The 60,948-nt window shown below is 62.5% G+C and overlaps 3 protein-coding genes across 5 annotated transcripts; all 3 read left to right on the top strand.

Moving 5' to 3' along the window:
* The first annotated feature begins 11,018 nt into the window (after positions 1–11,018).
* On the top strand, positions 11,019–40,589 carry PLEKHA6 (pleckstrin homology domain containing A6). Of its 3 annotated transcripts, XM_041422605.1 has the most exons (26): positions 11,019–11,113; positions 19,407–19,487; positions 19,748–19,862; positions 19,961–20,065; positions 20,145–20,217; positions 20,536–20,636; positions 22,577–22,692; positions 24,062–24,562; positions 25,469–25,958; positions 26,675–26,761; positions 30,199–30,279; positions 31,955–32,023; positions 32,297–32,377; positions 33,047–33,196; positions 33,468–33,563; positions 34,134–34,245; positions 34,344–34,483; positions 35,019–35,165; positions 36,561–36,687; positions 36,785–36,873; positions 37,291–37,470; positions 37,566–37,730; positions 37,872–38,005; positions 38,379–38,521; positions 39,441–39,562; positions 40,455–40,589. In XM_041422605.1, the coding sequence occupies exons 1-25, from the start codon at positions 11,028–11,030 to the stop codon at positions 39,551–39,553; spliced, it is 3,582 nt and encodes a 1,193-aa protein (XP_041278539.1). In that variant the 5' UTR covers positions 11,019–11,027; the 3' UTR covers positions 39,554–39,562; positions 40,455–40,589. The 3 variants fall into 3 exon arrangements, with proteins under 3 accessions (XP_041278539.1, XP_041278541.1, XP_041278540.1); XM_041422607.1 differs by lacking the exons at positions 11,019–11,113; positions 19,407–19,487; positions 19,748–19,862; ... (1 more) ...; positions 20,145–20,217; positions 20,536–20,636 and adding an exon at positions 21,477–21,724; XM_041422606.1 differs by lacking the exons at positions 11,019–11,113; positions 19,407–19,487; positions 19,748–19,862; ... (1 more) ...; positions 20,145–20,217; positions 20,536–20,636 and adding an exon at positions 21,477–21,724 and having other exon boundaries at positions 22,517–22,692.
* A 3,855-nt stretch (positions 40,590–44,444) lies between these two features.
* On the top strand, positions 44,445–46,049 carry GOLT1A (golgi transport 1A). The gene is made up of 5 exons (XM_041422634.1): positions 44,445–44,469; positions 44,936–45,027; positions 45,104–45,282; positions 45,800–45,863; positions 46,011–46,049. Exons 1-5 carry the CDS (start codon positions 44,445–44,447, stop codon positions 46,047–46,049), a joined length of 399 nt encoding a protein of 132 aa, XP_041278568.1.
* A 4,899-nt stretch (positions 46,050–50,948) lies between these two features.
* REN (renin) lies at positions 50,949–57,252 on the top strand. The gene is made up of 9 exons (XM_041422517.1): positions 50,949–51,049; positions 51,490–51,646; positions 51,738–51,861; positions 52,109–52,227; positions 52,978–53,174; positions 54,817–54,939; positions 55,890–56,034; positions 56,110–56,208; positions 57,091–57,252. The coding sequence occupies exons 1-9, from the start codon at positions 50,949–50,951 to the stop codon at positions 57,250–57,252; spliced, it is 1,227 nt and encodes a 408-aa protein (XP_041278451.1).
* The last annotated feature ends 3,696 nt before the right edge of the window (positions 57,253–60,948 follow it).

The following is a 60,948-nucleotide window of genomic DNA, read 5'->3' as shown; positions in this document are numbered from 1 at the left end:
TTTAGGGACCCCCAGGAGGGATTTTGAGATGCAGCAGTATTTTAGAGACCCCCAGGAGGGTTTTGGAGGTCCAGGACCCTTCGTGGTGGGTGCTGAGCTGGGGGATGAGATGCTGACGATCCATGGGGACAGGGCTGGGGACAGCCAGGACCGAGCAGCCCCCACGGGCCCGGGTGGCTCCGTGGGGCTGTCCCGGAGCCCCGGGGATGCCGTGCCGTGCCTGGGGCTCCGGTGGAACAGCCGGGACCGGTCCGGCAGCCCCGGCCGCCTCCCCGCCCCGCCCGGCCGGTCCCGCGGGGCCGAGCCCGGAGCTCCCGGAGCTCCCGAACGCGGAGCTGCCGCACGCCCGGGGGGGCTGCGGGCCACGGGGGAGGCTGGGGAGGGGCTGTGCCCATGGCAGAGCCCCGGCACAACATCCCAGCCTGGCAGGGAACGGCTGGAAAATTCCATCCCACTGGCACTGCCCCCCCCCCGCAGCCTCGTACCCACCGCCCGGGCGGGGCACTGGGGGGGGAAGTGTTTGGGGAGACTCCCAGGACTGTTTAGAAGGACCCCCAGGAGAGTTTTGGAGGTCCAGAAGGATTTAGAGGGACCCCAGGAGGGTTTTGGAGGGACCCTCAGAAGCATTTTGGAAGTTCAGGACTGTTTAGACGGATCCTCAGGAGGACTTTGGATGTCCAGGAGGGTCTGGAGAGACCCCCAGGAAGGTTTTGGAGGTCTCGGAAAAATATCCATGAGGATTTTGAGGTCCAAGAGGGTTTGTAGGGACCTCCAGGAGGATTTTGGATGTCCAAGAGGGCTCGGAGTGAGCCCTCCCGGCGGGCTGTCCCCTGCCCGGTGTCCCTGCTGGCCGGGCACACCCAGATAAGCGGGATCCCGCAGGAATGTCACTTGCGGGGCCAAAGTTCACCTGCCCTGGGCAGCCACGGCCCCTGGCACCGGGGATGGCCGCGAGCGGGGCTGCGGGGACAGGGCCACCCCCTCCCGGGTGCCACTAAGCGCTGGTGGCAGGAGGGGCAGCACAAAGCCCATTCCCGATCCCATGGGATCATCCCGGTGCGATGGGAGGGGGCGCGCGGGTTTGGGGCGCTCCGGGGGCTGTGGGATGCCTCAGGGGCGAGGCTGGGAGCAGAACGCGCGCCCTTCACCAGGGAAACTGAGGCACGGAGCCGCGCAGCGTGCCGCGTCCCACCCCCACTCCAGAGGGGTTTTTTGGGAGGGGTGGGATGCGCACCCGCGGGCACCCAGCAGCCCCATTTCCCATTTCCCGATCGGCTTTGGGTGTTGCCATCCCGTAATTAGCGGTAATTGCTCTCTAATGAGGCAGCAATCCTGCGGCGGGCCCGCGCTCCGAGGCGCTTCCCCCGCCCCCGGCGGGCGCTGGGCGGGGGTCGCGGGGACATTTTGGGACATCCGGAGAGAGGGCTCGCTCCCCGGTGGCGCTGGGGACGGCGGGCGGTGGCGTGTCCCCGCGGTGCCCGTGCCAGGCTGGCACCGCCCGCGACCTCCGGGGCGCTCTGGGCGCTTCCTCCGCCTCGCCCCCGCTTGTCCCCGCTGGCGGTGCCACCCCTGGGGCTGGGCCACCCCTCTGGCGGTGCCACCCCGCTGTGGCAGGGTCACCCCGCTGACAGTGTCACCCTGCTGTGGCAGCGTCACCCCTGGGGTGGTGTCACCCCGCTGTGGCAGCGTCACCCCGCTGGCGGTGTCACCCCGCTGTGGCAAGGTCACCCCACTGGTGGTGCCACCCCTTTGGCGGTCACCCTGCTGTGGCAGCGTCACCCCGCTGGCGGTGTCACCCCGCTGTGGCAAGGTCACCCCACTGGTGGTGCCACCCCTTTGGCGGTGCCACCCCACTGTGGTAGGGTCACCTCATTGTGGCAGCATCACCCCGCTGGCGGTGTCACCCCGCTGTGGCAGTGTGACCTCGCTGACGGTGCCACCCCACCGTGGGTCACCCCGCTGACAGTGCCACCCCACTGTGGCTCTGTCATCTCGCTGGCGGTGCCACCCCTCTGGCAGTGCCACCCCACTGGCAGTGCCACCCCACTGTGGCCCTGTCACCCTGCTGGCGGTGCCACCCCTCTGGCAGTGCCACCCCTTTCCCTGACCCACCCTGCCCCAGAGGAAAAGCCACCCCACGCCAGCCCGGTGTCCCCGCCATGCCACCAAGCGTGTCCCCGCTCCTGTCCCTTCGTGCCGCTCTCCAGCGGTGCCGGCTGTTGGAGCCTGGCACGGGTGCCAGGCAGGGGTGCCACCCGCGGGGGGCACTTTGGGGTTTTTTTCCTTAATTCTCCGATTTAACGCCAGGCTGGCCCCGCCGGGGGGGATCCCCAGGCGCGGGCACATCCCGGGAATGGCACCGAGGGTCCCACCGGGGGGGGCTTGGCGCAGCTTTGGGGTGACCCCTGGAGCCGCTCCCTCCCCGGGCTGTGTTTCCCTCCTCTTTTCCCTCGGGGGATGCTCAGCCCGCGGTGCCGCCAGCGAGGAGGAGGAGGAGGAGGAGGAGGAAGGCATAGGTGCGTGCCAGCCCAGGTGAGGTCGGCGTGCGGGTTTGTTTTCCTCGGCTCTCCTTTCAGCTCGGCTGAGCAGCGATGATTTGCAATTCCAGTTTTCGCGGCGGCACCTAATGCGGCCGGGCTGGGTGTGCCCCCCCGGCGCTGTCAGGGGAGCCCTGACACGTTATTTGCTCTGCTTTGTGATTTATTTGTTATTTTGGTTGCGTGGTTGTTTTTTATTATTATTATTATTATTTTTAATGTTATTTTTCCCCTTTCCCCTGAACCAACGCTTTGCCTGATTGGGAAACAACGACCACAGGGGAACGGGGTGGGAGTTTGAAAGCTCGTCCAAGTGAGAGGTTGATGGGGGAGATGTTTGGGGGGTGCTGGACCCCTCAGCCTTGGGGCTCAGGGCTGGAGGAAGGGCTGCTGATAGCGCCGAGGCTGCCGGGCCTTATCTCATCCCCGGCTTATCAGCAGACAAGCCTGAGCTGCAGATAAGCGGGACCTTGGGTTCAGGCTCGGGTTGCTGGAGCAGGGGAGGGGGGGATGCTCCATGTCCCGCTGCTGGGGCGGGGTGGGTGGCAGGGAGGTGTTGGGGGGCTGAACCCCCCGTTTGGGAGTGGGGGATCCCCCCAAAAGCTCGGTGTGGGGTTGGGGTCACAGAGCAGCCCCTGGGCGAGTGGAGGCTGCGCCTTTCCGTGCGTGGATGGGGCAGGAATTGGGGCTGGGAACGGCCTGGGGGGTTGGCTCTGCTCCTTCTTCTCTTGAAGGGAAAGAAACTGAAGAGAAATATTCATATTTAGGGCCAATTTGATGATTGTGCATTCAAAACACCCATGCAGAGGCTCCCAATTTCTCCTCCATCTCCCCCAAATCTCTCTCTGTGCTGGCAGGAGCCCCAGCCCGTGCTGGAGGTTCTCTGCTCCATCCCCGGGGATTTTTGGGGATGCTGGAAGGGGATTTTGGGTGCTGCCAGGCCTTGTGAGAGCTGCTGAGGGGGGATTTTCATACCAGGGGCACGGTGGGCGCCGTCCCCAGGAGCCAAAACCCTCGGGGTGGCCCTGGGGAGGAAATCCTCACCCCACTCCACCCAAATTTGCTTTTCCAAAACACCTTTGGGGGATGCTGAGGCTCAGGGCGCTGCGCCCCCCTGCACTGGGGAGTGTCCCCACGCCCCGTGCGTGTCCCTGGGGACTCTGGGGACAGCTGGTGGCCCTGTCAGGCCATCCGGGGGGGGATCCAGGAGCTCCAGCTCTTCCTGCCGGGCTCGGGCAGGGCGCTGGGAGCCGGGCGAGCAGCAGGTGGCGGCTGCTCGTAAACAGGCTGGGATTGTCCCCAGGGCCACTTGAGCAACCGGGGCGGGGAGCTGGCTCCCAGCTCCGCGCGGCTCCCCGCACCCCCCCCGGAGAATTCCAGCCTGGATCCAGCCCTGGGAGCGCAGGGAATACGAGCAGCCCCTTCCCAAACTCAGAGCTGAGGTGTCCCCACAGATGTGCCACCGGGAGGCTTCACCCGCGGCTGGCAGAGCTCCCGGGATTCCCTTTTTGGATAATTCCCAGGATGATCCCGGTGGCTCTGAGCAGGACACCCTGCCCGGCCCAGCCTCGCCCGTGGTATGTGACCGTCCCAGTCTGGGGCTGAGCCTGAAAAATTGGGAAAAACAGGGCAGGGCTTTTGTCCTCCGGAGGGTTTTGTCCTTCTGCAGGAAGGGCGGGAATTCCTCACACACGAGGAAGTCCCGCGCTGGCACAAGGAAGTCTGCGGTGGCACGGTGTGGCCACGTCCTGGCCACCACCCACCGTGTCCCCAGCGAGCCGAGCGTCCCCCCAGGGTGGCACCGGCCACGCTGTGCCCTCGTCACGCCCGTGGTGTCACCGCTGGGGCAGGGGACATTTCCCACGGCGGCCACAGGTGTCCCAGCGCCGCGCTCGGCCCCTCCCACCCGCACTTTTAAGGCTAAACCCGCGTTATTCGCTTCTCCCGCACGGTTTATTCCCCCATTCCCAGGTGCCCACCGGGGGTCCCGTCCCCTTCCCAAACCCAAACCCCGCTCGCGGAGCCCGGGCGCACCTGAAGCACCACCCCGAGCAGCGAGAGGCTCCACCTTGGGCTGGCCCCAGCTCGGGGGAGGGCAGGGCTGGCGACAAGGGGCTCGGGCAGCGTGGCTGTCGCTGTCGCTGTCGCGGGGAGCAGCGGGAGTGGCAGCGCGGCCGGGGGTGTGCGCGGTGTTTATATAGCAAGGAGCCGAGCCGCGGGTTCGGGTTCCAGCCCTCGCTTATCAGCCGGGCTGTTCCTGCCGCGCTCGGAGCTGGCGGCTCCCGGAGGCCACCGAGGCTTCTCCCGTCCCTTCCCCGCCAGCCCCGGGGCTCCGGGGCTCTGCCCCGCCGCGCCTGGAGCAGGTAACCGAGGCGGCTGCGGGTGCTCCGTGCTCGCTGCCCGGCTTTGCAGGGGTTAAAAACGGGATGGGGGCGATGGAGGGATGGAGGGGGAGCCGAGGATGGGGTTTGGAGCAGCCCGTGGGGAGGGGACGCGGCCCCGATGTCACACGGGGAGAGTGGGACGTGCAGGCTCCCAGGGGGCACGGCGGGCACGGGTCTGGCCGTGTCGTGCCGTGCCGTGCCAGGGGTTAATTCCGTGCCGGAGCTGCGGGAAGGTGTGGCAGCAGGATAAGGCTGGCACGGCCGGGAGCGGGGCAGGGGCAGCCGGTGCCTGCACAGGGCTCCGCTTCCAGCGGGACTGGCGGGATCCTGCCCGGCTTTGGGGGCTCCTGGGGGATCCTGCCCAGTTTGGGGGGATCCTGCCCAGTTTTGGGGGGATCCTGGATCCTGCCCGGCTTTGAGGGGGATCCTGCCTGGCTTTGAGGGATCCTACCCGGTTTTGGGGGGGATTCTGCCCGATTTTGGGGGGATCCTGCCCTGTTGGAAGGGGATCCTGCTTGGCTGGGGTGGATTCTGTCTGGTTTTGGGGGATTCTGCCCAGCTTTGGGGGGATGCTGCCGGGCTGGGAGGGGATCCTGCCCGGCTTTGTGGGGGTCTCTCCCTGTGCCATGGGCCGGGCCTGAAGCCTGGGGGAGCAGCCCTGGGGGAGCTGGCTGGGATTCTGGTGGAGATTCCAGCTAAAATCGCCTGGAAATTCTGCTTCAAATCCCCTGGGAGAGACCCTGCTGTGACTCCTGCTTTGTTCTCTTTAAAGGGATGTTTTAAGAAAGGCTCTTTTAAATTGACCCTTCCCTGTGGGCCCTGTCAGGCTTCCCAGAGTTTTCCTGGAGCCTGGAAAAGCCCTTTGCTCCCCAAATCCCAGTGTCAGGTGCCCCAGCTCCTGTTTGGCAGCACCGTGTGGGTGTGCTGGGATTCCCTGTCTTGATGTGGGATGTGGGATGTGGGCTGGCTGTGGTGGATCATTCCTGGCCTGCTGTGGGATTTGGGATGGCTGTGGTGGGATTTCCCTGTCCTGCTGTGGGCTGTGGGATTTGGGATGTGGAATTTGGGATGTCTGTGGTGGGATTTCCCTGTACTGATGTGGGATTTGGACTGGCTGTGGTTGATCATTCCTGCCCTGCTGTGGGATGTGGGATTTTTCTGTCCTGCTGTGGGATTTGGGATGTGGAATTTGGGATGTCTGTGGTGGGATTTCCCTGCCCTGCTGTGGGATTTGGGCTGGCTGTGGTGGATCATTCCTACCCTGCTGTGGGCTGGCTGTGGTGTCCATGCCATGGCTCCCAGCCATCCCTGGGATGCCCGGGAGCCGGGAATGAGCTCTCCAGCACTGCCGGGGGCGGGTTTGGAGCTGAGCTCAGTCCCGGCTCCATCCTGCTCCGTCCTTCCCCAGGCTCGCCCCGTCCTGCTGGGACAGGAAAAGGTGAGGGGGGGAAGGCACCGGGGCAGGCTGAGGGCACGGATGGCTCTGCCTGCTTCCCCAAGGAGTGAGCTTTGGGATCACATTCCCTCCGTTCCCGGGGGCTCCTGGGCTGCGGGACACCAGTCACATGGAACAGCATCCCTGAGCCAAACCCACGGGAAACAGGAGCCACGGGCACCTGGGGAGTGATCCCCCCTGGATCCACCTGGATCCACCTGAGATCCCCCCCTGGATCCACCTGTGATCCCCCCTGGATCCCCCCCTAGATCCACCTGTGATCCCCCCTGGATCCCCCCCTGGATCCACCTGTGATCCCCCCTGGATCTACCCCTGGATCCACCTGTGATCCCCCAGCTAGATCCACTTGTGATCCCCCCTGGATCCACCCCTGGATCCACCTGTGGTCCCCCCTGGATCCACCCCTGGATCCACCTGTGATCCCCCAGCTCCCTCCTTTCCCATGTTTTTATCTCGGTTGTGCCCTCCAGGAATGCGGGACGGCCTCGGGCTCTTTCCAGGGCTGAGCAAACCCATCCCTGCTGTGGGATTTGGGCTGGCTGTGGTGGATCATTCCTACCCTGCTGTGGGCTGGCTGTGGTGGATCATTCCTGCCCTGCTGTGGGCTATGGGCTGGCTGTGGTGTCCATGCCATGGCTCCCAGCCATCCCTGGGATGCCCGGGAGCCGGGAATGAGCTCTCCAGCACTGCCGGGGGCGGGTTTGGAGCTGAGCTCAGTCCCGGCTCCATCCTGCTCCGTCCTTCCCCAGGCTCGCCCCGTCCTGCTGGGACAGGAAAAGGTGAGGGGGGAAAGGCACCGGGGCCTTGGTGGGACCCTGTGACAGTTTTGGAGGAACCCTGTGACATTTTTTGAGGGATCCTGTGACACCCTTGGAGAAATCCCTCCTTTCCCATGTTTTTATCTCGGTTGTGCCCTCCAGGAATGCGGGACGGCCTCGGGCTCTTTCCAGGGCTGAGCAAACCCATCCCAGCTCCTCGGGCAGCCCCTCAGTCCCAGCCCGTGAGGACCCTTGGAGGGATCCTGTGACATTTTTGGAGGGATTCAGTGTTCAGGGAGCATCCCAAGAGGGAATCCCGTGGGCATTCCAAGAGGGGATCCTGTGAAACCCTTGGTGGGACCCTGTGACAGTTTTAGAAGAGCCCTGGGATATTTTTTTGAGGGATCCTGTGACACCCTTGGAGAAATCCTGCGGCACTTTTGGGAGGGATCCTGTGGGCATTCCAAGGTGGGGGTCCCGTGACTTTTTTGGTGGGATCCTGTGACACTTTTGGAGGGATCCTGTGACACTTTTGGAGTGATCCTGTGGTCATCCCAAGGCAGGGACCTTGTGACATTTTCAGAGGGATCCTGTGACATTTTCGCAGAGACCCTGTGAGCATTCCAAGGGGGAATCCTCTCCATCGCCAGGGGCTCATCCCGAGCTGCTCCCCCGCTGCCGAAGGCCCCTCCGAGGGCTGTCCCCAGGCGGGGCTGGCCCGGCTCCAGCCCGGCTCCAGCCCGGCTCAGCCATCCCGTCCTTCCAGCTCCGCTCCCCGGCCGCTCCTCCCCGCGGGGCGGAGGAAGGGCCGGGGCCGCGCTTATTTGTGTGGGAGAAGGAAGGTGGAACCGGCACGGATGGGATTTTTGGGAAGCGGCGCTCTGCCGCTGGAACCGTCCCGATTTCCGACTGGAAGCATCCCACGGTGACCGAAATTCACTCGCCCGCCCGTGGCGCTGCGGAGGTGGCGCTGGGAGGGGGACAAGCGACACGGCCAGGGCTGTTTGGTGACACAGAGGTGTGTCCCTGTCCCCGCGCCGCCTGGGAGGCTCCCAGGGTTTGGTTTTTGGCTCTCTCTGTTTTTCCCCCCAGCAGATTCCTGGCTTTTCCCCCGCAGCTGCTCCCCGGGGCTTGGGGCGCTAATGAGGACGCGGTTGGGAAGCTGGGAATGAGCTGTGATTCACCGGGAAGCAGTTCCCGGGCACACCAGGGTGTGGTGGGCTGAAGGTGACACTAAATCAGCGCTGTCACATCCGAGGACAGCGAGGGAAAGGCTGCGGTTCCCCCCGGGGACGTCCCAAGGGAATTTCCAGAGGAAATCCTGGCAAAGGCTGCAAATCCTGAGCCTGACCCTGGGATTTGGGGAGCCCCGAGTGTTTTTTAGACCATTTTTCTTAGGACAATCCCGATTTGGGGGACTTTTGGTTCTTTTGTACACGGAGGTTGGTGAGGTTGGCACGTGCCCGGTTTTTGGAGGGGCTGGAGCTGCCGTGCCATCCACGTGTGCCAGCCTTGGCTCCACAGTGGCTCTTCCCAGGCACTCAGGAATGCTTTTGGCCGCTCCACACATTTCCTGGCACCCACGCCGCGATCCCGGGCTGCTCCCAGGGCCGTGGGATGTGCCCCAGATGGGTTTGGGGCCGGAGAGCCACTGGAGCCACCCGGAGCCGGCGCTATCCCGTCCTTGGGAGCCGTTTGGTGCAAAGCCCTTGCACAACCGGCACGGTTGTGTCACCGCCGGTGACAGGCTGTTCCCAGGCCCGCCAAGGTGTGGGATCAGATCTAAAAAAGGAGAATTTCCCCATTCACACCCAGCCCGACGCAAGGGACGTGTGGCACCGCACCAGCAAAACAACCGGGACGCTCGGCGAGGTGACAAGTTTGCTGTGTCACCGGAACACTCCCGGCCTTGGGACCGTGCCTGGGATCCATAAATCTCCTGGCAGGGCCTGCATGGTGCCGCTGGCACCTTCCCAGCCTCCCGCTCCGGCAGGTGTGGGGCTCCGGGTGCCGGCTATGCCAGGAATGTGCCGAATGTGTCGGGGCTTGACTGCGGGAGGTCGGGGCGCGGGGTTGGGATGAATCAGCGGAGCCTGGCAGCGCTGCAGCTCCCGGCCTGGGGCAGAGCCAGCGCTGCCCAAACCCCCATCCAGAGGCTCCAAACAGCGCCGGGAAATGGGATCCCGTGGTGGCAGCTTCCACGTCGCCGCTGTCTCGTGATCCTGAGGTGCCGCGTTTGTGGCTTTGTTGTTTTTTTTTTCTGAGCGCGGGAGATCCTGGAGTGGAAAATTGGGGGATTTATCCAAAAAGCATCAAGAGGCTCCACAGGGAGTGGCACAGACTGATGGAGCCGAGGGGGGGGCCCATCCCGGTGGGCCAGAGAGGGAATTGCAGCTGCTGGATTTGCAGAGCCTCAGGAATCACTGCTGGGAGCAGGGGGATGCTTCACTTCACCCCGTGCACCCCCTGAGCGCTCGCAATTTGGGGTGCTCACAAGGAGCTTGTGGCTTTATATCCCGGGTGGGTGTGGGGAGTGGGAATTCCCAAAGCTGTTCCCGTTCCACGGCTTCTCATGGACTCGGGGAGCCAAACCGAGCCCCACATCTGCAGGGCCTTATCAGCTGCCGCGCCTGCCTCGCTGCCCCGGGCGCTTTTGTGGCCGTTTGGTGGGATTTGACCGTGATTGAAAGCAGCCCTTGGCCGCCCCGGCTGCAGCCCGGGGGTGGTGCCGTGCAGATGTTTGTCCAAGGCTGTTTGTGATCATTCCAGCCCCGACGCCCCCGGCGCCGCAGCTGCGGCTGGACAAGGGCGAAATTCCCGCGGTGGTCCGGCCGGGAAGGCGGTGCCGGTGCTGTGAGTGCTCCAGGGAGGGGGGACAGGGGTGAGGGACAGGGTGGAGACCCTCTGTGTGCTGGTGGGGACAAGCTGAGGGGGCCTGGCGTGGGATGCTCCTGGGAGCTGGCGGCAGAAGCGCAGGGTCCCCAGGTGCCACCGCGCCGCGGGGCTGTGCAGGGACACTGCAAGGAGCCGGCAGCCCGAGGTTAATCATTCAACCCCTCGGCAGGTTGGGTAACGCGGCGGGGGCGGGGGGAGGTGACAGGGACATCTGTCCACCCGCTCCGCAGGGCTCCGGCACGGGGACGGCGCTGTGCTCCTCCTCCTCCTCCTCCTCCAGCCCCTCTCCGTGGGGACCCAGGTGCTGATCCCGGTGGTCCCGTGGGGACCGCAGCGTGCGGGGGGCGGGGGGGGGACAGGGACGCTGTGACAGCGCCGTGTGGCGGCTGAGCGGGAGCCGAGCTGGCCCCCGGCACGGCTGAGGGAGCCAAGAGCCGCAGCTGGGTTGTAAACACGCCGGGGTAAAGTTACAGCCATTGATGATCCTTGGAAAAGCTGCGGGGAAAGGGAGAGGGAGCTCCGAGAGCCCCGAGCTGCGGTCCCGGGGTGCGGGGAGCAGCCTTGGGGTGCGGGGAGCAGCCCCGAGCTGCGGTCCCGGAGTGCGGGGAGCAGCCCCTGCCCCTCGGGATCAGCCCCTGCCCCTCGGGATCAGCCCCTGCCCCCCGGACCAGCCTGAGCGTGGGGACAGCGGCGGTTCCAGCAGCTCCCGCCGGGATGTGGCAATTCGGGCAGCTCGGGGACACGCGCGGCTGCTCCCAGCGCTCCTGTCCCGGGGACAGGGGACAAGGGAGGGGGTCCGTGGAGGTGCGGAGCCCCTTGCAAACACTTTTCCCTGCCGGGCCAGTTGTCCTGCGGTGCCTTTGCCGTGTCACGGTGCCGCTGAAGGCGCTTCCAGCGGGAGCAGGGGGTGGCTCCCGGCGCTCCGCCCGGAGCCGAGGGGGTTAAAGCTGGCGGCAGCTGCGGCGGCTGTTAATGATTGATACCAATGACGGTCTCCATGGGCTTGGAAGGGAAATCATCCGCCCCGGCCGGCTGCGGGAGAGCCAGCGGCTCGGCAGGCGGAGGGGACGCGCGGTGGCACCGGTGAGTGTGAGCGCGTGTGTCCGTGTGTGTGCAGCCGTGTCACAGAGCCTGGCCTGTCACACGGACCCCGGCCGTGTCACACGGAGCCTGGCTGTGTCACACGGAGCCTGGCCGTGTCACACAGACCCCCGTCGTGTCACACGGAGCCTGGACGTGTCACACGGACCCCCGTCGTGTCACGCGGACCCTGGCTGTGTCACACGGACCCCCGTCGTGTCACACGGAGCCTGGTTGTGTCACACAGACCCCCGTCGTGTCACACGGAGCCTGGCCGTGTCACACGGACCCCCGTCGTGTCACACGGAGCCGGGCCATGGCACTCGTGGGCCATTGTCTGCGGCCAGCGGCACGGCGAGCAGCGGGTGGCCCGAGGGTGGTGACAAGCAGAGCTGGCAGGAGCAGCGCGCCAGGCACGGCCCCGTCCCACCTGGCTGTGATTGTGGAGCCCACGGCTCGGGCAGGTGCTGGGGATTTGTCCCTGCAGGATTTTCCCAGCGCCGCTGCCGCAATCCCCTGAGCTGACCCGGCCGGGGAGGGGTCGAGGCCAAGCTCGTTTGATGCCGGGGATTGCTCGGGACAGGAATTCCCGGCAGTGGAAGCGGCTTCCTAAAGAGCTCAGGGAGAGTTTGAACCCTCCAGGTGGCGGCCTGGAGGTTGTGGTGGCAATGGTGGCACTGGGTGGGAATGGTGGCACTGGGTGGGGATGGTGGCTCCATGTGGGAATGGTGGCTCCATGTGGGAATGGTGGCTCTGCAATCCCAGTGATCCCATGCCCAAGGAACTGGGGCTCTGTCCCCACCAGAGGACAATGGAGTGACATCAGAGCTGCCAGGGCACGGACTGTCACCCTCTCTGCCCTGATCCAGGGCTGTCACCCTCCCCAGATGTCCCCCATGTGCTCAGGACGCTGCTCCAGACCCCCGGCAGCAGCGGCGGCGCTTTTTGGCCGGCAGCCCCGTGGGCCGTGCCTGGGCTGGAGCCGGGGTTTCCAGGGAGATAAAACACAAACTCCCGGTGCTTTTTTTGTGCTTTTTGTGCTTCTCCCCGACCCCAGCTGGCGCGGCAGCGGGGGACTCGCCCTCCCCGCCGCCGCCGGCCGCGCTGGCTGCCAGCAGCCGCTTTGTTCTCTGGAAATCCCCGGCCTTCCCCCCTCCGTCCCCCGGGAGCTTCCCCCGCTGTCCCTCCCCGAGCCCCCCAACCCCGGGATGTCCCCGAGTGACGCTGCTGATGTCGCGCACGGCCCGCGGGTGCGCGGGAGCTGCCGGCCGCCCTTCCCGAGGACTTTGCCCGGCTTGGCGAGGCTGGCACCGCGGCCCGGCCGCTTCCCAGGGCACCCAGCTCGGCCTCGGCCTCCGCTTCCCTCCCTGCGCCGCTCCCGCGGGAGCCACGGCACGAGGGGGAGCCGGTGGCCAGCGTGGCCTGCAGGAGAGGGTGGCCCTGGGATGGTTTTTGTGGCCTGGGTGGCCATGGGATGGTGTTGGGTCTAGGTGGCCCTGGTTTCTGGGGTCTGGGTGGCCCTGGGATGGTTTTTGGGGTCTGGGTGGCCATGGGATGGTTTTTGGGGTCTAGGAAAGCCCTGGGATGGTTTTTGGGGTCTAGGTAGCCCTGGTTTCTGGGTCTGGGTGGCCCTGGGATGGTTTTTGGGGTCTGGGTGGCCATAGGATGGTTTTTGGGGTCTAGGAAGCCCTGGGATGGTTTTTGGGGTCTAGGTAGCCCTGGGCTGGTTTTTGGGGTCTAGGTAGCCCTGGGATGGTTTTCAAGGTCTAGGTAGCCCTGGTTTCTGGGTCTGGGTGGCCATGGGGTGGTTTTGCAGACCTGGGAGGTCCTGGGCTGGGGTGACCTGGGATGGTGTTTGGGTCTAGGTGGCCCTGGTTTCTGGGGTCTGGGGGGCCCTGGGATGGTTTTTGTGGCCTGGGTGGCCATAGGATGGTTTTTGGGGTCTAGGTAGCCCTGATTTCTGGGTCTGGGTGGCCATGGGCTGGTTTTTGGGGTCTAGGTAGCCCTGGTATGGTTTTCAAGGTCTAGGTAGCCCTGGTTTCTGGGTCTGGGTGGCCATGGGGTGGTTTTGCAGACCCGGGAGGTCCTGGGCTGGGGTGACCTGGGATGGTGTTTGGGTCTAGGTAGCCCTGGGCTGGTTTTCTGGGGTCTGGGAGGTCCTGGGCTGGCATTTGGGGTCTGGGTGGCCATGCAATGGTGTTTAGGGTCCGGGAGTTCCTGGGATGGTGTTTGGGGTCCGGGGGTTCCCAGCCCCCATGCCCAGGTGACCCCACTCAAAGCCTGGAGGTGCTTTGGAAATGGCTCCGAGGGCAGCCAGGACAGGAGGTGACACTGGGGACATCGCTGCGGGCACAGCCCTGGAGGGGCCATGGCTGCTGCTGTCACCTTTCCCGCCCTCTCCCAGGGCTGCCGTGGCATTCCTACAACTCCAGCAGGTCGAGGTCTCGCTGGCCAGGGCAGGAGCTGGGATGAGCCCGTGCGGAGATGGAAAATTTAATTCCATTTCTTTTTTCAATCCCTGTGGTCCCTGCAGGATGGACCCAGCGTGCCGAGAATCCCTGGGTTTTTGTGCCTTATAATCAGTTTTCTCCCTGGTTTTTGTGCCTTATAATCTGGTTTTTCCCTGATTTTTTTTGCCCTCTGGGGTTTTTTGTGCCTTACAATCCATTTTTCCCCACCCTGGTCTCCTCTGCAAAGCGGGGCTCAGCACTTTGTCCCTGCTGCCCCAAGGGTGGATTGTCCCTCATGGAGACCGTGGGGGACAGGGTGACCCCGAGTGGCCTCCCCTGGGTGCTGAGCACTGCAGTTCCTGGGGAGAACAGAACGGGAATTCTGAGGGATGAGAGGGAGGAGAGGTGAAGAAAAGGTTGGAAAAACACGGAAGGGGAAGGGAAGGGAAGGGAAGGGAAGGGAAGGGAAGGGAAGGGAAGGGAAGGGACCTTTGGGTGAAGGGGTTTTATGGCCACTGAGGGGGGATTTTGGCTGCCTTCACCCCCCTGTCCGGTCCCACCCCCATCCCAGCGTGGGGACCCCTCCATCCCTGCCCTCCCCAAGCCAGGGGTGGCACTCACAGTGTGACAGTGGCTCTGGGGGGCTTTGGGGACAGGAGGTGGCACTCACCGTGCGACAGTGGCTCTGGGGGTCTTTGGGGACAGGAGGAGGCACTCACAGTGTGACAGTGGCTCTGGGGGGCTTTGGGGACAGGAGGTGGCACTCACCGTGCGACAGTGGCTCTGGGGGTCTTTGGGGACAGGAGGAGGCACTCACAGTGTGACAGTGGCTCTGGGGGGCTTTGGGGACAGGAGGTGGCACTCACCGTGCGACAGTGGCTCTGGGGGTCTTTGGGGACAGGAGGAGGCACTCACAGTGTGACAGTGGCTCTGGGGGGCTTTGGGGACAGGAGGTGGCACTCACAGTGTGACAGTGGCTCTGGGGGTCTTTGGGAACCTGCCCTAGCCATGGCTTGTGTATTGAAGAGCTGGAAAGCCACAGCCCCGCTGGGCTGAGGGAGGGGACAGGGGATTGTCACTCTGCTCCCAGCAGACTCCAGCTCTGGGGACAAACAGCAGCGTTGGAAGTTTTATTCCTCAGTTATGGCATTCATCCCCTGCTCCTGCTCCGTGTCCCTCTGGGAAAGCTCCAGGAGGTTCCAGGGTTCCTCTGATGCTCATCCCGAGGGGAAGCAGCGACGTTTCCCCCTCAGCTGCCCCGGGAGGTCGGGGGGAGCTGTTGGCACCCCCGGAGCGTGCCCACGCTCGGGCACGGATCATGGGCCAGCCATGGCTGTGCCGTGTCCCTGCCCAGCCCCAGGCACCGCTGACTGTGACAGAGCCCAGCCGGTGCCAGGACCGCGGTGCCAGCTCCGGGCTGGCAAACCCAGCCTGCACCCGGCTCAAAGCCCCCGAGCCTGGCACAGCCCCTGTGACACCGAGCTGGGGTGGCAGAGGGTGACACCCCAACACGGAGCCCTCCCTGCTCCTGCCACACTGTCCCCAGATTGCTGTCCCCGAAAGTGTCCCCACAGCCTCCCCTGGCACGTCCCATCCCGCCGTGGTGGCAGCGCCACCGGGAGAGCCCCGGCAGTGTCACCAAGGAGGGTGGCACGGCCCGCAGCCGTTGGGGGACCTTGTCCCCGGATCCTTGGCTGGTGACGATGGAGGAGTGGGTGAGCCACTGAGATGGGGACAGGGGGGACAGGGGGGACAGGCACTGGTTCAGACCCTGGCATGAGGCAGTGCTGCCCGTGGGCGGTGTGGTGCCCAGTGCCTTAAAAAGGTGGATTTGGTGGGTTTGGGTTTGGCTTGGTTTGGATTTGTTTTGGTCTGGATTTGGTTCAGTTTGGGCTCGGTTTGGGTTCGGTTCAGTTTGGATTTGGTTCAGTCTGAATTTGGTTCGGTTTGGGTTCAGTTTGGGTTTGGTTTAATTTGGGTTCAGATTAGTTTGGATTTGGTTTGGTTCAGATTTGGTTCGGTTTGGATTTGGTTTGAGTTTCGATTTGGTTCAGTTTGTATTTGTTTAGGTTTGGATTTGGTTCCGTTTGGATCTGGATTTGGTTCAGTTTGGATTTAGTTCAGTTTGGATTTAGCTCAGTCTGGATTTGGTTTTGTTTGTGTTTAGCTCAGTTTGTGTCTAGCTCCGTTTGTGTTTCATTTAGTTTGTGTTTAATTTAGTTTGTGTTTAGCTCAGTTTGTGTTTCATTTATTTTGTGTTTAGTTCAGTTTGGATTCAGTTCCGTGGCTGCCGCAGCGTTGGCACGTTCTGGGATGGGCTGGGACCACTGGTGCCACCCCTGGGCTGCTCCCTGGCACTGAGCTCACCCCAGAGGGGCACAATTCGCATTTTTGGGAGGAAGACGCGGTGCTGGACAGTGTCCCACGGTGCTCCCGGGATTTTCGGGAGCAGGGCCGTGGCGGGAGGGAGCCCAGCCGCCTCCCCGTGCTGCGCTTCCTTCTTTGGAGCTTTCCTGGCCGTGCCAGCCCTTCCCTCCCTCCCTCCTGCCCAAGGATTCTCCTGCCCGCCCTCAGGGCTTTGCATTCTCTTCCCAAAGTCCAGGCGGAGCGTGGCTCACCCCAAATCCCGCTCCTGCCCGTTCCCAAGGGCTCCCCGGGGTTTTTTTGGGGGTGCTGATGCCCTGCGGGGTCTGCCCCCCCCGTTTAGTGCTTGTCCCCATCCTGGTCCCCGAGATTTCCTCCCGGTGTCCCCTGGGGAAGGAACAGCCGCGAGGAGGAGGGTGACACACCCGGGGATGCTTTGGGGACACCCGAGGATGCTTTGGGGACACAAGCAGGGGGAAGGGACGCAGCCACTGAATCCAGGGCAGCGACAGAGCTCGGCTCAGCGCGGCTGCTTCCCTCGCTGTGACACCCGCCCTTCCCGCTGCCCTGCCGGGCTGGGGGGACCCGGGAGCCCCTCACCAGCCCTTCTGAGCCCCCCTGAGCCCCCCCGAGCTGCCCGTGTCGCCCTTCCCCTGCCACCAGCAGCTCCCCGGCTCCGCACCTGGGCTGGGGGAGGCGGCTGTGCCGCGCTGCCCTTCGCCTCTCCTCTGCGGGGACGCGAGCGGGAGCTGTTTGTCCCCGCTGTCGCCTTCCCCGCCGGCTGCCGCACACCGGGGCTGCCCAACCCCGCCGCCACCGGAGCCCCCCGGAGCCTCCCGGAGCCCCCCGAGCTCCGCCGCCGCCGCTAGCGGCACCGCCAATGCCACCGGCGCGGGGGACTGGCACGGCTGGCAGAGCACGGGCACAGCCCTCGCCCACCGCCCGCGTCCCCCGGCCCCGCGGGGCAGCCCCGGTGGCCCCGCCGTGCCCCGGCAGCGCGGTGGTGGCAGCGGGCACCGGAGCGGTGCCATGCCGGGAGCCGGGAGCGGGCGCTGAGCCGGGCGGGCCCCCGGGACCATGCTGAAGTTCCGGGCGGACCGGAGGGTGAGGTAGGAGCCCGCAGGGGTCTGGGGGGGCCCGGGGGGACCCGCGGGGAGCCGGCGGGGCGGGACCCCCGGGCCGGGCAGTGGATCCGGGCAGTGGCTGCTGCATTGCAGTGCTGGGAGGCGATGGGCACTGGCGAGGCTCCGGAGCGGGGTCAGCCCCGGCAGCGGCTGCCGGGCGCTGCTTTCCGCAGCTTTCGGCTCCCCCCGGGGGCTGGGGGCGCGGGCAGGTTTGGGGTGGGGGGAGGCAGCGCGGTGGGTGCCAGGAGGAGCCGAGGGGGCTGCGAAATGGGAGTGTCCTGCCCGCAGGGAGAGTTCAGGGACCTGCAGGGATGGTGGGGGGGGGGACACCCAGCGTGGGGTTCAGGGAGGTGGGCAGGGATGGGGGCACCCCCGGCGTGGGTCCAGACGAGCTGGTGGGTGCTGGCAGCGCCCACTTCCCACGCCTGGCGCTTTCGGGGTGCTGCTCTCTCAGCACTGCACCCTCCCCGCGCGGCAGCGTCACTGCGGGGACGGCACCTGCCCCAATTCCCGGGATTTGAATCCCCCCGGAGGCAAAAACCGCTCCGGGAGCAGCTCCAGCCCTGTGGCAGAGCCGCCCCGGCTGTGCTGGAGCGCGGGCCGGGCACTGAGGGCGGCTCTGGTCAGACCACGCCGGCACTGGGGGGGTCTGGACAGCGAACCCCCTGAATTGTGGGGTGAGCGCTCGTTCCCCGGGTTTTTAAGGTGCCCCCGAGCACTGCTGGAGCCTGGCAGGGGGCGGCAGCTCGGCAGGAGCAGCACTTTTTGGGGTGTCAGTGGTGAATGGCTCCAGAGCCTGGCATCACATGGCATGGTCTTGGCAGCGGCATTTTTTTTTGCTCAAACTTCCCCCATTTTGCTGACTGGCAGGAGGAATTGGTGGCATGCTGGGGCTGCTGGCACCGGGGTGGCTCCGTGTCCCGGTGCCCGGCGGGTTTGGGAAGGAGGGGATGGGAGCCGGTGTGAAATTCCTGGCATGGAGCTCTGATCCTCGCCCTTTCCCCCTGGGCACCCCGGGAAGCGGCGTGGGAGGGGGGTCTGGGGTGTCTGGCAGTGCCACCTCCATGGGACGGGGCAGGGACGTGGCACAAGGTGCCAGCTGAGCCTGGGACAGCCTGGTGTTTGGGGTCTGAGGGGTCCTGGGGTGGTTTTTGGGGTCTGAGGGGTTCTGGGGTGGTTTTTGGGGTCTGAAGAATACTGGGGTGGTGTTTGGGGTCTGAGAGGTCCTGGGGTGATGTTTGGGGTCTGAGGGGTTCTGGGATGGTTTTGGGGTCTGAGGGGCCCTGGGGTGGTGTTTGGGGCCCAGCCCCCGTGCCCAGGTGACGCCACTCAAAGCTTCGAGGTGCTCTGGAAATGGCTCCGTGAGCAGCCAGGGGAGGAGGTGACATTGGGGACATTGCTGCGGGCACAGCCCTGGATGGGCCATGGCTGCTGCTGCAGCGCCATGTGAGTGTGGCCAGTGTGACAGCCGGCTGGGACAGCACTGGTGTTTGGGGTCTGAGGGGTCCTGGGGTGGTTTTTGGGGTCTGAGGGGTTCTGGGGTGGTTTTTGGGGTCTGAAGAATACTGGGGTGGTGTTTGGGGTCTGAGAGGTCCTGGGGTGATGTTTGGGGTCTGAGGGGTTCTGGGATGGTTTTGGGGTCTGAGGGGCCCTGGGGTGGTGTTTGGGGCCCAGCCCCCGTGCCCAGGTGACGCCACTCAAAGCTTCGAGGTGCTCTGGAAATGGCTCCGTGAGCAGCCAGGGGAGGAGGTGACATTGGGGACATTGCTGCGGGCACAGCCCTGGATGGGCCATGGCTGCTGCTGCAGCGCCATGTGAGTGTGGCCAGTGTGACAGCCGGGGTGTGACAGCAGCAGGGGGGGCGGCTGGGCCACCACAGCCCTGATTTTGGCACTTGAATGAAATCCATCCCAGGGAAGGGCTGGAGTGGCCGAGGGAGCTGGGAAGGGGCTCAGCCTGGAGAAAAGGAGGCTCAGGGGGGACCCTCTGGCTCTCCCTGGCAGGAGGGGCACCCAGGGGGGCTCGGGCTCCGCTCGCCACGCCTGGGGGTGTCCCATGCAGTGGATGTGGCACTTGGGGACACCTTTGGTGCTGGGTTAACGGCTGGGCTTGGTGATCCCGGATGCCTTTCTGACCTAAATGATTCCATGATGCCGTGAAGGATCCCAAGTCTGGGATTAGCAGCGTGCTCGGGGCAGGGCAGGGATGCCAGCCCCAGTGCCAACCCCGGTGTTGGCGTGGAACCAACAGAGCAGCAAACGTGGCACCAAAGGGACACAGGGACAACGTGAGGGACACGGGGACTTCGTGGGGGGGACATGGGGACTCCTAACACCCACCCCATGGCTGTCCCCACAGCCACAATGAAAGGCGGAACACCTTCCTGCACCCAGTGACGGGACAGGTCCCCGAGGACACCTCAAGGCTTGACTTGCCAAAGTAGGTCTGCTCCCAATCCCCTTGGGCTGGGGGAGCCGGGGAGGGCTGGGAACGCTGGGGGAGCCAGGATGGGCTGAGCTGGGAATGCTGGGGGAGCTGGGCTGGGGTGGGAACGCCTGGGGAGCTGGGCTGGGCTGGGCTGGGGGAGCCAGGGAGGGCTGGGAACGCTGGGGGAGCTGGGCTGGGGTGGGAACGCTGGGGGATGACCCCAGCGGGGTGCAGGAGCACAGACCCGCTGATTCCCCTCTCCCGTGTCACAGACACAGCTCGGACATGTCCAGCAAGGCGGGCGGCAAGCGGCCGGCCACCGTCCCCAGCGAGCCCCCCAACCACGCCATGGTGGCCGAGGTGCCCCCGGAGCGCCCCGGAGGCCGGGTGAGTGCCCGGGGCGGTGTGACACGGCTGTCACCAGCCCGGACAGGGACTCAGAGAGCCCAGCCCGGGCACTGAGCATCTCCTCTCGCTCCGCGCAGGCTCCGCGCTCATCCCGCAAGGGCATCGCCTTCGGGAAGCGCTCCAACTCCATGAAGAGGAACCCCAACGCCGCCGTCACCAAGAGCGGGTGGCTCTACAAGCAGGTACCCCCCCGTGCCACCCCTCCCGGCCCCGCAGAGCCCCGGGAGCCCCCGGCAGGCTCTGAGCGCCCCTCTCCCGCAGGCCAGCTCGGGGGTGAAGCAGTGGAACAAGCGCTGGTTCGTGCTGGTGGATCGCTGCCTCTTCTACTACAAAGGTACGGCCACCCCCGAGCCCGTGGCCACCTCCAGCGTGCCCCAGGGCCACCGGCACAAAGTCCCCGGCTCTTTCGGCTCTCCGCCCTGTTTTTCGCGGTGTTTGCCGCGCCCAGGGGTTAATCCCGAGGTTTCCCCGCCTCCCTGGCAGCTCCCGGGCTCGCATCAATAATTGAGGAGGTTGTTTGTGAGCCTGGCACAGCTGCGGGAGCAGCAACAGGCGGGGAGCCGATCCCACAGGTGGGACGGAGCCGGGGCGTGGCGGGGGGCTGTGCCGGGGGTCCCTCCGTGGGTGTAACCCCAGGATTCACCCCCCCCAGACGAGAAGGAGGAGAACATCCTGGGCAGCATCCCCCTGCTCAGCTTCCGCGTGGCCGCCGTGCAGCCCTCGGACAACATCAGCAGGAAGCACACGTTCAAGGTCAGTGTCCCTGCCGGGGCTCGCAGGGGACAGCGTGGCACTGGCGTGGCACTGGGGTGGCACTGGTGATGCTGGCAGGGTCCCCGCTGCTCTTGTGGCTTTCCTGGTGACGGGGCATGGAGCGCGCTGCGGTGACCGCCGTGGGTTGGATCTGCGACACAGCAGTGTCCCCAAGGTCCCCACCCCCTCTGCAGGGCCCTGCTGGGTGCTGCCGCCCCTCTCCCTGCCCTGCTTTCCCCTCTCCACGGCCGCTGTCCCCAGCGGAGCCGGGCTCGGAGCTGTCCCCAGTTCCAGCCCCGTTTGAGCCGCTTGCCTGGCAAGTGTCACCGGGCAGGGGGAGCTGCCACCAGCGCCCGCTGTGCGGCTGGAGAGGGGAGCAGGGAGAGGTGACGGCGGCTGCTGCTCCCCCACGTCCGTCCCTGGCAGGCTCTGAGCTTCCCTGGCGCTTTTTGGCACCGCTGGGCACCTTTGGCATCACCGGGCACCGTCCCCAGCCCAGCTGCTCGCGGTCAGGGGTCACTGTGACACTGCCTTGCTGACCCCAGTGTGCCCTCCCCGTGTCCAGAGCCGGGGCCGGGCTCCCCACAGGGCACTCCCGAGTTTTCCCAGTCTAAGGGAGGGATTTGTGGAGCTGCCCCACCTTAAACCTGAATTTAGGCTCAGCTGGGCGGGGTTTAGAGGGGAGGGATGGCATGGGGACTGCCCTGTGCCTGTGCCCACGCTGGTGTCACCTTCTGTGACCTGGGGGTGTCCAGGGAAGGGTCTGGAGAGTCCTGAGGGAGCTGGGAAGGGTTTGGAGAGTCCTGAGGGAGCTGGGAAGGGTAAATCCATGATTCTGTGAAATCCCTGTTTCCTGACACTGATGAGGGAAACCCTCTCAAAGCTGCTGCCCACACCCCGAGCTCTGCAGCTCCTGGGTTTGGGAGAACAATTTTGTCCAGGGAAGGGCAGAGGGGTTCCCACCCCACACCCACTGACCCCGTGTCTGTGTTTCCTCCTCCTCCTCCTCCCTCGGCGGGCGAGGATGCCAGGACAGGAGGGGTTTCTTGGTGCCACCACCACGCCAGCACCCAGCCAGCACCACCTAGGTAGTGTTCCACCTTCTCGTGTTCCTGGTGCATGCAGAGGCTGAGGGACACCCGGGCTCGCTCTGCTCCCTGCTCCCGCTAATTCCAGGGATGGATCCTTCCATTTCCCCTCTTCCTCTGCCTGCAGAGCTTCCAGAAGTGCATGGGGGGGCTCAGGAGGTGGCCCCAGCTGGGCACGGTGTCTGCATGCTCTGGGGAGGATGGAAACTCAAGGGAGGGGTTTAATCAAACCTCGTTTTTCTGTTTTAGTTAATTTTTTTTTTTTTTTAAGAGATTGAACCATTGAAATTCTTTCAGGAGGAGAACTCTTCTTCCTCCCTTCTCTTCCTCCTCTCTTTCCCCCATCCCTTTCCACAGGGGGAAGGTGGAAGCTTCAAAAAAACCCTCAAATAAAGGCTCCTTCCAGCACATTCTGGGCGGAGAACACGCACCAACATCTTGGATCAAAACTGAACCTTTTCTTCCCAAAATATTTCCTGGGCTGAGAAACCACCTTCCCCCTCCCCCTGCATGGACGATGCTGCTCCGGTGCTGCCGCTCTCGCCGGGCCCCTTTGCCACCCCAATATTGGGCTGCTGCTCCTCTCAGGGTGGGGGCTGGACCCAAAAAACCCCTGGGAGTGACTCCAAGGGGGATAAAACCCTGCCATGAGGGGCCTGCAGAGCTTTCCCCCGCACACGGAGGGGAAGGAGCGCTGCTGGCAGCCCCTGGGGCAGCGGGATGCGGTGCCAGGCTGGAAGCGGAGCGCTCACCCCCTGTCTGTGTCTCCCTCCCCGTTCTGTGCCCCCACAGGTGACGGTGTGCTGGGTGGAGGAGCTGCCGGCGGGTAACGGGCAGTCCCTGTCTCCCCAGGCCGAGCACGCCGGCATCCGCACCTACTTCTTCAGCGCCGAGAACACGGAGGAGCAGGAGTCCTGGATCCAGGCCATGGGCGAGGCCGCCCGCGTGCAGATCCCGCCGAGCCAGAGGTGAGCGCCACAGCTCGGCCCGGCCCTCCTGGGGACACGGTGCTGTCCTTGTCCAGTGCCACAGCCCTGCCCTCCTGGGGACACGGTGCTGTCCTTGCCAGTGCCACCACACTGTCCTCCTGGGGACACACTGCTGTCCTTGCCCAGTGTCACTGCCCTGCCCTCCTGGGGACACGGTGCTGTCCTTGCCCAGTGTCACTGCCTGGCCCTCCTGGGGACACACTGCTGTCCTTGCCCAGTGCCACCTCACTGCCCGGCCCTCCTGGGGACACACTGCTGTCCTTGCCCAGTGCCACAGCCCAGCCTGGCCCTCCTGGGGACACACTGCTGTCCTTGCCCAGTGCCACTGCCCTGCCCTCCTGGGGACACGGTGCTGTCCTTGCCCAGTGCCACTACCCTGCCCTCCTGGGGACACGGTGCTGTCCTTGCCAGTGCCACCACACTGTCCTCCTGGGGACACACTGCTGTCCTTGCCCAGTGTCACTGCCCTGCCCTCCTGGGGACACATTGCTGTCCTTGCCCAGTGCCACCGCACTGCCTGGCCCTCCTGGGGACACGGTGCTGTCCTTGCCCTGTGTCACTGCCTGGCCCTCTTGGGGACACGGTGCTGTCCTTGCCCAGTGCCACTGCCCTGCCCTCCTGGGGACACGGTGCTGTCCTTATCCAGTGCCACAGCCCGGCCAGGCCCTCCTGGGGGCACACTGCTGTCCTTGCCCAGTGCCACAGCTCGGCCCAGCCCTCCTGGGGACACACTGCTGTCCTTGCCCAGTGTCACCACACTGCCCGGCCCTCCTGGGGACACACTGCTGTCCTTGCCCAGTGTCACTGCCCTGCCCTGCTGGGGACACGGTGCTGTCCTTGCCAGTGCCACAGCCCGGCCCTGCCCTCCTGGGGACACGGTGCTGTCCTTGCCCAGTGTCACTGCCTGGCCCTCCTGGGGACACACTGCTGTCCTTGCCCAGTGCCACAGCCCGGCCCAGCCCTCCTGGGGACACGGTGCTGTCCTTGCCCAGTGCCACCTCACTGCCTGGCCCTCCTGGGGACACAATGCCCTCCATGCCTGGGGACATTTTGGGGTGTAAGAAACACTCTGGAGAAGGGAGCTGGGGGAGTGGTGACCCCAAAAGGCTCAGGGACGGACAAGACATCGCCAGCTACTCCTCAACCCAGGTCAGTGCCCACCACACTGCCTGGCCCTCCTGGGGACACGATGCCCTCCATGCCTGGGGACATTTTGGGGTGTAAGAAACACTCTGGAGAAGAGAGCTAGAGAAACGGTTCAGGCTCGGGGAGGGACAGGGCATCGCCAGCCACCCCCGGGGCACTGCCAGGCCTTGCTGACCCCCCTGTGGTGTCTCGGCACCCCCAGGCACGAGAAGCCAGACTCGGAGAACATCCCCCCCAGCAAACACCACCACCACCACCACCACTGCAACGCCGCCCACCGCGAGCACCCCAAGGCCGAGCCCGACGCCAAGACCCGCGGGGAGGGCGACGGCCGCGGCTCGGAGAAGATGGAGCGGAAGCCGTCGGAGCGGGCGGACGGCAAGAAGGAGCCTCTGGCCAAAGCCAACGGCCTCGGCGGGCAGGAGCCGCCCTCGGAGCCGGGCAGTCCCTACCCCGAGGGGCCGCGGGCGCCGGCGAGCGCCGAGCGGCCGGCACAGCCCAACGGGTGGCCGTACCCCTCGCCCAGCCGGCCCGGCAGCACCGCCTTCCCCCCGGCGGGTGACAGCGAGAGCGGGGCCCAGCGCCGGGGCGTCACCCCCAGGTCCCACCCCGAGAAGGTGGCCCAGCGCAAGAGCTCCATGACGCAGCTGCAGCAGTGGGTGAACTCGCGCCGCGCCACCGCGGCCCCCGAGGAGCTGCGCAGGTGAGGGGGCGCCGGGATGTTCCTTTGCTCCGGGGTTGGTCCCTCTGGGAATGTTCTGCCCCGTCTTGTCTGCTTTGTGGCCTCCTGGGGGTCAGAAATCTCGTTTTTCTCTCATTTTTTCTTTGTCTTGTGACAGCTCAGAGCTGGGTGTGGGACATCCCAAAAAGGGATGGGTTGTAGAGGGGCATCCCTGAGAGGAGGGAGGCCAGGATGGGGAAGCCACCACAGGATCCTTTAGAGGAGGGATACAAGGTCAGGAAGCCACCAGGAGATCTCTGGGATGAGGGATGCCAGGACAGAAAACCACTTCAGTGTCCCTGCAGGAGGGATATGAGGAGAGGAGGGCACCATGAGACCCCAGAGAGGAGGAATTCCATGAGGGGAAGCTCCTGTGGCATCCCTAGGATGAGAGATGCCAGGAGAGGAGGCCACCACAGGGTCCCTAGGAGGAGCAATGCCAGGACAGGAAGCCTCCTTGGTGTCCCTGCAGAAGGGAGATGAGGAGAGGAGGCCACCACGAGATCCCAGGGAGGAATTCCATGAGGGGAAGCTCCCATGGAGTCCCTGGGAGGCAGGACACCAGGACAGGAAGCCACCTCAGTGTCCCTGCAGGAGGGCAACAAGGAGAGGAGACCACCAGGAGACCCTAGAGAGGAGGAATTCCACGAGGGCAAGCTCCCTCAGAGCCCCTGGCAGGAGGAACTCCACAAGCACAGAACCCCTGGCAGGAGGAACTCCACAAGCACAGAACCCCTGGCAGGAGGAATTCCATGAGGGGAAGATCCCATGGAACCCCTGGCAGGAGGAATTCCACCCATCCAGCTTTCCCACTGTCCAAGCCACCTCCTCTCGGGCTGTCCTTGCCCACTGCCAGCCCGGCTCTCACCTCCCTCTCCCCCTCTCCAGCCCCAGCAGGTTTTACCCCGTATCCCGCCGGGTGCCCGATTATTACTCGCCCTACTCGCCGCAGTACCCTGAGGAGTACCAGTACTACCCGCCGGGCGTGCGCCCCGACAGCATCTGCTCCATGCCCGCCTTCGACCGCGTCAGCCCGCCGTGGGCGCTGGAGGACAAACGCCACTCCTTCCGCAACGGGGGTCCCTTCCACCCCGCCTTCGGCCGCCAGGACGTCCCACTGTGGCTGCCGGCGCCCGCCAGGCCGCCGAGCTACCTGGACGAGGTGGACGCGGCCTCGGGCTCGCTGCGGAGGATGTCGCTGCAGCCGCGCTCGCGCTCGGTGCCGCGCTCGCCCAGCCAGGGCTCCTACGGCCGCGCCAGGGTTTACTCGCCCGTGCGCTCGCCCAGCGCCCGCTTCGAGCGGCTGCCGCCCCGCGGGGACGAGATTTACGCCGACCCCGCCACCTTCGTGATGCGCAGATCCATCAGCTCGCCCAAGGTGGGCACCTGCGGGGCGGGGAGGTGGGGCAGGGGTGTGGCAGTGTCCCGGCCGTGTCCCCTCTGTGTGCGCGGCCTGGCCGCAAAGTGACGCCGTGGCCTGCGGCACAGGGGGGATTGGGAGCCTTGTTGCTGTCCTGCAAAGGTTCCCTGGTTGTGTTTGTTGGATGGGACGGGATCCACGGCATGGGAACCGTGGGATGGGATGGGATCCATAGGATGTGATGGGATCCATGGGATGGGATCCATGGGATGGAATGGGATCCATTGGATGGGATCCATGGGATGGGATCCATGGGATGGGATGGGATCCATGGGATGGGATCCATGGGATGGAATGGGATCCATTGGATGGGATCCATGGGATGGAATGGGATCCATGGGATGGGATACATGGGATGGGATGGGATCTGTGGGATGGGATGCATGGGATGGGAACCATGGGATGGGAACCATGGGATGTGATGTTTTTAGAGGAAATGATGTGGAGTATTTAGAGGAAAACCAAGATTTTGCCCATGGCTTTTGGAGGAAAACCTGATTTTGCGAGGGGGTTTTGAAGGAAAATCCTGGATTTGCCAGTAGTTTTTGAAGGAAAACTTTTGGGAGCCCAAGATGTGCTCCCAAGCAGGAAACGCTGATGCCCCTTCCCTCTCCTGTGCTTTCTCCTCCTGTCCCGTGTCTCTGATTTTGGGGTGGGGTCCCCTCTCTCCACAGTACGATTACCTGGGTGACCGGCGGCCCGTCCCGGCCGGGGTGTACCCGTACCCCTTCCCGGCGTCCCCCACCATCCACGACAAAATGGTACGTACCTGCTGTCCCCTGGGGGTGACCCTGTGGCGGGGGGCACAGACCCCACCCCGGGGACGTGGGGCAGTCTGGGGGGTCCTCACTCAGGTGGCCAAGGAGGAACCAGTGCGCTCCAGGGGCAGAGCTGGGCCTTTCGTTGGTGTCTCCGCTCCCTCCTGGCCATTCCCGAAGGAATCCACGTGGGAAGGCCCCTCTGTAGCAGTGGGACACCCTCGGACCCCCAGGGTGGTCCCTGACTGAGTCCAGCCCTCCCCAAATCCCGCTCTGCTTCCTCACATCTGGCCACAGCTGCTTTGTTCTCCTGCCTCGTGTCCCCTCCCGGAGCTGGGGGGTGACACCAGGAGGTCCCCGCAGATCCCAAATCCCTGGGACGGGACCGCCAGAGGAGGGAGAAGCCTGAATTTCACCACAGCCCACCCATGCCGCCCATCCATCCCGGCAGCCGGAGGCAGGGTCTCCCTAGAAGTAAAAAGATAAATGAGAAATCAGCTGCCCAAGGTTCCACGGGACACATTCCCATTCCCAGCAGCATTCCCAGCAGCATTCCCGGCCCAGGGGCCATTCCACAGGCTCCCCCCTAACTGCTTTGCTTCTTCTTTTATGTGTTTTGCTGCTCGTTTCTTGCCTGCTGGCTCCTGGTAGGATGAACTTTTAGACCTTCAGTTGCAAAGAAACCTAGAATATTTGGACCAGCAGGTAGGCGGAGCTGGCTGCCAGCCTCACCTCACCAGCTGCTTCTCGTCCCCTGCCGCGTGCCCCGTGTCCCTGTCCCCTCCTGCCATCCATCCTCACCCCTCCTGGCATCCCAGCAGCATCCCAGCAGCACCAGTTGTCTTTTTTTTTTTTTTAATTTCTGCTTTGGCTTCTTCCATCCTCTGCATCCGTAGGGCCGCTCATTGCTCGGCAGAAAAGTCACCCCCCAACCTCTGGCAGTGCCTCTGTGTGGATTTTTGGGGGTTTTTGGGTATGTTCCAGCATTTCTGGGGGTTGTCCTGGAGCTCAGCGGGTGCAGCAGCTCTGGAAACCCCCAGTGTGGTGCTGGGCACCTGCGCGGTGCCAGCGTGGCCGTGCTGTCCCCAAGGCTGGCACCCTTTGCCCAGGGTGTCCCCCGTGCCAGGGGTGGCAGGTGACCTGTGGGGACCGTGGCCGTGGTGATGTGGTGGCCCCTCAGGGGTGAAAGGTTTGGTGATGGTGGGCACCAAAAGCCGAAAAGCCAGCAGAGCTCAGGTGGTTCTGGAGAGGTTTCTGGAGGAAAATCCTGGTTTTGCCAGTGGTTTCGGAGGAAAACCTTGGTTTTGAATGGAGTTTTTGGAGGAAAACCTTGATTTTGAATGGGGTTTTTTGAGGAAAATCTTGATTTTGCCAGTGTTTTTTGGAGGAAAACCTTGGAGGAAACTCCTTGCCAGGAGTTTTGGAGGAAAATCCTGGATTTGCCAGTAGTTTTTGGAGGAATCCTTAATTTTGTTGGTTTTGTCAATGGTTTTGGAGGAAAACCTTGGTTTTGAATGGAGTTTTTGGAGGAAAACCTTGATTTCAAATAGGGATTATCAAGGAAAATCTTGGTTTTGCCAGGGTTTTGGAGGAAAACCTTGATTTTGAAAGGAGTTTTTGGAGGAAAACCTTGATTTCAAATGGGGTTTATCAAGGAAAATCTTGGTTTTGCCAGGGTTTTGGAGGAAAACCTTGATTTTGAATGGAGATTTTGGAGGAAAACCTTGATTTTGAATGGGGTTTTTTGAGGAAAAGCTTGATTTTGCCAGTGTTTTTTGGAGGAAAACCTTGGTTTTGAATGGAGTTTTTGGAGGAAAACCTTGGTTTTGAATGGAGTTTTTGGAGGAAAACCTTGGTTTTGAATGGAGTTTTTGGAGGAAAACCTTGATTTTGAATGGGGTTTATTGAGGAATATCTTGGTTTTGCCAGGATTTTGGAGGAAAACCTTGATTTTGAATGGGGTTTATCAAGAAAAATCTTGGTTTTGCCAGGGTTTTGGAGGAAAACCTTGGTTTTGAATGGAGTTTTTGGAGGAAAACCTTGATTTTGAATGGGGTTTTTTGAGGAAAATCTTGATTTTGCCAGTGTTTTTTGGAGGAAAACCTTGGAGGAAACTCCTTGCCAGGAGTTTTGGAGGAAAATCCTGGATTTGCCAGTAGTTTTTGGAGGAATCCTTAATTTTGACAGGATTTTCGGAGGAAAACCTTAATTTTGCCAGTGGTTTTTGGAGGAAACCTTAATACTGGCAGCGTTTTTGCAGGAAAACCCCAATTTTACCAGGGTTTTTTTGAAGGAAAACCCTGGAAGGAAACCCATGCTTTTGTGTGGTGCTTTTGGAGGAAAACCCTGATTCTGCCAGCAACTTTTGAAGGAAATCTGCGCTGACTCCATCCCAGGAGCGTGGGGAGGGGGATCCGGCCGGGAGTGACGCATCCAGGCAGCGTCCGGAGCCTCAGCCGGGCACAGGAGCTGCAGCCAGGCTGGCACGGAGGGAGCTGCTCCCTGCACGATCCCGTTTGGCTGCAAACCTCCCGTGGCCGGGATCTGTGTCCGCCTTGGAGCGGGGCCAGGAGCTCCCGCTGCAATAAAAGCTCCCCGCGCTCTCTCGCAGCCGCCGGCAGCACCGCAGCCTCTCCGCGGCTCTTTAAAACGCTGCCTAAAAAGGTTTGGCATCTCCTCCTCCTCCTCCTCCTCTCGCAGCGGCCTCTGGAAAGGTTAATTCGGAGTGACGCTGTCAGGGGCCTCTTTTCAAACATCCTCCTGCTCTGTTCGCTCTCCCCTCCCTCGCCCGCTGCAGCCCCAGCAGGGTTTGGGCCCCGCTTTGGTGACAAAGTGTTGTCACCTTGCTGTCCCAGGGCTTCCCTGGAGTGTCCTGCTCAGGGCTGGGGGCTCTGCATGAGCTGGGTGAAGCTGCAGTGCTGGTGACTTGAGTGGCTTTGTCACCCGGCACCCAGGGAGCTCAGCCACCACTGGCTGCTTGGGGACAGTCCTGTCCCCATGGAGTGGCACAGACTGTGCCCTGCAGCAGGGATGTGGCATTCCCGGTGCCACCTGGGAAAGGGGACGCTGCTGTCCCCAACCCCAGTGTCAGTCACCTCCCCAGCACCCAGCGTTCATTTGCAGGGCTGTGCCAGCCCCGGCTGGGCACTGAGCCACGGGGCAGTGCCAGGGCCTGTCCGTGTGTCCGTCTGTGTGCCAGGCCACGCCGCTGCCGTCCCTGTCCGAGCTCGTGTCCGTCTGTGCCATCTGGCTCTGTTTTACCCGTGTTTTCCCCAAAAAAGCGCACTAAAAGGAGCAACAGCAGCGCCAGGCCACACCCGGAGCCCCTGGGCCATCTCAGGAGGTGGCACTTTGCGTCCTGAGGGCTCCTGGACGGGTCACCGCTGGCACAGGCGCGTGTCCCCGCTGACCTGTGCCCTTTCCTTCCCTGTGTGCCGCAGATGAGCGAGAGCGAGACCCTCATCACTATGGTGAACAGGATGGTGGAGACCTCCTCCCCTAGGGCCCAGCTCTACATGCAAGTAAGGCTCCGGCCACCAGGCCCCGCATGGCTCGTGCCTGGCGGCCGTGCCAGGCCACCCCCGCGCCACCCGGGGTCACCTGCTGCCACCCGGGGTCACCTGCTGCCATCGCCACTCGCCCAGCGGCACATCCCGCTCTCGGGGGAGGCGCTGCTCCATCCCAGGCTTTGCTAATCCATCCATGAGCCATTCCAAGCCGGCAAATCCTCGTGCTGGCAGCGCGAGGTGGGCACGGAGCTGCCCCCGGGGACCCCTGGGGACAAAGCTACCCCTGGGGACTCTCAGAGCTGTCCCAGGGACTCTCGGACGGAGCTGCCCTCGGGGACTCGCGGGGACACAGCTGTCCTGGGGACTTTTGGGCACAGAGATGCCCCCAGGGACTCTCAGACGGAGGGAGGATGCCCCGGGAAGTCTTGGGGACGGGGACTCTCAGACGGAGGATGCCCCGGGAAGTCTTGGGGACGGAGCTGTCCCTCGGACTCTCGGGGACGGAGCCACCCCTGGGGACCCTTGGGGACAGAGCCAGCCCTGGGGACTCTCAGATCTGTCTCGGGGATTCTTGGGGACAGAACTGCCCCGGGACCCCCGGCCACGCAGGGCTTGGCTCGTCCTTGTTTCTCAAGGAGAAGTTGTGGGGTGGCAGGAGTGCAGGATCTGTCTCAGGGATTCTTGGGGACAGAGCTGTCCCGGGGACTCTCGGATTTGTCTCGGGAATTCTTGGGGATAGAGCCAGCTCCGGGGACTCTTGGGGACAGAACTGCCCCGGGACCCCCGGCCACGCTCGTCCTTGTTTCTCAAGGAGAAGTTGTGGGGTGGCAGGAGTGCAGCTCTTAAACCAGCGGAATAATTCCTGAATCAGGGACAGGGAACGGCCTTTCCCGCTCCCCGGAGGCTCCTTCTGTCCCCAGCACTGGGACATCCCCGCAATGTCACATGGCTTGAGCCCCCCCGGTGCCACCCACCCCAGGTTGTGCTGCCCTGGGCACTTCCTGGATGGGATTTTCCAACAAAAACGGCTCCTGTTTGCATCTGCTGCCGGCTGGGATGTGCTGGAGGGTGGATCAGGAGCTGCCGGGATGCTCCTGCGGCTGGCCGGGCTCCCTGCCCGGAGGCGCCTCGTCCCCATCCGCCCGGCTCTGCCTCCGGCCCCGCGGGCATTTCCCAGATCCGGATCCATTTGCATCACCCCGGAGTTTTCCATGGCTCCAAAGCGCCCTCTCTGCTTTCTAGCAACAACCATCCCCTCCTGCCTATCTGCTGCCTTTCATCTCCGGCTCCGCGAGGCAGTTAATTGCCGAAGGTCCCATTAGTAATTGAGATTTCCAGGAAAGGAAAATGACTCACGGAGGAGCCGTGCGGGGGTAAACAGGCCCTGCTGCTGCTTTCTCGGTGCTCCCACTCCGCCGAGGTGGAATTACAGCTCAATCGCTCTCCCTTTGTTTTCCTCGCCGCTGGAATGGTGGCGGTTAATGATTCACGAGGCTCTCTGGAGCTTTTCCCCGCACCCTTCCCGCTGGGAATGGGCAGGGAGAGGTCGTGGCTTCATCCCAGCGACTCCCGAGCATCCATCGCTCCTTTTTCCCGGCTCGCAGGGAGGGCAGAGGGGGCTGGGGGCTGCCTCCCCTTCCCTGGGCGAACCGCGGAGAGCCGCGCTCACCCCGCGCTCCTCTTGCAGGTGACGCCGTTCCCGGAGCCCTACAGGGACACCCTGCACCCCTACAAGATCAGCGAGCAGGACACCGATGTAAGAGCCAGTCCTGTCCCCTCTGTGTGTCCCCTGTCCCCGCAGCCGGTCACTTTGTGCCCCTCAGGGGTGAATCTTCCCTGAGTTTCCGTCTTGCCCTGTCTCCCAGTTTGTCCCGTGTCACCTCAAAGTCCCTGCAATGACAGCAGGAGTTTGGAACCCCCCAAGGCCGTAAATCCCATAAATCCCGTAAATCCCATCAGTCCTGGCTGCATCCGAGTGGGATTCTCATCCTCCTCATCCTCTCCCCGCTTTCTCTTCCCCCTGGCACAGAAGCTGCTGGGGAAGCTCTGCGAGCAGAACAAGGTGCTGCGGGAGCAGGAGAGGCTGGTGCAGCAGCTCCGGGCTGAGAAGGTACCTGGTGGCACCTCAGGTGGCCACGTGGGGACCTGGTGGTGGCACCTGCGTGGTGAGGAAGTGACATCACCATGGGAGGGTTTGGGTTGAACCTGGACATCCAGGTGTGTGTGTCCCTGTCACCCAGAACCTGGACATCCAGGTGTGTGTGTCCCTGTCACCCTGAACCTGGACATCCAGGTCAGAGTGCCCCCTGCCACCCCTGGAACCAGGTGAGAGTGTCCTCTGTCATCCTAAACCTGGACATCCAGGTGTGTGTGTCCCTGTCACCCTGAACCTGGACATCCAGGTGGGGGTGTCCCTGTCACCGTGAACCTGGACATCCAGGTCAGACTGCCCCCTGCCACCCCTGGAACCAGGTGAGAGTGTCCTCTGTCATCCTAAACCTGGACATCCAGGTGTGTGTGTCCCCGTCCACCCCTGAACCAGGTCAGAGTGTCCCCTGCCACCCCTGAACTAGGTGAGCAGGTCCCCTGTCACCCCTGGCTTGGAGGGACATTACAAACCTCTCCTTCCACCCCTGAGCTGCTATTCCAGGTTCTCTGACCTGGCTTTGGACCCTTCCAGGGATGTGGCAGCCACAGCTTGGGGACATTTCTGAGCTGGGGGTGACTCCTGCTGTGCTATTGAGCAGCCAGGACCTCGTGGCTCCGTCTGTGCCCACAGGAGAGCCTGGAGAGCGCCCTGATGGGGACACACCAGGAGCTGGAGATGTTCGGGAGCCAGCCCGCCTACCCCGAGAAGCTGCTGCACAAGAAGGAATCGCTGCAGAACCAGCTCATCAACATCCGGGTGGAGCTGTCCCAGGCCAGCACGGTAAGGGAGGGATTCGGGTCCCTTTTGTCCCTTTTGTCCCTTCCTGGCTGGGAAACGAGCAGGGAATTCCCCTTGGCTGCCTGGGGACCGAAGTCCCTCACTGGGGACAAAGCGAATTAGGCACCCCCCGGCTGCCACCTCAGCTCCTGGTTCTGTCTCTGCCATGCCCCGGGCACCTCAGAGCTTGTCCCCTCTGCTGCCACCCCCTCCCCAGCTCGGGGGGCTGTGCTGGGTGCCAGAGACCCCCCTGATCCCCCCACTGTCCCCTCAGGCCCTGGCAAACAGCACGGCCGAGTATGAGAGCCTGGAGAGCGAGGTGTCCACCCTGCACGATGACCTCTGGGAGCAGCTCAACCTGGACATCCAGGTGTGTGAGTGTCCCCTGTCACCCTGAACCTGGACATCCAGGTCAGAGTGCCCCCTGCCACCCCTGGAACCAGGTGAGAGTGTCCTCTGTCATCCTAAACCTGGACATCCAGGTGTGTGTGTCCCTGTCACCCTGAACCTGGACATCCAGGTGTGTGTGTCCCTGTCACCCTGAACCTGGACATCCAGGTGTGTGTCCCCCTGTCACCTTTAACCTGGACATCCAGGTGTGTGTGTCCCCTGCCACCTTTAACCTTTACACCCACGTCCCCTGCCACCCCTGGTGTCCCCACGGAGATGAGATCCCCCTGTCCCCCCACCCGTGGGCTCTCCATGCCCAGCCCTCACGTCCAGCTTTGCCCACCTGGGTGCCATTGAGGGGGCAGCGCAGGGTCCCCACAGCCCCGGTGGCTTCTGGGGAGCAGATCCAGGAATTCCAGCTGGATAAAACAAACCCTGGATGTGGCCAGGGTCAGCTCCTGTGGCTGGGTTTGGGGCTGGGCCCTGCCTGGTTTGGGGTTGGCACCGATGCCCTCGGGACCTCTCTGAGTGTTGCCTGTCCCCCGTCCAGAACGAGATGCTGAACCGGCAGATCCAGAGGGAGATCTGGCGGATCCAGGACGTGATGGAAGGGCTGAGGAAGAACAACCCCTCCCGAGGCACCGACACGGCCAAGCACAGAGGTGAGGGGGGCTGTCCCTGCGGGGGGTGTCCCTGCTTGGCAGGGTGAAACCCCTCATTATTATCTTTAATAATCTTTAATTACCTCGTTCCTCCGCAGTGGCCCTGGGCCCCTCGGGCACGTACAGCTCCAACAGCCCTGCCAGCCCCCTGAGCTCTGCCAGCCTCACCAGCCCCCTGAGCCCCTTCTCCCTCATCTCCGGCTCCCAGGGATCGCCCACCAAGCCCGGCCCTGGCGAGGTCAGTGACCCTGCTGTCCCCTCTTTGTCACCAGGGGGGTGGCAGGCTGCTGGGTATGGGCACGGAGCTGCCTGCCCTCATGGCTCTGCCTGGGGGCACTGTTCTGGTGGCACAGATGGCCCCTGGTGACTTTGGGGTGCGTGGTCCTTGCAGGGCTGTGTGTCTGGAGGGACAGGAGTTGCTCAGCTCCAGGAGCAGCTCCTGGTGCCACCACAGCCGCTCTGAGTGCCCTCACCCCGGGCTGGTGCCACCTTGACACACAGCACATTAATTTAGGACACAATTTGGGGACTCCCCACCCCTCCTGGCTGCACAGGGGCGACACCAGTGCCCCCAGAGCTGCCAAGAACCCTTCACTCACACAGCCCCGAGCCCTGCCTGGCGCTGGGGACAAGCAGCAGGATGTGGCACCCCGAGAGTCACTCCCTCTCCTCCATCCCTTCCTCCAGGACGCTCCCGCCGTGTTTCTGTCTCTCTTTTTTCTAACTCTCTCTTCCTTCTCTGCTCTCACGCCTCCCGCTCCTGCCCGCCCCAGGAACCGGGCCCGCCTCGACCTCCCCTCCCCAAGTCCTACGTGCCCCTGGAGGCTCCTCCGGCCGTTCCTCCGCTCCCCAGCGAGAGCCGCCTCTGGCCCTACCCCGCCTCCCCTTCCTGGCACCAAGGAGAGGCCAAGCGGGGACAGGTACCGACCCCTGCCTCCCCTTCCTCCTCCTCCTCCTCCTCGTGGCATGGAAGGCGCTGGGATGAGGCAGGAGCCGGAGCTGCCCGCCCCGGATCCGCAGGGACAGCGTGGAGGTGGCACCTGGCGTGGGGACAGCGCTGTGTCCTGCCCTGCCACACCCCTGGTGTCCCCAGCAGGTCGCCACGGTCAGGACAGGGATTGTCCCCTCCTCCTCCTCCTCGTGGCATGAAAGGCACTGGGATGAGGCAGGAGCCGGAGCTGCCTTCCCCGGATCCGCAGGGACAGCGTGGAGGTGGCACCTGGTGCGGGGACAGCGTGGAGGTGGCACTTGGTGCAGGGACAGCTCTGCATCCTGCCCTGCCACACCCCTGGTGTCCCCAGCAGGTCGCCACGGTCAGGACAGGGATTGTCCCCTCCTCCTCCTCCTCGTCCTCCTCCTGGCGAGGTTGTCCCCGGTTGTCCCCTCTGCTTTGCTCTGCCTCTGTCGCTGTCCTTCCGTGTCGCCCTGTGGAGGGGCACCGTGCCAGCGCAGGTGGCACAGAGGTGGCTGTGCCATCCAGGGGTGTCAGGGTGAATTTAGGGGGACACACCGGGCTGCTGGCCTGTTGTCACACCCCTCTGTCACCCCAGCAGTTCTCGTGGGATGCAAGAGGGGGAGGACCCCAAAACTGTCCCTTTGCTGGCTCTGCTGCCCTGTGTGACCCCATGGGCACGGGGTGCAGCGGGAGCCCAGCACTGAGCCAGGATGTCCCTATGTCCCTGTCCCCAGCTCCTGGAGGCTGTGGAGGGATTGTCACCCTGTCCCTCATTGTGGGGACAGCGGAGGGTGCCCAGCCCTGACAGGATGGGACAGAGCAGGGGCAGGAGCAGAGCCCACTCAGCCCCTCTCCCCACAATTTCGGGGGGCTCTGGTCCCACCTGGCCACTGTCCGTGTGTCCATGGAGTGTGACCATGGTCGGTCTGTCCCCCTCAGAGCAGCGGGTGTCCCCTGTCCGTGTGTCCCTGGTCTGTTTGTCACCCCAAGAGCAGAGGGTATCCCCTGTCTGTGTGTCCCTTGCCTGTCACCCCACGAGCAGTGGGTGTCCCTGTGTGTCCCTGATCTGTCCCCCACGAGCAGCAGGTGTCCCTTGTCTGTCACCCCAAGAACAGCGGGTGTCCCCTGCGTGTCCCTTGCTTGTCACCCCAGGAGCAGCAGGTGTCCTCTGGTCTGTGTGTCCTGATCTGTCACCCCAAGAGCAGCGGGTGTCCCCTGACACACAGGGGATCTGTCACCCCCAGAGCAGCAGTGTCCCCTGTGTCCCCTGCCTGTCACCCCACGTGCAGCGGGTGTCCCCAGGCAGAGCGTGTCCCCAGGCCGGACCGGGGCTCACTGGGGACCTTTCCCCCCTGCACAGCCCAAACCAGCCTTGGAGCCCAGCAAGAAGGAGCCGCCCCGGCCCAGCCCCCCCGGCCCCGCGCCCGAGGGGCTCCCGCAGAGCCGGCCGGAGCACGACGGCGACAAACAAGCGGCTCTCAACAAGGGTACGGCACTGGGGACACCCGCCAGCACCCGGGGGTGGCACCGGGACCCTGCCCCGGGTCCCCGAGGGCTCATCCCGCTGTCGTGGTGTCCCCGCAGTGGGAATCGTCCCCCCCAGGACCAAATCTCCGGCGGAGGAGGAGGCGGTGCCCAGGAGGAACGGGCTGGCCAACGGGCTCGGCTCCCGGGTACGGCTGGGCTGGGGGGCTCGGCTGGGGGGGCTCGGTGAGCCCAGGGGGCTCTGCTGCAGCCTGGGGACAGGAGCGTGGCTCCATGTGTCACCATGCACGTCCTGGAGACCCCCAGGGTGAATTCAGCACCTTCCCTGCTGCTGGGAGTGGCACCCCGGGAATGACATCCCGGGGAGCGACATTCCAGGAGTGACATCCCCGGGGGTGACATCCCAGAGTGACAAACTGGGAGTTGTGGCCGCAGCTCTCTTCACATAGAGCAGCAGGCACAGGGAGTGACATCCCGGGAGTGACATCCTCAGAGTGGCATCCCGGGAGTCACAGGCATCCCAGCGGCTCACGGCAGAGGGGGGTGGCACTGGGAGGATGTCACCGGCCACCAGCGGGTGACCGTGAGGCTGGACTGGTCCCCAGGAGAGACCCAAGAGCGCCGTGTTCGCCACCGAGACCAAGGTGAAGATGAGCGTGGAGGAGCAGATCGACCGCATGAAGCGCCACCAGAGCGGCTCCATGAAGGAGAAGCGGCGCAGCCTGCAGCTCCCCGGCCCCCAGCCCGACCCCCCCGGCACCAAAACCCCCTCCTCCTACAAGGTGGTGAGTCCCTGAGCCCGGCGGGGACACCGCGGGGTGGCACAGGCGACAAAGCGCCACCCCGTGGGGGACGCTGAGCGGGACGCGGTCCCCCGCAGGTGCGGCGACACCGCAGCATCCACGAGGTGGACATCTCGGACCTGGAGGCCGCGCTGCGCTCCGACGAGCCCGGCAAGGTGTACGAGACGCCGCAGGAGGAGATCGCCCGGCTGCGCAAGATGGAGCTGGAGCCGCAGCACTACGACGTGGACATCAACAAGGAGGTGAGCACGCCGTGTCCCCGAGTGTCCCCAGGGTGGCAGCAGCCTGGAGCCGTGTCCGGGCTGGGTTGGGGGTGAGCAGTGGGGGCTGGAGTCCCCAGTGTCCGGCACGGGCACCCCCTCAGCTCGTGCCACTGTCCCCAGCTGTCCACTCCGGACAAAGTCCTGATCCCCGAGCGCTACGTGGAGCTGGAGCCGGAGTCGCCCCTCAGCCCCGAGGAGATGAAGGAGAAGCAGAAGAAGGTGGAAAGGATCAAGACTCTCATTGCCAAGTCCAGGTGAGGCTGCAGTGCCCACGCTGGCTGTGCCAGGGGTCATCCTGAGGGGCACTGACCACCCACCTGCAACCTGCACCCCTTTCCTGGACACCCTGAGGGGCACTGACCACCCACTTCCATCCCTTCCCTGAGCAGAACTGACCACCCATCTCCATCCCTTCCCTGGCCATTCCAAGACCACCCACCCACCTGTACCCCTTCCCTGGGCACCTTGAGAGGCACTGACCACCCACTTCCATCCCTTCCCTGGCCATTCCAAGACCACCCACCCACCTGCCCCCCTTCCCCACCCATCCCAGTGGACCCTACCACCCCTCTCCCATCCCATCCCGGGGGTCCTGGCAGGGGTGCTGACCCCAGGTGCCGTTCCCAGCCTGCAGAACGTCATCCCCCTGGGCGAGGGGGAGGTGGACACCCCCCAGGACCCTGAGGTGCAGCTGCAGGAGCAGGAGAAGAGGATCGAGATCTCCTGTGCCCTGGCTGCCGAGGCCTCGCGGCGCGGCCGGATGCTCTCGGGTGAGGAACGGGGGCTTGGAGGGTCAGACCCTGCAGATCCCTGGCACAGCGAGGTGCCAGGAGGGCAGGGGGGTGAGGGCAGGTGTGGATTTGGTAGCAGAGTGGGCAGAAGAGGGGTCAGCCTTGGGACAGGGGGACAGGGGATGCCAACAGCTCCTGGGGCTGCTCGCCCCGAGATCCTGGGCTGGAGCAGCCGTTCCAGCCGGGCACAGCTTCAGCACGAGGAGGGGAGTGCCTGCCTGGGTGGCATGAAGTGGCATGAGGTGGCATGAGATGGCTGAGAAAGCAGGGTGGCACTCCACGCAGGGAGGTTGTGGTGTCACCCCAAGCCCAGGGAACTGTGGTGTCACCCTGTGCTAGAGGGATTGAGGTGGCACGGGCTGGCACCTTGTGGCTGTGCATGGTGGCGCTTCATGCTGGGGGGGGAGATTGTGGTGGCACGCTGTGCCCAGGTGAGCATGGTGACATCCTGTACGTGGCTGACCACGGGTGCCCACGGTGCCACACCGTGCCTGGGTGCTCACAATGTCACACCATGCCTTGTCCATGAGGAGCCCTGCCGGGAGCTCACGTGTGCGTGCTGTGCCCAGCTGTCACTCTCTGTCCTTCCTGCCAGCTGTGGCTGCTTGTCCTGCCAGCTGTGACTCTGTCCTGCCCAGCTGCGGCTGTTTGTCCTGCCAGCTGTGACTCTGTCCTGCCCAGCTGCGGCTGTTTGTCCTGCCAGCCATGGCTCTCTGCTCTGCCATCTGTGGCTCTGCCGTGCCAGCTGTGATTCTGCCCAACCCGCGCTTGCTTCCCCCTTTTCCTTTCTCTTTCCTCCCTGCTCCTGCCCTCCCCGCTGTCCCCTCTGCTCTGACCCCTCCCCGCTGTCCCCTCCCTGTCCCTTGTGCTCAGCCCCTGTCCCGTTTCTCGTTTCCAGCTCAGTGCGCTACCCCCAGCCCTCCCACCTCCCCAGCCTCCCCGACTCCACCGACCAACCCCCTCTCGTCCGAGCCGCCCCGGGCCGACAGCAGCCACCTCATGCGGGTGTGAGCCTGTGACGTAAGCACCTCTTCTCTCTGACGTCATCCCCTCCATCCCCTCGCTGCCACGTCAGCCCCGGCTCCTCCATGGACCGAGTGTCCCCCCAAAGCCGACCCCCAAGGCCGAGGGGCGGTGCAGGGGGGAAAAGGGGGGGGCCCAGCATGAAAACCGGGGGGGTCCCAACCTCCCCCGGCTCCTCGGAGCCAAATCCCTGCCGCGTTTCCCAAAGGGGGGTGGGCGCGGGGTGGAGCCCCCCGGCTCAGCCCCTCTGTCCTGTCCCACCCCCCCACTGTCTCTGTGCTCCCAGGACCGGGATTCGGATCCCCGGTTGCCTCCATGTCCCCTCCTGTCCCCTCGCGGTCCCGGGAGCCGCTGTCTACCCGCGCTTGCTTCCCCCTTTTCCTTTCTCTTTCCTCCCTGCTCCTGCCCTCTGCTCTGTCCCCTTCGCTCTGTCCCCTCCGCGCTGTCCCCTCCCTGTCCCTCGTGCTCAGCCCCTGTCCCGTTTCTCGTTTCCAGCTCAGTGCGCTACCCCCAGCCCTCCCACCTCCCCAGCCTCCCCGACTCCACCGACCAACCCCCTCTCGTCCGAGCCGCCCCGGGCCGACAGCAGCCACCTCATGCGGGTGTGAGCCTGTGACGTAAGCACCTCTTCTCTCTGACGTCATCCCCTCCAATCCCCTCGCTGCCACGTCAGCCCCGGCTCCTCCATGGACCGAGTGTCCCCCCAAAGCCGACCCCCAAGGCCGAGGGGCGGTGCAGGGGGGAAAAGGGGGGGGCCCAGCATGAAAACCGGGGGGTCCCAACCTCCCCCGGCTCCTCGGAGCCAAATCCCTGCCGCGTTTCCCAAAGGGGGGTGGGCGCGGGGTGGAGCCCCCCGGCTCAGCCCCTCTGTCCTGTCCCACCCCCCCAGCTCAAGCCCTGGCTGCTGCCGGCGCCATCAAGTTCCACGGGGCCACGTTTTAGTCCCCTCCTGAGGTGACACCGAACCTCTCGCCACCGTCCTCGGTTCTCCCGGACCCCCTTCCCTCCCTCCGGCGGCGACACCAGCGGGAGAGGCGGCACCGACGGGAGCCCCGTCCCAAAGAGGCGGGCGGGGGCTGGGATTGTCCCCAAGGAGCCCCCAGGGCTGTCTGCGGCCACCGGGACAGCCCCGGACAGCCGTGACAGCGGCCACCAGGACACACCTGGACAGTTGTGACAGTGGCCACCGGGACAGCCGTGACAGTGGCCACTGGGGCACACCCGGACAGCCACGATAGTGGCCACCAGGACACAGCTGTGACAGCGGCCACACTCAGACAGCTGTGACAGCAGCCACCAGGACAGCCATGATAGTGGCCACCAGGACATAGCTGTGACAGCGGCCACCAGGGCACTCTCAGCTGTGACAGTGGCCACCAGGACAGCTGTGACAGTGGCCACCGGCCCAGTGGCGAGCACAGCACTCCTGGGACGGCCCCCAAGGTCTGCGAGGGGGCTCTTGGGGTGGGGACCCGCCTGTCCCCACCACGGATGGTGCTGCCACCTCCCAGCGGGCGCGGATCCTCCCCCTCGGCTCCTCGGGTGCCGTTTCCCCTCCCTGAGCTCTGACCCTGATTTTGGAACCTGTCTGTGTCACCACCGGTGGCCCAGCCGGAGGAAGAGGGGACAGGACGGACGGAGGTGGCACTGGGGGCACGCGGAGGTGCCCAGGGCGCTCCAGGGCTCTCCAAGCACGGAGCTCGGGGCAGGGATGGGGCAGAGCAGGGAATTGGGGCGCCAGGTGGGAAAACGCAGCTGTGGGGTGGGCAGGGACCCCCTCTGGAGGGTGGGGATGGTGCTGAGGAGGGGTTTGGGGACAGAGGTGTCACCTGGGGACCTGCTGTCGCCCTCCAAAAAAATCCCTTCCCGCTGTTCTCCAGCCCCTTCCAGCGGTTCGGATTTCCTGTAGCAAATTCCCCCTTTTCTTTATCATCCCGGAGGATGGGAAAAAAAAGCAGAATCCCTGGAAGGATGCGAGCGTGGCAGGGGCCAGGAGCTGGATCCCAAATCCCAAATCTCCAACCCCAAATGCCATCCATCCCTCCTGGCCCCATCCCAAACCCCCAGGACCTCCCTGCATCCCAATCCCAACTTAGCAATACTTGTAGGATCCCTGGAGCCCTGAACCCCGCTGCCCTCTGAGCCTCCCTCAGCCCCTTTAGCTCATAAAGCTGGCCCTTTATTTTGCTATTTACATGCCTTAATATATGTTTGATGGAAATTCTACATTTATAATATATATCTATATTTGGTTTTCCTCTTCTTTTCCCGGGAAAAAAGCTCGTGCCGAGCTCTCTCTTCTCCGCAGGATTTGTTGGCGCCAGCCCTGCCAACAAAAAAAAAAAAAAGATTCTTTGGCAATTTAGCAGAGGGGGAAGGAAATTAAAAAAAAAAAAAAAAAAAAAAAAAAAAAAAAACAAAAAAAAAACAAAAAAAGAAGAAGAAAAAAAAAGGAAAAAAACCTATTTAAAAAATATATATCTATTTTTTCTGCTTTTATTAAAAGCAAATTTATTTAAAATAAAATATACAGAGACTGTAAGTTTGAAGAGAGGATGAGTTTATTTCCCTGTGTCCCCTCTCGGGTCACTGGGCAGACCCCCCCCCCTTACTTTGGGGACACCTTGGGGACATCCTGGGTGGCTGTGGGGCAGCAATTCCCATCTTTACTTTGGGGACACTTTGGGGACATCCTGGGGTGGCTGTGGGGCAGCAATTCCCATCTCCGGGAGCCATCCTGCCCTTCCCAAAGCCACCAGCTGCTGTCCCCAAGGTGTGACCCGGCCGCGATTTTATTTTATTTAAAAAAAAACCCCAATAATAAAAAAAAGGAAACCAAACCTTAATCAATTAATTTTATTTTGGTTATTATTTTTCATAAACACTTCATAAAGCAGTGACTTGTTAACCCGGAAAGGATTTGCATCGGGAGGAAGTAAATAAATAAATCTATTTATGCATTTGGAGAGGGTGGGACGGGAGGGCTTTGGTTTTCTGGGATATTTTCCTAGCGGTAGAGAAATAAAAATATCTATGAAACAACAACATTTTCCTGTCTTTTTTTGACAGGGGTGGGCTTGGATGTGGATTTTAATCTGGGTTGGGGAAGCAGAGGGTGATGGGGCTCCAGGGGCAGCTGCTCCTCCCTCTCCCCGATTTTTTGGGATTTATGTTCCCACTAGGGTTAGGTTTGGTGCTTGTGGAGGGATGGAATTCCCGTCCCTGGGCAGTTTTTGGGATAAATGTTGGGAGTAGCTGGGTTTGGGTGGCTCTGGGTGACAGAGGTGACACAGGGGCCCTGTGCTGGGTGTGCGGGAGGCGATATTCCCACCCCAACCAGCAAATCCCGGGAGGTGGGAGATTCCCAAAACTCTCCTTTCTCACGGAGCAGCCTGGGATCCACGGGATCCATGAGATCCATGGGAATCCAAATGAGCTGCGACTCCTGGGGACACTGCAGGGACCTCTGCTGTCCCCTCGGTGCCACTCAGCCACCCCAAGGAAGCCACAATCTCCCTGGTTTTCCTATTTTAGGGATCCATCCCATCCCATCCCAGGGAACCCATTCCAGTGGGACAGGGAGGACGGGACCAGCAAGGTCTGCTGGCCACAAGCCACTGTGTCTGCCTTGGAGCCACCATGTCCCTGCGGGGCCACCCTGTCCTCTCTGAAGCCACCATGTCCACCTGGGGCCACCAAGTCCCTCAGGAGCCACCATGTCCCTTTGGAGTCACTGTGTCCCTCAGGAGCTCCTATGTCTGTCTGGGCATCCAGACACATCCCCCTTGGAACCACTGTGTCCCTTCTGGATGCCACCAAGTACCCCTGGAGCCACAATGTCCCCCTGGAGCCACCATGACCCTTCTGGAGCCCCTGTGTCCCTTCTGGAGCCACCGTGTCCCTCAGGAGCCACCGTGTCCCTCAGGAGCCACCATGTCCCCCCGGGGACACCACATCTTCCTTGGGGCCATCGTGTCCCTTCTGGAGCCACTGTGTTCTCTCTAGATCCACTGTGTCCCCCCTGGAGCCACCATGTCCTCCCTGGAGCCACCATGTCCCCCTGGAATTACCATGACCCCTGGAGCCACTGTGTCCCTTCTGGAGCCCCCATGTCCCCCTGGAGCCACTGTGTCCTCCCTGGAGCCACCATGTCCCTCTAGGAAATACCGTGTCACTCAGGAGCCCCTTGCCCCTTCTGGAGCCACCATGTCCCTCCTGGAGCCACCATGACCCTTCTGGAGCCCTGTGTCCCTTCTGGAGCCACCGTGTCCCCGTAGGAGCCACCATATCCCCCCGGGGACACCACATCTTCCTTGGGGCCATCATGTCCCTTCTGGAGCCATCGTGTCCCCTTGAAGCCACTGTGTTCTCTCTAGATCCACTGTGTCCCCCCAGAATTACCATGACTCCTGGAGCCACCGTGTCCCTTCTGGAGCCACCATGTCCCCGTAGGAGCCACTGTGTCCCTTCTGGAGCCACCACATCCCTCCTGGAGCCACCGTGTCCCCCCTGGAGCCACCATGTCCCCCTGGAATTACCATGACCCCTGGAGCCACTGTGTCCCTTCTGGAGCCACCACATCTCTCCTGGAGCCACCATGTCCCTTCTGGAGCCCCCATGTCCCTCCTGGAGCCACCATGACCCTTCTGGAGCCCCTGTGTCCCTTCTGGAGCCACCGTGTCCCTTCTGGAGCCACCGTGTCCCTTCTGGAGCCCTGTGTCCCATCTGGAGCCACCGTGTCCTGCGGCAGTGGCACCGTGGGCGTTCCCGGGCCGTTAATGATTCCCAGGATGACGTGGGGACTAAAGGGCTTTTCCAAGGGTCACTCTGCGAGTGGGGCCACCCTCGCCCAGCCTCGCCCAGCCCCGCCACCACCAAGATGGTGTCCCTGAGCGACTTCCAGCGTAAGCAGGAGCGGGGTGGTCGTGTCCCGGCGCGAATTCCCATCCCGGCTGGAATTCGGGATCCGGGAGCTCCGTGGGGACCTTTGGCAAATCCCAGTCCCAGCCGGGATCCCCCTGGATGGGGTGGTTGGGACAGGGAGGGGTGAGGTGGAAAAGGGGATGGGCTGGGGGTGGGGAGATTCTCCAGGATCATCCAGGGATCGTCTCCAGCTTTTCCTGGAGGGAAAGGCTCGGAGAAAGGCTGGGCAGGGATTTCCCGGGGAGTTTTCCTTTGTGGTTCCTGATTTATCCGGTGCCCTCAGGGGTTTCTGGGGCATCAACAGCCTCCTCCAGGCCTGGCCTGGGCACAAAGGCTGGTCCTGAGCTTTGGGAAAAGCCCAAAGGGTATTTTTGGGAAGGAGTGGGACAGAGAGGTGCTGGGACCCCAGGTGTGGAGCCTTTGCCTCTGCCTGCCCATTTTCCACAGGGATCGGAGTGGGCCTGGTCGGCTTCGGCCTCTTCTTCCTCCTCTTTGGGATCCTCCTGTACTTCGACTCGGTGCTCCTGGCTTTTGGGAACGTGAGTAGGGCCGGCCTGGGGCTCCCCACAGCGGGATCAAGGAGCAGCCCTGACCCTCTCCCCTCCCTCCTCCCAGCTCCTCTTCCTCTCTGGCTTGGTCTTCATCATCGGCTTCCGGAGGACCTTCACCTTCTTCTTCCAGCGGCCCAAGCTGAAGGGCACCAGCTTCTTCTTCGGGGGGCTCATCGTGGTCCTCATGCGGTGGCCGATCCTGGGCATGCTGCTGGAGGCCTACGGCTTCATCTCCCTCTTCAGGTGCCGGATGGGATCCCTGGGATGGGATCCTGGGGATGGGATCCTCAGGATGGGATTCTGGGGAGGGGATCCTGGGGATGGGATCCTGGGGATGGGATCCTCAGGATGGGATTCTGGGGAGGGGATCCTGGGGATGGGATCCTGGGGATGGGATTCTGGGGAGGGGATCCTGGGGAGGGGATCCTCATGATGGGATCCTCATGATGGGATCCTCAGAATGGGGTCCTCATGATGGGATCCTCAGGATGAGATCCCTGAGATGGGATCCCTGGGATGATCCCTTAGGATGAAGTCCTTGGGATGGGATCCTCAGGATGAGATCCTTGAGACGGGATCCTTGGTATGGGATCTTCATGATGGGATCCTCAGGATGGGCTCCTTGGGATGAGATCCTTGGGATGGAGCCTGTCCTCAGGATGGAATCCTGGGGATGGGATCCTGGGGATGGGATCCTCGGGATGGAGCCTGGGCTCAGGGGATGCTCCCCAGAGCTCAGCGGGGCCTTTTGTCCACACAGGAGCTTCTTCCCGGTGGCTTTCGGGTTTTTGGGCTCGCTGGCAAACATCCCCCTGCTGAGCCAGGTGAGAGGGGGCTGGGGACCTTTGGGGTGGGCAGTCCCCGGGTGGGATCCGTCCCCACGGATGGGATTGCACAGGAAACATCACCGTGGTGTCCCCAGGGCTGGCCAGGTGGATGTTCCCACTAATCCTGGTCTGTCCCTGTCACAGCTCCTGCAGAAAATGGGGGACAGCGGCTCCATGGTGTGACCTGACCAGTTCTGGGCCGAGCGGCTGCGATGGGACAGGGTGAGAGAGCCCCAGGTCTGGCTGTCCCCAAGAGCTGGTGACTCTTTTGTCCCCAGGACCCTCAGTGCTGGCCAGAGCCACCCCCCAGCAGGGACGGTGTCCCCTCACTGTCCCACAGAGCTCCTGAGCCAGGCTCCGGGGTCCAAGGGCTGTACCAGGCTGGATTCTGGAATTCTCGCCGTTATTTAATTCTTTTCTGTGAAAGATTTAATTTAATAAAAAAAATGTTTGAGAGTGAGCTCGGACTCGGCTCCTTTCCCATGGCTCAGGGCTTGTCCCAGCGCTGGCACCTCCTGATGTCACCAGGAGGCATCGTGGCCATGGCTGGAGGTGGCACAGGGACATTCCCATGGCTGAGGGTGGCACAAGGACATTCCAGAGGCTGGAGATGACACAGGGACATTTCCATGGCTCTCCCTGGAGATGGCACAGGGACCTCCCCATGGCTGGAATTGGCACAGGAACCTTCTCCTGGCCATGGCTGGAGTGGGCACAGGGACATTCCTGAGACTGGAGATGGCATGGGGACATTCCCATGGCTGGCACAGGGACATTCCTGAGGCTGGAGATGGCATGGGGACATTCCCATGGCTGGCACAGGGACATTCCCATGGCTGGAGATGGCATGGGGACATTCCCATGGCCAGCACTGGGGGTGGCACAGGGCCCTTCCCGTGGCAGGAGCTCCCCCAGGGTCACCCCAGGTGACTTTAAGGAGATTTTCCGCCCGGCTGCCAAGGTTCCTGTCCCCAGGAGAGCAGGTTGGATCCTCGGCATCTCCAGGGCCCAGCCAGGCTCTGGGAGCGCTGGGGAAACTGGAGTTTAATTAAACCCAAAAGCAATCTCATCAAAGCTGCTCCTCCTTAACGAGCAGGAATTAATTAATGACTTTGAGCTGAACCTGTTCCCTCTGGAGCGTGATGGGTGATGGTGGCTCTGTGTCTGTTGTCACCTGTTGCCACCTGTTGTCACCCAGCAATGCCTGTTGTCACCCGGCTGTGCCTGTTATCACCTGGCTGTGCCTGTTGTCACCCGGCTGTGCCCATTGTCACCTGGCTGTGCCTGGATGGCATTGAGGGATCCAGGAATTATGGAATGATTTGGGTTTTTAGGGATCTTAACGCCCATTCCACTCCCTGCCACGGGACACCTTCCCTTACCCCAGGTCACTCCAAACCCCACCCAGACACTTCCTCCATTCCATCTCTTCTCATCTCCTCCAGAATCCTTCATTCCATCTCTCCCCATCTCCTCCAGGATCCTTTATTCCCTCCCACCCCATCTCCTCCAGGATCCTCCATTCCATCCTTCCCCATCTCCTCCAGAATCCCCCATCTCCCACCCTCCACATCTCCTCCAGGATCCTCCACTATTTTCCTTCCTCCCATCCCATCCCATCCCATCCCATCCCATCCCATCCCATCCCATCCCATCCCATCCCATGGATCCCATCCCATCCCATCCCATCCCATCCCATTCCCATCCCCATCCCCATCTCTCCAACCCACAAACCCATCCCTGCCGTGCCTGTGACCCCCAAACCCAACCCCCCAAAGATGTTCCCGTCTCCCGCAGCTTTTCCAGGCTGGGAAGATCCTCAGGGCAGGGCTGGGAGCTCCCTCAGCCAGAGCTCCTCTCCGGGAGGATTTTCCCAGGAATGTTTTTCCCCCCAGCTCTGTAATCCTCTCTCTGGCAGGGTTTTGGTTTTAAGCACCAGCTCTGGGTTTGCCCTGACGTCAATCCCCAAATTCCCCTGGTGCCATCCAGAGCCTCCTCTAAGCCCTTCCCAAAAATTGTTTTTACCCCGGAGCTTTTCGGAATGAGGATCCTCATGAGCCTCGTGTGCTTTCACCAGCAGCAAAATCCTGGATTAGAAAAGTGTGGAAAATGCCAGGGAAGAGCAGAAATTCACCTCTTTTTCAGTGCTGCTCCAAAAAAATCCCTCAGGAAATCAAAGCTGTTTGCCCAAACTTCCCAATGATTTTGTTTGGAGCAGGAAGAGCTAAAAAATTTGGATTTTATTTTAAGGAAAGCACCCACACAGCCTGGCAGGAGAAAGGAAGGAATTTATCCATGGGGAAGGTGATTTTTCCTCTCTGGGAAATGTTTTCCTTCCATTCTCCCTGAAGAACAGGCAGGAAAATAACAGGAAAATTCCCTGCTATTTCCAGAGGAGCTGCTCCTGATGTGATCTGTAATTGGGTAAAACCCCAGGATTTTGGAGCAAGGTTCCTCACATGGACCCAGTGAGGGATTCCTGCCTTTCCCTGGAACCTCCTGTCCTTGAAATTCCACTTAAGGGATATTTTGGGGCCACATGGGAAGAGTTCAGGATCTTCCCTGCGGATCTGAAGGGCTGGGAATGAATCCAGTGCCATCCCAGAGCTGCCTGATGTCCCTGTCCCCTTCCCTCCCATGTCCTTGTCCCTCTGAGCCCCCCCAAAACCACTTTTCCTTTTTTTTTTTTTTTTTTTCTTTTTCCCTACCAGCAGAGGGAACTGAGAAATTCCTTGGGGGTGTTTTCCCAGCACAGGGAAAGTGTCCCATGCTGGGGACATCCCAGAGCCCTGGGGCTGGGACTTCCACCCCAGTGGCCACCCCCGAGCAGCAGCCCTTGGCTCTCTGATGGATTTGGGGAAGTCTCTTTTCCCCGTTTTCCTTCCATTTCCCATCCAAGGGGGTTTTGGGGCCACCCCAGTGGCAGGGAAGGGTCGTGCCCCTCTGGTTCCCCCATCCCACTGCCCTTCCCAGCACATCCCACCCTGGATCCCCCACAGGAGAGGGCTCCAGCTGTGCCTGCCGGGACAAAGCCGTGCCCAGAACACCCCAAATCCTCAGGGATCCTACAGACGTGGCTGCCCTGGATCAGAAGGGGCTGGAAATTCAGATCCCCACGGATGAGAACCCCTTTTCCTTTGAAGTCCTGCTGCACCCGCGGCTTTTCCTGTGGGGAACGGAGCTTGGCAGAGCCCGCGGGATGCCCGGGCAGGGATTTACGGCCGCGGGCTCCCTGCCAGCCTCTCTCACGTCGCTGCAGCTCCTGACCCCGCTCCCTGCCCGCAACCTGCGCCGGCCACGAGGCTCCCCGGAGTGACGCAGGGACACGGGTCCTGCGTGGGAAAAGACGTCAGGGATGGGGCAGAGCCCCGTGGGGCTGAGCCCTGGGGCCTGCCGGGGTCAGCAGTGCCCTGGCAGCCAAAATCCCGCAGGGAATGAGGCGGTGAAACTCCGGTTTTGGGGGAGAGGTGTTTGGAGTTTGCGGGGTGGAATGGGGTGACAGCAGCGCCCTGAGCAAATCCCACAAACGGGAGGGGGATTGTGGGGTTGGGGTGGGGGGATGTGTCCTCGGGGCTCATCCATGGACAAATCCCACAAACGGGAGGGGGATTGTGGGGCTGGTGTTGGGGTGGGAGGGGATGTGTTCCTCAGGGTTCATCCAAGAACATTTTTATTGCCTTTGGAGTCATTTCCCACGAGGGGGATTGTGGGGCTGGGGTGGGGGGATGTGTCCTTGCAGTTCATCCACAAACAAATCCCACAAACGGGAGGGGGATTGTGGGGCTGGTGTTGGGGTGGGAGGGGATGTGTTCCTCAGGGTTCATCCAAGAACATTTTTATTGCCTTTGGAGTCATTTCCCACCGAGATTCCCGAGGTCAGTAGACCCTGGGAGCCGTGGGGCTGATGCAGCACCCCCCACCCTGGGCTGGGCACTGCCAGGGGGGCACAGCGGCCTGGAGGGGGGCCAGGGGTGCAGCTGGAAGCTCCCGAGGGTTTTGAGCTCCATCTCCCATCCCAAACACCAGGATCTGACCCCGCATGGAGCAGCTGGGATGAGTTTGGCCGTTCCCTGCTCCGAGCTCCAGGCCTGGTTTAACAGAGCTGGGGCTGGGGGGGTCACCCAGAGCATCCCCCAAAGGGCAGAGGGGGCTGGGGGGTCCGCACTCGGTGTCTCCATGGCCAACAGGGCTGAGTGCCCTTTGCCATTCCCATTCCCTTGGGGAAAATCCCATCTGCAGCTGCAGTTTGGGGACATCTTGGCTGGGATGCCACCCAGACCTGTGCCACCACCCAGCAGTTCTCCCAGGTGGCACCAGTAGGGATTTTCTGTGGGGATTCAGTGGAGGAATTTGGGAGCAATTAACCCCAAGGAATGGGGGATCCATCTCCCAAATATCCACAGCTCCCCTTGGCACATTCCTATGGGGCATGGGGGGCATCCTGGCCCTGCCACCCCCCGTGGGGACTATCCCAGCCACCTGCCTGGTGTTCTCCATGCCATTCCCACCCTGCTGGGCATTAGCCAGTCTGATGGACACTATCCATGGCATTCCCAGCCTGCCCAGTGCTATCCATACCACTCCCTGTTTGCCCAGTTCTATCTATGCCATTCCCAGTGCCATCCATGCCATTCCCACCCTGCCCAGTCCTATCCATGGCATTGCCGTTGCCCTCCATGCCATTCCCACCCTGTCCAGTTTGATCCATGCCATTCCCAGCTCTTCCAGTGCCCTCCATGCCATTCCCAGCTCTGCCAGTGCCCTCCATGCCATTCCCACCCTGTCCAGTTTGATCCATGCCATTCCCAGCTCTGCTAGTGCCCTCCATGCCATTCCCAGTCCTGCCCAGTTTGATCCATGCCATTCCCAGCTCTCCCAGTGCCCTCCATGCCATTCCCAGCCTGCCCAGTTTGATCCATGTCATTCCCAGTCTGCCCAGTGCCCTCCATGCCATTCCCAGCCCTGCCCCTGCCAGGGGAGGAGAATCCCGCCGGGATGGAGGATCCCGGGCTATAAAAGCTTCCTCCCCTCCGGGAGGGGACGGGACGGAGCCGCCGGCCGGGAGGGGACAGCGGGGACACGATGGCGGTGGCACCCCGCAGGAGGCTGCAGCGCTGCCTGCTGCTCCTGGTTGTCACTTGGGGCGCCACTTTTGTCCCCTCGCCAGCCCAGGCTTTGCAGAGGTAGCCGGAGCTCGTGTGGCCCTCACGGGGCTGTCCCCCCTTTCATTCCCGGGGTCTGGCGAGGAGGCTGAGGGGCTTTGCTGCTTCACCCCCTTCCTCCTCCTCCTCCTCTCTGCTCTTCCTCACTCCTCTTCCTCGAGCACCGCCTGCTCACCGTGGGACTCCACGAGCGCGGGGTCTTTCCTAACTTAAACCATTTGGGAGCACCCCGAATCCCAAATAACCGAGTTTGGGGCCGGCCTTGGGGTCTGCGGCTGTCCCCAACCTAGCTGGGGGGTCCCCACCCTGCGCTGGGAGCGGGACCCACCGGGGGAGCGGCGTGGAGCTGCTGCCATCTAGAGCCACCGGGCTGGATCTCCCGAGGCCGGGAATGCCGCTGGAAGCTGCCGGGGGGCTGGGGGGGATCCCCCGGTGCCCCCCAGCTCTGCCCTGCCCTCCAGGATCGCCCTGCGGAGGATGCCCTCCATCCGCCAGACGCTGCAGGAGATGGGGGTGAAGGTGCGGGAGGTGTTCCCGGAGCTGCGCCGGGCCACCCGCGGAGGAGGGGACGGTCCCCGCAACGGGACAGCCCCCACCCTGCTCACCAACTACCTGGATGTGAGTGTGGCCCTGCCCGGGGGTGGGGGGGTTTGTCACCGCGATGTCCCCCAGCTGAGCTGAGCTCACGGGGGCTCCCCGTCGCCCCCAGACCCAATATTTCGGCGAGATCAGCATCGGGACCCCCGCGCAGACCTTCAAGGTGGTCTTTGACACGGGCTCGGCCAACCTGTGGGTGCCATCCTACAAGTGCTCCCCACTCTACAGCGCCTGTGGTGAGTTGGGGGGGGCACGGCCAGGGCTGGGGGTGACCCCCCCAAAACCTCAGCCACCCCCAGGGCTGCTCAGAGGGGGCTGGGAGTGGTCTCGTTTTTGATGATTTTTTCATGGGGGGTCTCTCTGTTGGTGTCCAGACTTCTGGCATTGAGGTGGGGTGGGTCCATTACCACCCACCCCCAGGGGTTTTTGGGGAGACAGAGATGCTCTGTGCCCCTTTGGGATGTCCCTTCTCCCTGTCCCCAGTGTCCCACAGCCGCTACGACTCCTCCAAGTCGCGCACGTACATCGCCAACGGCACCGGCTTCGCCATCCGCTACGGCACCGGCAGCGTCAAAGGCGTCCTCAGCCAGGACATCGTCATGGTGAGCCCTGAACCCCCAGAGCCCCCAAAATTCACACCTGGAACCCTCAGAGCCCCCAAAATCCACACACTGAAACCCTCAGAGCCCCCAAATCCACACCTGGGATCCACAGAGCCCTCAAATCTACACCTGGGATCCACAGAGTCCCCAAATTCCACACATCTGGGATCCACAGAATCTCCAACTTCCACACACCTAAAACCCACAAAATCCTCAAATTACACACATCTGGAACACACAGAACCCCCAATTCCACACACCTGGAACTCACAGAATCCCCAAAACCCACAGAACCCCCAAATGCTACGCACCTAAAACCCACAGAACCCCCAAATTCCACGCACCTAAAACCCACAGAATCCCCAAATTCCACACACCTGGAACCCACCAAATCCCTAAAATTCACGCACTGGAACCCACAGAATGCCCAAAATCAACACACCTGGAACCTACAGAATCCCCAAAACCCATGAAACCCCCAAATTCCACACACTGGAACCCACAGAACCCCCAAATTCCACACACTAGAACCCAGAGAACTCCCAAAAATCCACACACTGGAACCCAGAGAACCCCCAAAAATCCACACACTAGAACCCACAAAACCCCCAAAAATCCACACACTGGAACCCACAGAACCCCCAAACCCACACACCCAGATCCTCTGGCTCAGCCAGGAGCCGTGTGGGGTTTTTTTGGGGGGTTTCAGCCCTCCCAGCACCCTCCCAGCCCCCCGTGCCCTCCCCGCAGGTGTCGGACATCCCGATCATCCAGGTGTTCGCCGAGGCCACGGCGCTGCCCGCCTTCCCCTTCATCTTCGCCAGGTTCGACGGCGTGCTGGGCATGGGCTACCCCAGCCAGGCCATCGACGGCATCACGCCCGTCTTCGACCGCATCCTGGCGCAGCAGATCCTCCAGGAGGACGCCTTCTCCGTCTACTACAGCCGGTGGGGCCGCGGGGAACGGGGACACCCCCAAAACGGGGCTGGGTTTGGGGGTCACGGGATGGTGGGGATGGGTTTGGGTGTTGGAGAGATGGGGATAGGGATGGGGATGGGGATGGGATGGGATGGGATGGAGGATCCTGGAGGAGATGGGGTGAAATGGGATGGAGAATCCTGGAGAAGCTGGACTGGGAGAGTGGGAAGAAGATGGAGGATCCTGGAGAAGCTGGGGTGGGAAGGAATAGGGGATCCTGGAGAAGATGGGATGGGAAGGAATGGAGGATCCTGGAGAAGCTGGGATGGGAAGGAATGGAGAATCCTGGAGAAGCTGGGATGGGAAGGAATGGAGGATCCTGGAGGAGATGGGATGGGAAGGAACGGAGGATACTGGAGGAGATGGGGAGAGAAGGGATGGTGGATCCTGGAGGAGATGGGAGGGATGGAATGGAGGATCCTGGAGGAGATGGGATGGGAAGGAACGGAGGATCCTGGAGGAGATGGGAGGGATGGAATGGAGGATCCGGAGGAGATGGGCAGATATGAAATGGAAGATCCCCCGGGTCTCTGGGTGTCACCTGTGTCCCCTGGGCTCCCTGGGGACACGGAGCATCCCTCTCCTTGCAGCGCTTCCAAGTAAGAAGACCCAAAGCACGAGCACCCCCGAGGCCACCCGCTGCCAGCCCCCCGTGTCCCCAGTGTCCCCTGGTCCCTCTGCCAGCCCCAGGATGTCCTGCCCGGGTTCTGTGCCCCCTCAGGGGCCACCACAGCCACCTGCAGCATGTGTCACCTTGCTGTCCCTGCTGCTGACAGGGCCAGCAGAGCCTCAAGGCTGTGGGAATTTTGGGAAAAGGGGAATGGATCCCTGCCTGGCTGGGATTTTTGGGAAGAGGGGAATTGCTCCCTGCCTGGCTGGGATTTTTGGGAAAAGGGGAATCATTCTCTCCAGGCTGGGATTTTTGGGAAAAGGGGAATCATTCTCTCCAGGCTGGGATTTTTGGGAAAAGGGGAATCATTCTCTCCAGGCTGGGATTTTTGGGAAAAGGGGAATCATTCTCTCCAGGCTGGGATTTTTGGGAAAAGGGGAATCACTCTCTCTGGGCTGGGATTTTTGGGGAAAGGGAAATCCATCCCTGGCTGGGTGGAATTTTTGGGAAAAGGGGAATTGATCCCTACCTGGCTGGGATTTTTGGGGAAAGAGGAATTGCTCCTTGCTGGAATGAGATTTTGGGAAAAGAGGAATCACTCTCTCCAGGCTGGGATTTTTGGGAAAAGGGGAATCACGCTCTCTGGGCTGGGATTTTTGGGGAAAGGGGAATCGCTCTTTCTGGGCTGGGATTTTTGGGGAAAGGGAAATCGATCCCTGGCTGGGTGGGATTTTTGGGAAAGGGGGAATTCATCCCTGCCTGGCTGGGATTTTTGGGGAAAGGGGAAATGCTCCTGTCAGGCTGGGAATTTTGGGAAAAGGGGAATCGCTCTCTCAGGGCAGGGATTTTTGGGAAAAGGGGAATCAGTCTTTCTGGGCAGGGATTTTTGGGAAAAGGGGAATTGCTCCTGTCAGGCTGGGAGTTTTGGGAAAAGGGGAAACGCTCTCTCAGGGCCGGGATTTTTGGGAAAAGGGGAATGCCTCCCGCTGTGTTTGGCACAGGAATGCTCCCCTGAAGGCCGGCGGGGAAATCATCCTGGGCGGCAGCGACCCAGCCCATTACACCGGCGACTTCCACTACGTGAACGTGAGCAGGAGCGGCTTCTGGCAGATCCGCATGAAGGGGTGAGCGCGGGGCCAGCCCCGCACGGCCCGGCAACCCCAAATCCCGGGATGATTATGTGGGAAAAGCCCTTGGGATCATCGAATCCCAGCACTGGCAGGGCCGGGGCTGCATGCCGCGGCTCTGTGAGGGTGGGATTTCCGGGATTTCGGGAATTTCGGGGATTTCAGGGGTCTTTTCTCCGTCTGGAGAGGAGCGGGGTGGGCTCCTCCAGCTCCTGCAGGCTCAGCAAGGAGCCAGGAGCAGCTGGGAATGCAGAGGGGGTGGCACCGTGGGCTGAGATTCCACTCGGGAGCCGCAGTTGGAAGAGTTTAACCCCCGTCAGTCCTGCGGGAGGAGCTGAAACAATCCCGCTTTGTTTCGCCAAAAAAAAAAAAACCAAAAACATACCGCCCAAAAAAATCAGCCTGCAAATGATGGAGCTCAGATCCCACACTGGAAAAGCTGGGAGCAGCACGTGCCTGGCTGGGGAGGGATGTGACATTCCTGGCGTCACCAGGGGACACTCGGGATGGGTGTGACACTCCCAGGGTGTCACCATGGGAGATTTGGGATGGACATGTCACTCCTGGGAGCATCCTTGGTGTCACCAGGGGACATTTGGGATGGATGTGACATTCCTGGTGCCACCAGGGAACACTTAGGATGGAAGTGACACTCCTGGGAGCACCCTTGGTGACACCAGGGGACACTCAGGATGGACGTTTCCCTCCCAGGAGCACCCTTGGTGTCACCACAGGAGATTTGGGATGGATGCGACATTCCTGGTGGCACCAGGGAACACTCAGGATGGATGACATCCCCAGGAGCACCCTGGGTGTCACCAGGGGACATTTGGATTGGATGTGTCACTCCCAGGGTGACACCAGGGGACATTTGGGCTGGAAGTGACATCCCCAGGAGCACCCTGGGTGCCACCAGGGGACACTCAGGGCCACCCCTCCCGCTCCAGGGTGTCCGTAGGGGCCGAGACCCTGTTCTGCAGGGAAGGCTGCTCAGTGGCCGTGGACACGGGTGCCTCCTACATCACCGGCCCCGCCGGCCCCGTGTCCGTGCTCATGAAAGCCATCGGGGCCACCGAGGCGGCCGAAGGCGAGGTGAGTGACAGCCAGCCCCTCCGCGTGTCCCCCTGGCTGCCCGGCCCTGTCCCAGCGCTGTCCCCTCCCCTGCAGTACGTGGTGGACTGCGAGCAGGTGCCTCAGCTGCCCAACATCTCCTTCCACCTGGGAGGGAAGGTGTACGGCCTCAGCGGCCCGGCCTACGTGCTGCGGGTGAGTGACCAAAACCAGCCACAATCGGCCCCAAAATGATGCTCCTTGTTTGTCCTGAACCCTTCTCTTGGCTGGAGGTGCCCACCCGAGCCAGGGCGAGCTGTCCCTGCGTCCTTGGGTGGTTTGGGGGGGATTTGGGGTCAGCAGGGATGGGTTTTTGCTGGGATTTGGATATCAGGAAAGGTTTTTCACCCTGGGACAGCGGGAAGTGCCCACCAGGAGTTCACGGTGGGCAAATCCACATTTCCCTGTGCTCAGCACGAGCGGAGCTGCAGATCACCATTGTTTGTGTCTGTCCACACTCTGAGGAGCTGCTTACTCACCCAGGACAGAGCCCAGCCTACCTCAAACCTAAATCTGGGGAATTTGGGATAGCGAGCTCCTCCCGGGCAGCAGGGACCCACCAGCAGGAGGCTGAGGCTGCCGCTGCTCCCCGGCTCCAGCTCACCTGCGATTCCCACGGGAAGGAATTCCTGTGCCAAGGGCCACCCGCTCCGTGTGAGCCCTGCTGTGGCTCGGTTCTACCCCGGAGCTGCTGCCCGGCCCTCGGCACGGGACCATCCCATCCTGACCAAACCTTCAGGGCTCCTCGGGCTGCTTCTGCCGCTGCTGCTGCTGCTCGGGGCTCTGTCCCACGGTGGGATCCTCCCCACAGCGCCCAGCACCTCCGCGGGGCTTTGCCGAACCCAAAGGACCGCAGGGAGCTCACCCCCAGGCACAGCGTGGGGATTTTGGGGCTGGTCCGGGGATCCTGGTTCAGGATATTCCACGATCCCCGAGGAAGGAACGCCGTGGCCAAGCGGGGGGTGTGGATGGGGGGCACGGTGACACCGGGACCCTCCCCCTGTCCCCTCCATTACCCCGCGGGTCTCCTTGCCGCAGCAATCGCAGTACGGCGAGGTCGTGTGCGTGGTGGCTTTCTCCGGGCTGGACATCCCCCCTCCGGCCGGTCCCCTCTGGATCCTGGGCGCCACCTTCATCGGTCACTACTACACCAAATTCGACCGGCGCCACAACCGCATCGGCTTCGCCACCGCCCGCTGAGGGCCGGGGGGCCGCGGGGGCCGGGCTGGGCGCGGAGAACCAGCCCGGAGGCTGCGGCAGCCCCGGGAAGCAGCGAGAGAACAGCAGCTCCCTTGCAGCTCTGCCGCCTCCTCCTCTCCGAAGCTTCCCAAAGCCCCGCGCTGCTCCCCGGGAGCCGAGCCTGGAGCGGGGCTGGCCATCCCAGCGGGATCGGAGCGGCCCCTCCGGGCGCTTTTAGGGCGATGTGCGATGGATGGCAGGAGCAGCGCACGGGGATTTGCTGCTGGTGCGGCTGAGGGGCGCTCTGGGACTGTTCGTGTTGTTCCTAAATTGGGGGCAATAATCGGTGTTTAAGGAGAGTTTTGGCCGGTGTCAGCCCTGCCCCTCTTCGTGAGTTTGATATTAAACAATTTCAAGCACCAGGAGGATGAGTGGATGGTTGGTCTTGCAGAGGGGAGGGTCAGACACCTTTATTTAGGGAACTGGGCCACAAATGTCCCTGTGCCAGGAGCCACCTCTTCATTCCACCCCATAAGGGTGCAACGCCCTCCCCAGCTCCGGCAGGCAAATCGAGGGCTCTGCAAAGCTCTTCCTGCAGCTGGGATGGCGCCAGGAGCCCTGGTGTCCCCTTGGGAACAGGGACACCCGGGGTGTCCCCCTGGGGACAGGGACACGGCTGTGCCTCAGCTCTGCTCTGGCACCCGGGGAGGGGACACTGCCAGCGGGTCTGTGTCACACAGGACGGTGGCTCCTGCCCCAGGGTGTGTTTTCAGGAAAAAGCAGAGGTTTTTCTCTGCCCTGGGTGTGGGGATGCCCCTGGAGGTGCCCCCTGTGCCAGCTGGCCTGGAGGGAGGGACAGGGCAGTGCTCCCAGCTGGGGGGACAAGCCCAGTTCCAGCCCTGGATCCCCATGCCAGGGGAACGCGGGCTGGCCTCCAGTTTGACCAGTTCAGGTGGCTGGGAGTGGGAAAGCTGCTCCTGGGGCAGGGCCTGGAGCGAATCAGGATCTCACCGTGGAGGAGCAGCCGCTGGCAGGAGCTCCTCACCCTCAGAGCTGCAGAGCTGAGCAATTCCAGTGCTCAGGAACCCCAGAGCTGACAATTCCAGTGCTCAGGAACCCCAGAGCTGACAATTCCAGCACTCAGGAACTCCAGAGCTGACAATTCCAGCACTCAGGAACCCCAGAGCTGACAATTCCAGCACTCAGGAACTCCAGAGCTGACAATTCCAGTGCTCAGGAACCCCAGAGCTGACAATTCCAGTGCTCAGGAACTCCAGAGCTGACAATTCCAGCACTCAGGAACCCCAGAGCTGACAATTCCAGCGCTGAGGAACTCCAGAGATGACAACTCCAGTGCTGACAAATTTCCAGAGCTGACAATTCCAGCACTGGTGAATCCCAGAGCTGACAATTCCAGCACTGGTGAATCCCAGAGCTGACAATTCCAGCACTGGTGAATCCCAGAGCTGACAATTCCAGCACTGGTGAATCCCAGAGCTGACAATTCCAGCACTGGTGAATCCCAGAGCTGACAATTCCAGCACTGGTGAATCCCAGAGCTGACAATTCCAGCACTGGTGAAAACCCCAGAGCTGACAATTCCAGTGCTCAGGAACACCAGAGCTGACAATTCCAGTGCTCAGGAACTCCAGAGCTGACAATTCCAGCACTCAGGAACCCCAGAGCTGACAATTCCAGCGCTGAGGAACTCCAGAGATGACAACTCCAGTGCTGACAAATTTCCAGAGCTGACAATTCCAGCACTGGTGAATCCCAGAGCTGACAATTCCAGCACTGGTGAATCCCAGAGCTGACAATTCCAGCGCCGAGGAACCCCAGAGCTGACAATTCCAGCGCCGAGGAACCCCAGAGCTGACAATTCCAGCGCTGACAAATTCCCAGAGCTGCCAAATTCCCTCTCAGCTGCAGGGATATTTGGGAAGGGGAGCCAGTGGCTGCTGTGTGACCCTTCCAGCACCTCCCCCTAAGCTCCCAGCCCTTTATCCACCAGCACTCAGGAACCCCAGAGCTGACAATTCCAGCGCTGAGGAACTCCAGAGATGACAACTCCAGTGCTGACAAATTTCCAGAGCTGACAATTCCAGCACTGGTGAATCCCAGAGCTGACAATTCCAGCACTGGTGAATCCCAGAGCTGACAATTCCAGCACTGGTGAACCCCAGAGGTGACAATTCCAGCGCTGAGGAACCCCAGAGCTGACAATTCCAGCGCTGACAAATTCCCAGAGCTGCCAAATTCACTCTCAGCTGCAGGGATATTTGGGAAGGGGAGCCAGTGGCTGCTGTGTGACCCTTCCAGCACCTCCCCCTAAGCTCCCAGCCCTTTATCCACCCCTCCTCGCCCGGATCCTCATCCCTGCCCTGCCCCGGCAGCCCCAGAGCAGAGAGGATGTGCCTGGGGCGGATGTTTGTCCCTCCTGGGAGCTTCTCCGCAGCCTCTCCGTGCTGGGATGCACAGCCCCGGGGCTCCGGGGATGGGAAAATTCCGGCTCCTGTGGGTGGGATGTGGTTTTTTTTCGTTTTTTTTTTTTTTTTTTTTTTTTTTTTTTCTGTCACCTCCAGCGCCGGCGTGGTGGCAGTGGCTCTGTGCTGCCGGGGGGTCGAGGGAAGGGATGAATTTCTGCTCTCATCCAGCGTTTCCTGAGCTGCTCACAGGAAAGCCCGGGAGCAGGGAAGCAGCGGCAGGGAGGGATGGGACCATCAGAAAAGAGGGAATCTGCCGAGGTCAGGGCACCCACAACCTTCTGAACGGCCAGAGATGCTTGGCGAGAATCTCCTCTTCCTACAGGAGGGAAATCCCACTTGGAAATATCCCAACCTCCTCTGCCCTGCTCTCCACAGCCTGGGGAAGACTCGAGTGGGTGCAAAAGGTGCCTTCAGCCCCCGCCGCGGCTCCTGCCACATCCCTCAGCTGGAAAAGGCCCGGCCTGGCCTAAACCGGGATGGTTTTGGCGGCGCCGCTTCTGTTCCAACTCCGCGCACTCATTTCAAGCAGCAGGAGTTAAAATCCGCCCGAGCCGCTGCCGGGCCCCTTAAGCCGGGCTATTAACACCTCTAATCGCTGCTCCGGGGGCAATTTCCCGCTGGAAGCCTCGGCCCTGCCCGCGGGGCTCCGCCAGCCCGGATTAGATCGTTCCGGCCGAGCAATTAGGCCGCGCTCAGCCCAGCCAAGCGCGGCAGCAATTATGCCCATCCCATTAACACCAGCAGGGCTGGCGCTATTTTTAGCAACACGGGAAACTGCCCGGCGGGGTTTTTGTCCCCCGGCTCCTTTTCCTTAAATGATTTTTCCCCAGGTCTCCAGGGTGCGTTGGGCTGGTTCCGGGCACGGCAGGCTGGCACTTTTGGAGGGGGCACTCTGCGGAGCCGCCCATGTGACGCTGTTATTTCCTCTGATAATGAAGCCGCGTCCGGGAGCTGCGGGGGCTCTGCCAGCGGGAAAATCCCGCTCTGTCTTCACCCCCAAATCCTCTTCCCAGCCCGGCTGTGAATCGCTACGGAAGTCAGCGAGCGGAGGGTGCAATGGGAGAGGTTATCCCGAGCGGAGCCGTGGGGGCTGGAGCGCATCCCGTGCGTGGCTCCTCATCCTTTGTGACCCCAAAGGAGGGAGCGGGGGCTGCGCGGAGCCCCCCGGGACGGCGGAGGGGTTCAGCTGATGGATGGGTGGGCATTGGGCCGCAGGGTGTGGCGGGGGCGG

This window comes from Onychostruthus taczanowskii, unplaced genomic scaffold (assembly GCF_017590055.1).
Source record: "Onychostruthus taczanowskii isolate IOZ18803 unplaced genomic scaffold, ASM1759005v1 scaffold74, whole genome shotgun sequence".
NCBI lineage: Eukaryota > Metazoa > Chordata > Aves > Passeriformes > Passeridae > Onychostruthus > Onychostruthus taczanowskii.
The sequence above is the reverse complement of the archived record's forward strand: the minus strand, read 5'-3'. Positions and strand labels throughout refer to the sequence as shown.

Coding starts and splice junctions, on each gene's coding strand:
- PLEKHA6 (XM_041422605.1), top strand. CDS start 11,028: ATGGGCTTGGAAGGGAAATCATCCGCCCCGGCCGGCTGCGGGAGAGCC. Junction 37,731..37,871: donor ACGTGGACATCAACAAGGAG/GTGAGCACGCCG, acceptor CACTGTCCCCAG/CTGTCCACTCCGGACAAAGT. Junction 38,522..39,440: donor GCGCGGCCGGATGCTCTCGG/GTGAGGAACGGG, acceptor TCTCGTTTCCAG/CTCAGTGCGCTACCCCCAGC.
- GOLT1A (XM_041422634.1), top strand. CDS start 44,445: ATGGTGTCCCTGAGCGACTTCCAGC. Junction 45,028..45,103: donor TGCTCCTGGCTTTTGGGAAC/GTGAGTAGGGCC, acceptor CCCTCCTCCCAG/CTCCTCTTCCTCTCTGGCTT. Junction 45,864..46,010: donor ACATCCCCCTGCTGAGCCAG/GTGAGAGGGGGC, acceptor TCCCTGTCACAG/CTCCTGCAGAAAATGGGGGA.
- REN (XM_041422517.1), top strand. CDS start 50,949: ATGGCGGTGGCACCCCGCAGGAGGCTGCAGCGCTGCCTGCTGCTCCTG. Junction 56,035..56,109: donor CCGAGGCGGCCGAAGGCGAG/GTGAGTGACAGC, acceptor CCTCCCCTGCAG/TACGTGGTGGACTGCGAGCA. Junction 56,209..57,090: donor GCCCGGCCTACGTGCTGCGG/GTGAGTGACCAA, acceptor TCCTTGCCGCAG/CAATCGCAGTACGGCGAGGT.